Source organism: Stegostoma tigrinum, chromosome 46, assembly GCF_030684315.1.
Source record: "Stegostoma tigrinum isolate sSteTig4 chromosome 46, sSteTig4.hap1, whole genome shotgun sequence".
NCBI lineage: Eukaryota > Metazoa > Chordata > Chondrichthyes > Orectolobiformes > Stegostomatidae > Stegostoma > Stegostoma tigrinum.
Window position 1 is genome coordinate 1421666 of NC_081399.1, and position 71003 is coordinate 1492668.

The following is a 71003-nucleotide window of genomic DNA, read 5'->3' on the forward strand; positions in this document are numbered from 1 at the left end:
GGATCTATGGACGTGTACCCCAAGATCCCTCTGTTCCTCCACATTGCCAGGAATCCTGCCATTAACCCTGTATTCTGCATTCAAATTGGACCTATTCCATCTGCCACTTTGCCCAGCTGTCAATGTCCTGGTGCAACCTACAACAGCCTTCCAGGCTTTCCACAACTCCACCAACCTTTGTCTCATCAGCAAACTTTTAACCATCCTTCCATTTCCTCATTGTTTATAAAGATCACATAGAGGTCACAGAACAGATCCCTGCAGAACACCACAGACTACCGAGCTCCACGTTGAATACTTTACATCTACTACACTGTCTGTCTTCTATTGGAGAGCCATATATCCCCGTTCCTTCAGTGTCAGTGGCTCAGAATCCCTGGAATTCCCTCCCTAAGGGAGGTTGTGGGTCACCCCAAAGCACATGGACTGCAATGGTTCAAGGCAGGAGCTCACCCCCACCTTCTCAAGGGGTGCAACTAGGGACAGGGTAATAAATGCTGGGCCCAGCCAGAGACACCCACATCTCTACAGTGACTTTTTTTAAAAAAAAAGAAAGCAGTGAGAAACATATCTCGATTAGTTTTTAAAATGTAGAATGTGACTGGCTGAGGCAGATAAGAAATAACACTGGTTAGTGTGGATTAAAGAGTCCCCTGGCTGGGATTACAGAATAAGAAATAATAGGACTGTCAATTCAGTGGATCAAATTGTGCGTGTGCTGTGCGCCTGTGCGTAGGATAGCCTGACGGATGAGTACAAAGGAGAGTACAACACAGTAACAGGCCCTTTGGTCCACTGATGAAGGGTCTAGGTGCGAAACGTCAGCTTTTGTGCTCCTGAGATGCTGCTGGGCCTGCTGTGTTCATCCAGCCTCACATTTTATTATCTTTGGTCCACTAAGCCTGCTCTGAAACATGATGCCTTTTGATCCTAACAACCTTTTGTCTCGCCACAGGCAATATCCCTCTTTTCCCTGAGTATTCCTGTATCTGTCCAAGATGCCAACATTGCTATTGTACCTGTGTCTACCAACGTCCAAGCACTTCGTACCCTCTGTATCAACAAAAAACACACCTGCCTCCTCCATCGCCTGTAAACTTCCCCCTTTTTACCATCAACCTCTGTGCCCTAGAAATTGAGTGTTCCATCCTGGAAAATAGACTGACTTCCCATTCCAAATATTAAACTCTGGATGCAACCACAGCATAGCGTATTCCAAACCTGATGATGTGTCATGAGCCAGTGTTCATGTCAGTGGAAGGACTGTTGCAGCAAGACTGATCATAACACAATGGAATTTTACTCCATCTCAAAGTAAATACAGTGAGACCTTTGGGTCTATCAGTCCTTCATAGAGTCGTAGAGCTGTACAGCACAGAAACAGAGCCTTTGGTCCAACTCATCCATGCCAACCAGACATTCTAAATTAGTCCAACACCATTTGCCAGCACTTCACCCAAATCCCTCTAAACCCTTCCTATCCATGTCCCCATCCAGATGCCTTTTAAATGCTGTAACTGTACCAGCCCCCACCACTTCTTCTGGCAGCTCGTTCCACACACGCACCACCCTCTGTGTGAAAAAGTTGCTTGTTCAGTCCCTTTTAAATCTTTCCCCTCTTGCTTTAAACCAATGCCCCTCTCGGTTCAGAATCCCTCACCCTGGGGAAAAAGACCTGACTATTCACTCCGAACATGCCCCTCATGATTTTAGAAACCTCCATGAAAGGTCACGCCTCAGCCTCCGACACTGCAGGGAAAACAGCTTCAGCCTATTCAGTCTCCCCCATAGCAAGCCACCCCAGCCCTCCACAATACTGCAACATCCTTATAAATCTTTGCTGAACCCTTTCAAGTTTCACAATGTCCTTCCTACAGCAGGGAGACCAGAACAAACGCAGTATTCGAAAAGTGGCCCTGACCAACGTCCTATCGCAGCTGCAACATGACCCTCCCAACTCCTCTACTCAATGCACTGACCAATAAACACCACCTTCAACACCCTGTCTACCTGTGACTCCACTTTCAGGGAGCTATGACCCTGCGTTCCAAGGTCTCTTTGTTCAGCAACACTCCCCCAGGACCTTACCGTTAAGTAAATAAATCCTGTCCCAACTGGGGGGGGAAAAATTCAACAGACAGGAGGATGACGATAATGCCCCAATTCAGAGGAAAAGTAGAGAATAAACGTTAAATTCTCCAAAGCCAGGCAAGGTAGCCACATGCACAGAATAGACACCAGCTCATTTTATTATTTTTTAAAGAGCATTTTTATTCCAAAAAAACCCGAGAAAAGATCCAGAACAAAATAATTCCCGCAGGATGTCATTTTGTATCTTTTATAGATTTTTCCCGCATAAATTTTTATCTTTAAAGTTATTCTAAATCTGATCTTTTTTAAAAAAAAAACAAAAATTGCAAATTGAAAGGAAGGAGGGGGGGGTGGGTGGTTTGAAATTTGGAGACCTGCCCTCCCTCCACCTCAATAAAGCAGACGGCCTATGCAAGTTGAGTTTGCTTTAATTATTAATTTATCTCCATTTAAATTCTTTTTTTGTGTATGGGAAGGAGGAATAGAGTCGGAAGTAATATAAAAGAGCACAGGCAGAACCAAACTATTTACAGGAAAACAAACACCCGATTCCCTAACCCTCCCTCATCGACCCAGGTACATCTCCTCAACCCCACAGCTCTGGTGTGAAGTAGAAGGAATGGGCTTTATTTTCAGAAAATTAAACTCTCCCTTTGGGGGTGGGGGGGGGGGGGGTCAGACAGTGAAGGGCTGGGGAGATACCCACACTTGGCACAGGCGGAGATCGAAGCCTTTCCTGGTCCATGTGTGAGTGTGCTTGAGGAAGGTTGGGGGGGCGGGGGGGCTCAGATCTGGTGACACTTAGTGTCGCAGGGATCTGTAACGGGTTTTTTTTGTGGGGGGGGGGGGGGGGGGGGCGGGGAGGAGGAGGCAAGGGATCTGAGTAAAACTCCAGGCCACAGCCGCAGTTCCTAAACCCTATGGAAAAATATATCTATCCCACCACATTCCCATCCTGTCCCATCCCTGATCACCCACCCCCACCCCCATGCCCACCTGATCGGTGACCAGAGTGAGACCTTTCTGTGCAAGACTTTAGCTACAAGCGACTCGAGAGTCCATCGCTCACTCCCCCACTCTTTCCGGAGATGCGCAGGAGGTTGGGAGCTCAAAATGAGCTGTGCCATCGCCAGCACATTGTGCTAATCTCCCAGGGCGCCTCTGTCACAAGTCTCCCTTCGCTTCATCGCTCAACATGTGCGGATCAGATTCATTCCAACTGAAGGAGAGAGAGGCAGACAGACAGACACTAGAAGAAAACTCAAAAAAAATGTTCAAACCCTGGAATTACAATGCAAAAACAAAACCAAAACAAATCACAAAAGAAAACATTTCCATCTGTGAAACCCGAAGGGACCCACTGGTCTCGCTTGCTGCGGAGTCCTGCTATCTTCACCATCAACCTATACTGTGAACAGGAGAGCGCGTGGTCAGATGCAAGGTCTGAGGGAGATAGGAGAACGCTGGATCCTAAGAAAGGCAAAGGGAGAGAGAGAGAGAGCGAAAGAGAGAAAAAGAGCGAAAGAGAGAAAAGAGCGAAAGAGAGAAAAAGAGCGAAAGAGAGAAAAAGAGCGAAAGAGAGAAAAAGAGCGAAAGAGAGAAAAAGAGCGAAAGAGAGAAAAAGAGCGAAAGAGAGAAAAAGAGCGAAAGAGAGAAAAAGAGCGAAAGAGAGAAAAAGAGCGAAAGAGAGAAAAAGAGCGAAAGAGAGAAAAAGAGCGAAAGAGAGAAAAAGAGCGAAAGAGAGAAAAAGAGCGAAAGAGAGAAAAAGAGCGAAAGAGAGAAAAAGAGCAAGAGAAAAAGAGCGAAAGAGAGAAAAAGAGCGAAAGAGAGAAAAAGAGCGAAAGAGAGAAAAAGAGCGAAAGAGAGAAAAAGAGCGAAAGAGAGAAAAAGAGCGAAAGAGAGAAAAAGACAAAGAAAGAGAGAAAAAGACAAAGAAAGAGAGAAAAGAGCGAAAGAGAGAAAAAGACAAAGAAAGAGAGAAAAAGACAAAGAAAGAGAGAGAAAGACAAAGAAAGAGAGAGAAAGACAAAGAAAGAGAGAGAAAGACAAAGAAAGAGAGAGAAAAAGACAAAGAAAGAGAGAGAAAAAGAAGAAAGAGAGAGAAAAAGACAAAGAAAGAGAGAGAAAAGAAGAAAGAGAGAGAAAAAGACAAAGAAAGAGAGAAAAAGAGACAAAGAAAGAGAGAGAAAAAGACAAAGAAAGAGAGAGAGAGACAGAGTGTCAGAGAGAAAAACTTCGCTCTGTGGAGGAATGGAGACAGGAGGAGAGAAAAATACGGGGAATGGAGAGATAAGAACTAGTGCAGAATGGGAGAGAGTAAGAGGGAATGAAAAGGTGAGAGAGAGTGTGAAGGAAGTGACATCTTCCAGAGGAGTGGGTGGACAGAGGGTTGTAGGATTTGGGGAGAGAAAGAGACGCAGGCTCCTCTTCCCGATCCTCAGCTGATTTTGCGAATTTGCCGCTCCTCCGAGAGGCAGAAGAGACCATTTACAGAGAGTTCAGAAAGAAGCATCTCACAGGCTCCTTTCGAGATTTGCTTGCAATTGTGCAGGTTAATGCAGGAGATGTTGCCAATTCTCTTCAGGTAATTGAGGCACTGGTCAGTCAATTTATTGCAGCCTGAGAGAGAGAGAAACAGGCCGCCTTAGATTATGTTCTAACTTGGTTGCCCCTGGATGGGGGCAGCTCCAACAACACTCCAGAAGCTCGACACCATCCAGGACAAAGCAGCCCCCGCTCGATTGGTACCACATCCACAAACATCCCACTCCCTCCCCCCACCGACGCCCAGCCACAGCAGTGTATACCATCTACAAGATGCTCTGCAGAAACTCACCAAAGACCGTGAGGCAGCACCTTCCAAACCCACGACCCACTTCCATCCAGAAGGACAAGGGGCAGCAGGTACATGGGACCCCCACCCCCTGCAGGTTCCCCTCCGAGCCACCCCCCCATCCTGACTCGGAAATATATCCCCGTTCCTTCAGTGTCGCTGGGTCAGAATTCCTGGAATTGCCTCCCTAAGGGATATTGTGGGTCAACCCACAGCACATGGACTGCAGCGGTTCAAGAAGGCAGCTCACCCCACCTTCTCAAGGGGGGCAACTAGGGACAACTGGGGCAATTCTGTGAAAGAACAAATTTACAGAACACAACAATGATGTTACAGCAGTGGTTAGTAGCACCACATGAAAGGTTATATATTAAAAAAAAGTGGGCTCTTTAAGGGAAGGAAACGGCCTACAGCATTATCACTGGATTGTTAATTCACAGACCCAGGTAATGATGTGGGGATCTGGGTTTAAATTGGACACGGTAGATGGTGACATTTGAATTCAGTAAACACAATCTGAAATTTAGAATTTGACAGTGACCATGACCTCATTGTTGACGATTGCCCAAACTGTATCTGGACGTAGCTCCAGGCCTACAGCCATGTGGCCCACTCTGAACTGTACCCCCACCCCCCACCCCCAACCCCCAGGCTATTAGGGGATGAGTGACAAACATTCGCCTGCTCTTATCCTGGGAACAAACAATCCTGACCATCTCAAAAGATTGCCTCTTATTCTTGATTAGGTTGAGTTATATTCCACTGGGAAACCATCCACAGGGAGATTGCAGCATCTTGCCAATGTGTCATTGCCAGCCTCCCAATTCTGTATCAGCGTCCCCCAACCGCCCTCCGCGCCCACACACATCCAGCCCAACCCGTGACCAGCTTTTCGGCCCGTTGCCCGCCTCCCCCTCTCCTCGCCGCCTCCCTGGCCCGTCACCGCCTCCCCGGCCCCCCGCGTGCCCCCCTGCCGTCAGGCCAGCCCATGTGCCTCTCCCCCGCGCCCCACCCCGTCGTCGGCACCTCCCCCACCACCCCCTTGGAGGTGTACGGTGGAGAGTGTGGGACAGGCAGCTTGCTGCTGCTTACCTTCCAGCTGTAACTCACTGAGGGAGTTGCGGGTGGATGAACCGACAGCTGTGAGTAGGTTGAGGGAGTGGTCACTCAGGTGGCTGCAGTGACTGAGATCCAGGCGAGAAAGCAGCGGCATGTGGCGGATGATCAGCCGCAGGGTAACGTCACTAATATCCAGGCCCGCTAACCGGAAATCCGTCACGTTCCGTAACTTACTGCGGTTGTCTAGCTGGCCTGTGGAAAACCGGGAAATTTAGTGGGTTCACTCAGCCCGACATCACACCGGGCACAGCTTATGGGGGGTGGGGGGGGGGGGGGGGGGTGCGGTGGTAAAATGGGAGGGAAGCAAAATGGGATAAGTGTAGAGGATAAGTTCCAGCCCCCATCTCCCCCCCCCCACCCCCACACCTCCCTGACTGACCTGGTTTATCAGGGGTACACAGCAGATCCCGCATCTGGCTGTCACGAAGCCCCTCAGCCCATCGGAGATCGAGCGTACGCAGTAGTGGGCAGCTGGAGGTGCTGAGAGCAGAGATGGCTGACCAAGAGCAGCCAGACAGGAAGAGGTCCTTCAGTCCTGTTACACAGAGAGAGAGAGAGAGAGAGAGAGAGAGAGACACGGCTCCTGTCAACGTCACTGCTCGTGTTCGGGAACTCGCACACTCCATCACCGCCCCCCCCCCCCCCCCCACCGGCCTCCCCCTCCCCACCCGTGTCCCCCGACCCCCAGCCCATGCTGACCAGGCAACCTGTCGATGAGCCAGGTTAGCTGCTTGCGGGAGATGTTGCTCCAGCTGAGATCCAGGCTGACGGGGAGCCTCTTGCTGATCCCACCCAGGGCCAACGGAGTGATCGACTTACATCGACTCAGGTTGATCTTTGTCCATAGTCTCTTATCACAGCACCTACAGACAGGGGGAACACCATTAATACAGGATCGAGAGAGGGAGTTCGACAGGGCAGGGGGTGCAAACAGAGTTAATACAGGATCGAGGGAGGGAGTTCGACAGGGCAGGGAGAGACGGTGGGAGGGGGTGCAAACAGAGATAATACAGGATTGAGGGAGGGAGTTGGACAGGGGAGGAGCATGGTAGAATAGAGAGTTAATTCAGGATTGTGGGAGAGACAGACAGGGCGTGGACAGAGAGACGGACAAGTCCCTGTGCACTTACCATTTGCTCCAGGCCTTGCAGACCCTCATACAGACACACAGCTCCTTCTGGGTCAGGTAGCGGAAGACAGACATCCAGAGGTGTCGCTGCATCATGTGATCGTCGGGGGGGTTGTCAGACGACGAGGAAGAGGGAGATGGGTTATCCTGCTGGCACTGACAGCCTGACTGCCAGCTGACCACACGTGGAGCCTGTCGAAGGCTGGTACTGGGGCTGCGGTGATGACTGGCTGAGCCATTGAAGTCTCCCGGCGAGCGGTGGAGACGGACAGTCAGCAGTGAGCCCCTGATCTTGGCCTTCTCGATCTCCGAAAGGTGGCGATGTCGGGACACTGCGGAGCTGGGGTTACTGCGAGCAGGGTCTAAGCTGCGGCGCAGCTGACGCCGATAAAACCGCTCAGCGCGGTCTGGTCGCAGACTGTCCCTGCTAGAGCCCAGCCTGGGGTATGGGCCCAGGGACAAATCCTCACCATTCCTCAGCGGGCGCAGGATCTTAGCCCCTACCCGATGGTCAAGGCTGTCGTCTGCTTTCCGTTTCTGTGGTGGGGAGGTAGTCACATGGACACGGCCTTGTCAGTGATCAGCACAGAGAACCTACAGCAATCTGCAGACCAATAGCCCAAGATCCCAACGTTCCTCCAAGCCTCCGAGTGTCTTGCCATTCACGGAGTACCCCCTTTTCTTGTAACCTCTTTCCACAGTGCATCATCTCCCATTTCTCACGGTTAAACACGATCTGCCACTGATCTGCCCATCTGACCAACCCGTTTCTACCCTCCTGTAATCTCACGCTGTCCTCCTCACTGTCACCCTCCCACACAATCAGCGTCTCATTCCCAAACTTATCACTCCCCCTCTCATAGAATGATACAGCGAGAGTAAGACTTCCCTCCTGTTACATTCCAACCCTCTTGAAATAAGGGCCAACATTCTACAAGCCTTCCTGATTTTTTTTTCAAATAAAAGACTCAAACAGGTATTCACAGGGTGAGGGCATCTCTGGCTAGGCCAGCATTTATTGCCCATCCCTAATTGTCCAGAGGGCAGTGAAGAGTCAACCACATTGTAGCAGTGTGTGAGCTTGCTGTATTTCATGCACAAGTTTCCCCCAGCTCCTTTTGTACTGCAACTTCTTGCAGACTCTTGGTAAACCTCAGCTGGAGTGTTGTGTGCAGTTGTGGGCCTCACTCTATAGGAAGGATATGAATACATTGGAGTGTGTGCGTGCGTGCGCGTGTGAGCGATGTGCAGGAATGGTTGCAAGGCTCAGACACTTCAGCCATGAGGATAGATTGAAGTAGTTGGGGACTGGTCTCCTTAGCTGACGGGGAGATCCGACAGATTTGCAAAATCATGAGCAAGGCCTGGATAAAACAAATGGTGGGAAGCTGTTCCCGGTGATGAATCGATTGAGAATTAGAGCGCAGGGCTTTAACGTGTATTGCAAAAGGAGGATGTGTGGGATGAGGGGAAGAAACAATTATTTTTCACCCAGTGAGTGGTTCGGGTGTGGAATGTGCTAGACTGAAACCGAAAGGACTACAGGTGCTGGAGAAAACTCAGATCAGACAGCTGATGCTGAGCTTGTCCAGCAGTATCTGTTTGTTTCTGTTTCTGGAGAGCACTGCCTGGAAATGTGGAGGAGGCAAGGATCAATTCAAGAGGGGCACTGGATGGTTATTTAGATAGAAATGGGATACAGGGATATGGTTGGGGGGGGGGGGGAGAAAAGGCAAGACACTGGCTGGGAGTAGAGGTGCTCAGACAGCTGGTGTGGATGTGATTGGCTGGATGGCCTCCTGCTGCACTGAGACAGTTCTGTTTATCCAAGATTGCTGGACTTGACGTTTGGAATTTGTGCTCATGAGGACATGTCTCTTTTCCGCTACATTTAAGCTGGTGATGACGGTGGCGCAATGGTACTATCGCTGGACTGGCAATCCAGAGACCCGAGTAACGCTCTGGGGAGCTGGGTTTGAATCCCATTATGACAGCTGGTGGATTTTCATTTCAATAACCATCTGGAATTAAGAGTCCAATAACGATCATATGGATTGTCAGAAAGACCCATCTCGTTCACTAACGCACGTCAGGGAAGGAAACTGCTGTCCTCACCTGGTCCGACTGACACATGGCTCCAGAACCACAACAATGCAGTCCACTCACTGCCCCCTGGGCAATTAGGGATGGGCAGCAGAGGCTGGCCTAGCCAGGGGCACCCTCACCCAGCAAAGAGGATGAGAAAAATTCACATCCTGTGCTACAAGCAAATGTTTTTGTTGATGCTATCCAAATGCAGATCAATTCAATGCAGGGAGAAAACACTTACTGTTCGCAGGAGTATCTGTTCCCTCTCAAACTTTATCTGTAAGGAAAACACAACAGAAAGGACACTTAGGAGGGTGAGGGAAGCACCCAATTCCCTTTCCCCAAGAACAAAGAAAAAATAAACCCACAACTTCATTCACTGCTCAGGCTGTCCCGAACCACCTGGGCAGCCAAACGAAATTCCTTTCAGCTGCACAAGTCTCACAGTTTATCAGGACCTGCGGGTAAGTAACTGTGCTCACCAGTGGGCAACGTAGATAGAGGGTAAACACGGGGGCTAAATACAAGGCCCCCAGACCCGAGAGGAACTATTACAAGACCACAACACATAGGTACCGACTACCTGGGCCAGCGCCAAAACGACGTGGGGAACGTACAGCAGGCTGGGCCGATCACCGTGAGGACAGAAGTGGCGCTGACCTGCAAGACCAACAAAATGTGCACCACATTTCTCTTTCTCGGCCCAGGATGCCTGACAAGCTGGCTATTACAGACAGAATGTTCCCTATGTTCACCGTGCAATCATCCATGCATTAGGAAACTCTGTTTAACGTTCGTAGGACAGCACGGTGCACCCTCGGCACAGAGCTCCCTCCCCACACCTCCCAATCCCAGGCAGCGCAGCACCCCCTTGGCACTGAGCACCACCTCCCCCGGCACCCAACACCCGACTGTGGACAGGGTGTGTGCGCGCACGTACGTGAGTGTGGTGTGCTGGTGAGCTGTTGGCCTGACCTTTTTTCTTGCGTTGTGCTCAGCTGCTGCCAGCCTTTTCTTCCGCAGCAGCAGGTAGTCAAACTTCTTGCGTTTGGGCAGAACGTCGAGTCGCCTGCGGGCAGCCTCAATGGCCTGGGCCCTCCGGTTCTGCTCCTCCCGCTTCCTCACCGCCTCAGCAATTAGCTGCTGCCTTTCCGAGTCAGTACCATCCTTCGGGCTGTAGCCCTTCTTCGCCTGGGGAAGAGACATGGGGGTGGTGAGGCAGTGAGGCAGACATTAGCAGTGCTGGCCAGGAACTTCCACAATTCTCTGCTCCAGACACAGACTTGGTGCTCAGACTCCTGGCCCCTATCCTGTTGCCCCCCCCCACCACCTCACCAATACCCAGCCAACCCCAACCCACTCACCAAGGCCAGCTTTCGTCGCTCCTGCCTCACACATTTTGGACACTCCCAGCAGTTTGGAAGCTCCTTGCTGATGATTCCCAGGGAAATATTCATCTGTTAACAGTGAAAAGTCAAAAGGTTAAGCAGTGTCCAGCTGCCTGCATCTGGCTCCCTCCCTCAGGTTGCCAGTGGGAGGAGGTTTGGCTGGGGGGGCGCCGCGCAGCTGCTCACCTTCAGACAGCCCGGGTGCACAATCTCACTACAGGCTGAGCACTCCATCAGAGTCCCGCGCACACTGTTGTTCTCCCCATCGGCGTTCTGACCCACCTCCTCACAGATCATACACAGTGCTGTGTGGGGGAGGATCGGCTGTAACGGGAAAACAGACAGGGTTAGTGAGGGAGTTTGGGGGGGGGGGGGGGGGGGGGGGGGAGTGGAGTGGGGAGAGGGACACGGGAGGCAGCAAAGGGAGGGACGTGGGCGATAAATCAAGGGAGCAAGGGAGAGAGACGCCTCGGGTGGGCAGACTGATCCTCCGATGGACGGAGGCACAATCCTGCCTGACCCCTGCTACCTGATACAAATCCAGGCCGTCACGCACCAGCACCGCCACCTCGCCAGCCTCCCTCCTGGCCCCCAACGTCACAGGCCCTCCTCTCTCTCAGCCCTCGTCAATCCTCTCACTCCCCTCCCAATCATTTGATGCCCCCTCTGCGGAACCCTTCCCTGCCATCTGTCTCCACAGAAGCTCCACCACCTCTTCCTGCCCCACCCGCAGGGTCTGAATCCCTGGACCACTATCCCAGAGCCTGTCCCCCACCCACCACCTTGCGCACGGTCTCCTGGCCCTCTTACAGCACGCGCACTGACCCCAGGCACCGACCCTCCACCTGTACTCACTGCCTCGCACTGCCGAAGGACACAGGATTGTTTCATCCGGCCGGGGCCCCCGAACTTCTTCATGTCCCGACAGTAGTGACAGACCCCGCACTCGCTGCGGCGACATGCCTCACACCTCTTGCAGCGGGTCCGCCTCCGCCGGGAGCCCGGGAGGGGCTTCAGCAACGCGGGCTTACTCAGGGCCAGCACGGGGGGCCGGGGTTTCAGCCGAATCGGGGCCTTGGGCTGACGGACACAGACGTGGGCACACAGCGATTAGACAGACACAAGCAAGCTCACCCCACCCCGTCCCCACACGCACCACCGCGCGCTCCCCCCGTCCCCCCCCACCCACATTCTACCCCACACGCTCCACCGCGCGCTCCCCCCACCCACACTCCCCGACATGCACCACCGCACGCTCCCGAGTGCTCCCCCCACCCCATCTCCGTTCTCTCCCACACGCTCCACCGCACGCTCACACCACCGCACACTCCCCCCGCCCGCATTCTCCCCACATGCACCACCGCACACTCCCGAGTGCTCCCCCCACCCCATCTCCATTCTCCCCCACATGCACCACCGCACGCTCCCGAGTGCTCCCCCCACCCCATCTCCGTTCTCTCCCACACGCTCCACCGCACGCTCACACCACCGCACACTCCCCCCGCCCGCATTCTCCCCACATGCACCACCGCACACTCCCGAGTGCTCCCCCCACCCCATCTCCATTCTCCCCCACATGCACCACCGCACGCTCCCGAGTGCTCCCCCCACCCCATCTCCGTTCTCTCCCACACGCTCCACCGCACGCTCACACCACCGCACACTCCCCCCACCCCATCTCCGTTCTCTCCCACACGCTCCACCGCACACTCACACCACCGCACACTCCCCCCACCCCATCTCCGTTCTCTCCCACATGCACCACCGCACACTCCCCCCACCCCATCTCCGTTCTCTCCCACATGCACCACCGCACACTCCCCCCACCCGCATTCTCCCCACATGCACCACCGCACACTCCCCCCACCAAGTGCTCCCCCCCACCCCATCTCCATTCTCTCCCACACGCTCCCCACCCCCACACCGATCACCCACTCACGCCGCCCCCCCCCCCCCCCCCCCCCACCTAATCGCTGCGCTCACCTTGTCACGTCGCTTGGGCCACCTGATGATTGGGAGGCCTGAACACGCCAGCTGGGGGTCATCGTTCATGTGGTCTTCCAGAACTTTCTGAAAGGGAAGGACACGCCAGGGGGGTGTGGGGAGGTAAAGATGGAAGAGACAAGGCAAAAGGTAAAGAGAAAGAAGAGACAGAGACATCAAGCTCAGGTTTATCCTCTGGGCACTTAGGGATGGGCAATAAATGCTGCCTGGCCAGCGATGCCCTCATCCTGTCAATGATTTAAAAAAAACAAGACACAGACACACCCAGAGGTTCTGGGTTCAATCCCACATGCAAAATCAAGTCTGTAATGAAATTAACCGGAGTATCAGTGACCGATGGACAGCCTCGCGACCGGAGCGCCACCTCACCTGCATCTCCTGGAGCAGTGAGTCTGGGTCGAGGAGGCCGGCAGGGACACATTTCTTGTGCTCAGGCAGAGACTGCAGCTTGTCAACTAGAGCCTGCAGCCCGGTGCGCTCAAACTGAGTCAGGTGGATCCAGTGTGTGGGCGCAGTGTCCTGGGATCCCAGTGAGCCTCCTCCGCTGTCCACTGACTCTGACGACGGGCTCCTCTTCAGCGGCCGGCTGCCATGATCCTGTGGGAGTCCATTGCGGTCTGGAACTGGGCTCTCCGAGGGGCCTTTACGGAGGGAATGGGCCCTCCTCTCCCTCTCAGTTGTCTCCTCACTCTCATCCACCTCTTCCTTAACATCATCGCCATTCTCTGTGTCATCAGACTCAGTGTCTTCATCTGCAGAAGGATTGCAAATGAGGGGGAAAAAAGGGGATTGTGTGTTTATGGGATTAGTGTACAGACATGTGCCCGAGACAGCACCAGGGATGGTGGGAGGAACAGAGTACAAGCAGGAGGGGGAGGCTTAGGGTGCAGAGGGGAGAGCAAGACAGCACACGTGATAGCACGAGAAGTTACATGCACGAAGGTGGGGACAAGCGCATGAGACAGCAAGGTGGGGGAAAGAAAGAGGGTGCAAGAGAGAAATGGGGTGGGGTGTCACTTGGTCACTGCTCAGGATTAGAGCGGGAGCGGCAGGCAGGCAGCTGGTGCAAGAACTCACCGATTAGCTGAGACTCCCTCTGGAACTGTTTGGTGAGGTGTGAACATTTTGTCAGGAAAAAGACGTACCGCTCCACAACATACCAGCACATCTCGTAATAGAACGGGTAGCGGAACTTGGAGGGCACCTGCCGAGAGGCGAGAACGTGTTAGACAGAGTCCCTCACTTTCCTCTGCCCCAGGTCAAACTCTCATCCCCCGGCTCGCTCCCCCACCAAGAAACCGTGCCCAGCCCAGACCCACGGCTCCACAAGCTCACCCTAGTCCTGTCCTCAATGTTGTGGATGCGGAGTTGTGTTGGGATGTTGAAACTGTGCAAAAAGTTCCCTCCAAACACCAAGGTATCTTCTGGAGTGTAAACAGCATGGATCCAGCCTGTAGAGAGATGACGGGAGCTCAGCCAGTGAGGTGATGGTTGGTGGGAAGATGATGTTGGTTGGTTGGTTAGTTAGTTGGTGGTGGGATGGAAGAAGGGAGGCGGCCAGGGAGAGTCAGGGCATTGGGAGGAAAGTCGTACACTTCAAATAATACCTTGCTTTCAGGCAACAGCTGACTAGGTTGGGAACTGGAAAAACTGGGAAGAAATGCAGAACTCCTAACCTGCAGCGCTGCAGCACCCACCTGAGGGAATCAGGAACGTATAGCCCTGTTTCAATTCGATGCGTTGACACTTCTCCACTTTGTCACCCAGGAAGATGTCGCCCTGCTTCCCCGACAGCACCCAGCTCTCGTAAATCTCCAGGTTCAGGGGGGTGGGAGGGATCAGCCAGAAGATCTGTGGGGATTCGGAGGAAGCCAATAAGCAATGGTGAGGACGAGAAGCAAACTGGTGCACAGGCTCAGGAAATAGATCCTGCTCAGTGACAGGCTCTTTACTGTGGGGGTGGGGGGGCAGGGGGTGGTGCTAACTCACCTTGCCTCCTCGGTGGATGTGGTACCACACGGACGTGCCACCAAAATCGATGTGGAAATCTGTGTAGCAGCCTCTGACACTCATCAAACAGTACCTGCCAGGGTGGTTGGGGGGAAGGAGAGGGAGAGAAAACACTGAGACAACCCACAAAACCACAGCAACAACTGACTTGGGAAGAGGGAAGCGAGCGAGAGAGGCAAGCAGGCGAATTAGAGAGTGGGTTTCTGAGGGGGCGGGTGAGCGAAGGAGCAATGCGGAGGGAGGGGGCTGACTGGCAGAGGAACGCAGGCGAGGCAGGAGGGGTTAAAGTGAGGCAGAGCGATATGTAACAGGGTCGAGATTATTTCCGCTGTTGCTGGAAAGTGAACATACTTCCTGACTTTAGGGTACTTCATTTCGACAATGGCATTTGTCGACTCTGTCTGCCTTTCCTTCAGATGTCGGGGCCAAATGTTATCGACCCAGTCCACCAGATCCACCTGCAGGTGAGGAGCAAAGACAACATCAGGGGGTAATTAGCGAGCAAGGCAAAGCTTACCATGTCCCAGGGACAAAGGCCCCTGCCCACTCACCTTCCCAAAGGCAAACGGAAAGGCGTGCAGCAAAATTTGCCTGCGGAACCTGTGTTTCGCAGCCTCCGGGGCCTTGCGGTTAGCACTGCTGCCTCACAGCATCACCGACCCAGATTCAATTCCACTCTCAGGCGAATGCCTGTGTGGAGTTTGCACATTTTCCACAGCTGCATGAGTTTCCCCCAGGTGGTCCTATTTCCTCCCAGGCTAGGTGGGTTAGCCGTGGGAAAAACCCCATGCAGAGTTATGGGAGTGGGGTGGTGAAGTGGGGTAGATTACTCTACAGCCAGTCAGTGCAGATTCGATAGGCTGAATGGACTCTTCCTACACTGGAAGGATTCTTTGATCTAGTTTACCTAGGGCTCCAGCCTCAGTGGACAAAAATGAAATGGGTGAAAGCAGGGAGCTCAAGCGGTGGCACAGTGCCTCAGTGCTGTTTCACAGCGCCAGGGACCCGGGTTCAATTGCACCCTTTGGCAGCTGTCTGTGTGGAGTTTCCAGATTCTCCCTGTGTCTGCATGGATTTCCTCTGCGTGCTCCTGTTTCCTCCCACAGTCCAGGTTAGGTGAATTGGCCATGGGAAATTGCCTGTAGTGTCCAGGGACATGTATATTCGGTGGGTTGCTCTGAGGTTCAGCATGGACTGGTTGGGCCAAAGGGCCTGTTTCCACACTGTAGGGATTCTATGAGCTTTAAGTTCTCAACTGAACATATACACTGAAGGAGCAGAACACAGAATGACCAAAAGGGACAACTCTAAAAGGAAAGATGTGAGGGAATGCCAGAGGCTACAGGCAAAGATTCAGGCAAGTGGCTCCACGGATGAAGAACTGGAGAAGCTGGGACTATTCTACTCTGAGAAGAGGTTTTAAAACTCAGGAGGGGGTCTGGACAGAGGGGAGAGAGAGAGAAATGGCTCCCACTGAGGAACAGAGATTGGTGAAACAATCATGAAAAAAATGACAGGAGGAGAAACGTTGTCAGACAGTGAGGGGCTTGGGCCTGAAACGTGCTGTCCGAGAGCGTGGGGGAGGGAAGGTCGATGGAAACTGCTCAGAAGAAATTGGATGGTGATGCGCAGGAAGGCTTAGCTGGATGGGCTTGGAAGGCAAGATGTGTTGCTGTAGCAGAGAGACAGTATGAACACTGTGCAGGTTTAGTGGCCTTCCCCTGTGCTCTAACACTTCTGACTCCAGACAACGCGCAGCAATGTGAGCTCGCTTCTGACACCGATCACTCTGTGGAGCTGTCAGGAAATGGCCATGCTGCTTGGGCCCTGTGCTGACCACAGTGAGGGTCACTCCGTGGAGGGGTCAGGGAGTGGCCTTGCTGACCAATGCAAACAAACTCAGCAGGCAGTGTACCGTTGCAGGGCGCTGGACAATATTCTCCAGTTTGGTGTGGCTGAACTCCAGGCTAATGACGTTGTAGAGCTTCTCTCTCTCAGCGGCTGGTGTCTCGTAGTATTTCACCCACTGTGCCATCGTCATCTCAATGCCCTTCTGCGTATTGACATCCATCACATCCACCATTCTCCGACTCCCTGCAGCAAGACCAAACAGGCTCATGGTCCAAAGGAGGCAGACAGGCAGCGCATGAATCGGGACAACAACCCTGACCCCCTTCACTGTTAAATTACCCAAACACTTTCTAGCGATGGCAGAGACACTGAAGATATGGGGCAAGGGGCTGGGTGAGAAACTAAACTGCGCCCCTCCCCATGTCTGCCCCTGCCCCCAGCGCCCACACCCCTCCCCATGTCTCCCCCCCACCCCACCCCCAGCAGCTGCACCCCTCCCCATGTCTCCCCCCCCCCCCCCCCCACCCCCAAGCGGGTGCACCCCTCCCCCACGCTACACCCCTGTTTATGTCTGCCTCTTCCCCCCAACCCCTTCACCCCTCCCTATCTCTGTCAGCCCTTTGGATGCTCCCACTCACAGATGGATATCTCTTTTAAAACAAAAACTGAGATAAGTGAAGAGGAACTCACTGCAGTGGTGACAACATACTCACCGACAAACATCTTCACGTCATTGACACTGAAATCCGGCTCTGGCATCCTGCACAAGGGGAAACAGTACAACAGGGCAGCTTGTGAATTACAAAACTTAGCCATTCCCTCCATTGAGCCTGTGCTAGTTCTCAGCGTGACACTTTCTTTGCCTTGTGCTGCCTCTCCTGCTGGCTGCTCCACCCAGTAGGTCCCTCTAAATCCTTCCCCCTGCCAATATTTCTCAAATGCCCCTCCGAGGGCAGCCTATTGAACCGGCTCCCCCTCAGGCAGCATGTTCCACATCACTATAACACTGTGTCCCAAAATAAACAACTCCCCTCATCTCCCACCAGTCCCACTTCCACATCATTTCCCAAATCACTTCAATCTGGGACACTTCAGTCTCTCACGGGAAGCTGCTCCTCTGAATTAACTCGAGGGAAACCCTTTCGTGATCGTGATCAGCTCAATTCAACCTCCTCCTGAGGCTTCTCTGTTTGATCTTTCCAGAGTCTCAAGGCCGGGGGTGGGGGTGGCCGGTGAGAGCGCGAAGAGAAGAAAGCACGGAAGCAATCGCACAGTCAGTTGACTTGGTCAGCAACTCCCGCCAGTACGCGCATCCCGAAACCTTGTAACCACAGTAATCCTTGCCCATCCACAACCCCCACTCACTCACTTGATTCCTAGGCCATCTTTCTTTTTGAAGATAAGCGGGCATCGCAGGCCATCTCTCTGGACATACTGGAAGGTGAAATCTACACAACAGAAGACGACATGGTTAACGGAGCACACTTGGCCGGGTCAGGCTGCGATCTTTCACCCCCCCAGTGGCCATGAGACAGGGATTCAGGTGCTAACGTAAGGGTGGAAAGACATTGCCAATTCACTCTCAACAACTGGAGGAGGAGAACAGACAGCTGGTGAGACTACAATGATAAATTCATTCATCGGATGTGGGCCTCACTCTCCGGGCCCAGCATTTATTGCCACATCCCTAGTTGCCCCCCTTGAGAAGATGGGGGTGAGCTGCCTTCTTGAAATGCTGCAGTCCACGTGCTGTGGTTAACCCACAGTGTCCCTTAGGAAGGGAATGCCAGGGATTCTGACCCAGCAACGCTGAAGGAACAGGGATATATTTCCGAGTCAGGATTGGGGGGTGGCTCGGAGAGGAACTTGCAGGGGGTGGGGTTCCCATGTATCTGCTGCCCCTTGTCCTTCTGGATGGAAGTGGGTCGTGGGTTTGGAAGGTGCTGCCTGAGGATCTTTGGTGAGTTTCTGCAGAGCATCTTGTACATGGTACACACTGAGCGTTGGGGGCACGTGGGCCGCTACATCCCGTATGGCACTGAGCTTCTTGAGTGCCGTTGGAACTGGCTCTGTCTAGCCTCAACCAAGTTAGATGGTACACACTGCTACCACTGAGCAAGAGTGGGGTGTCAATGTTTGGGGACTGCATTCAGTGCGCTGTGTGATCTGCAGATGAAAAGGAGAGGCAGGCAGGCAGAGAGGAAGCTGGTAGCTTCCTGCACATGATCAGGGCCAGCTGTTTCCTGCCACAGAACCACACTCAGCTTCCGCTGGGCAAGTCTGAGGGCGCTGCGGGAACCAAGGCTGGGGAGACAGAGTACAAGGGGAGGGAGGTGGGGGGGGACAGTGTGACCGCAGCAGAAACAAAGATGGACGGCAAATGGGCAGGGGAGACAGTGGCCGGGCAGTTGAGAGGACAGGAAACTAGCAAGAGGGTGGAGCAGTCAGAAAGCTTTGCAATGGAATGCAGGTGGTTGTTTCAAAGAGTGAGCCTGCAGGCTGGGACTGGACAGCTCAGCTTACCTTTCCCATCCATAAACCGGACAAAGCTCGCACTATACATGCTGCTTTCTAGTTTCTCCTCAAGATCAAAAGTCCTCTTCCCCTCAATCTCATCATCAGAAATGCCATCATCCTCATAGCGACGTCTGGTGACAGCACGCTGAAAGAGACAGAGAGAAAGCAAACAATAGGACCTCAGGAGCTGGGGCACCTTGGGGCAAAGAGCGGCAGACAGACAGATAGCAAGAGAGCGCCAGGGAGGTGGGGAAGAAGATGCAGACAAGGAAAGGATCATGGAGCGGTGTGGGAGATTGAGCGAGTCAAAGATGGCCAGAGAGACAGTGAGGCGTACTCAATACGGAGCACTGACCGAGTGCCACATACTGCCAGAGGGCCAGCACCAAGGGAGTGCTCCCTGGTTCTGTCTGCCCTCCAAGGGGAAACACCATTTCTGCATTTACCACTAAAAGACCAAGGGAGATTTCTTCACATCTCCATTCATTGCAGAACACAGGCCTAGTGTCTGAAATCCTGCCTCAGACAACAATCCTGCCATCCCAAGAATTGATGTGGTTCATACCACTCAATATGACCCCAATTAATCTTTGGCTTCAACGCCGCTCATTATAGCAGCTTATCACTTCAGAGTCGGGGCCATTCAGTCCCTCTAACCCGTGCTCCCATTCAGTAAAATCATGACCGATCTGCTAATTCCACATTCCAGTATACTACTAATAAACTTTCAATCCTATCAGTGTGGGGTCAGGACGGTGCGAGATCAGGATTGTGGGGACACAAGGAGCAGGGAAAGGCTATTCAGCCCATCATGCCTGCCCCACTATTCAGCTGAATTGAGTGTGATTGATTGTAACCTCAAACCCACATTCCCAACTAACTGCCGATAACCTTTCACCAGACCTTGCTCATCAACAACAGTAGGTGGTTGAGTCGGGTTAAATCTCACAGGATCCAGGGAGAGCTAGCTAACTGGATACAAAACTGGCTTGATGGTAGGAAACACAGGCTGGTGGTTGAGGGTTGTTTCTCAGGCTAGAGGCCTGTGACCAGAGGTTTGCCACAGGATTTGGTGCTGGGTCCACTGATATTCGTTACTTCATATAAACGATTTGAATGAGAATTTAGGAGGTATGGTTAATAAGGTTGCGGTGGTGGAGTGGGCAGTAAAGAAGGTTATCTGGGAATGCAGCGAGATCTCAGTCAACTGGGCCAGTGGGCTGAGGAGTGGAAGATGGAGTTTAATTTACATAAATGCAAGGTGTTGCATTTTCATAAAGCAAACTTACAGTCAAAGGTAGGGGGGTCCCTGGGGTCTGTCTATCTAGAGATAGAGGTTTATAGCTCCTTACAAGTGGAGTTACAGGGAGACAAAACAGTGAAAGGCTTTAGGCATGCTAGCTTTCATCGGTCAGAACACTGAGTATAGGAGTTGGGACGTCTTGTTGCAGCTGTACAAGATACTGACGAGGCCGCATTTGGAGTACTGTGCGCAGTTCTGGTCACCCTACTATAGAAAGGGGATTATAAACAAGAAAGAGTGCAGAGGAGATTTATGAGGACACTACTTGGACAGAAAGATTTGAGTTATAAAGAGAGGTTAGACAGGCTGGGGTAGTAGGAACTGCAGATGCTGGAGAATCTGAGATAACACGGTGTAGAGCTGGATGCAGGCCAAGCAGCACAGGAGCAAGAAAGGTTTTCTGAAGAAGGGTCTAGGCCTGAAACGTCAGCTTTCCTGCTGCTCGGCCAGCTGTGTTCATCCAGCTCCAAACCTTGTCGTGGATGTGAGTTTGCTCGCTGAGCTGGAAGGTTAGTTTTCAGACGTTTTGTCACCATTCTAGGTAACATCATCAGTGAGCCTCCAATGAAGCGCTGGTGTTATGTCCCGCTTTCTATTTATCTGTTTAGGTTTCCTTGGGTACCTAAGGAAACCCAAGGAAACCTAAACAGATAAATAGAAAGCGGGACATAACACCAGCGCTTCATTGGAGGCTCACTGATGATGTTACCTAGAATAGTGACAAAACTAACCTTCCAGCTCAGCGAGCAAACTCACATCCAGAAACTCAACCTGAGCTACAAATCTCAAAACTCACCAAACCTTGTTATGTTAGACAGGCCGGGACACTTTTCCCTGCAGCGTAGGAGACTGGAAGGTGACCTTTTTGAGGTCCATAAAATCATGACAGGCATAGATAAGGTATATATCCAACAGCTTTTCCCCATGGTAGGGGAATCCAAAATTAGAGGGCGTAGGTTTAAGGTGAAAAATACAAAGGGTCTAGAAGGGCAATTCTTTTCCATACAAAAAGTGTGGTGAGAGTTTGAAATGGGCTACCACAGGTACTGGTGGGAAGCAAGTACAACCTCATCATTTAAGAAAAATTAGACAGGCATGAACATAGAACAACACAGCACAGAACAGGCCCTTCGGCTCTCGATGTTGCGCCAGCCTGTGAACTAATCTAAGCCCATCCACCTACACTATCCCATCATCATCCATATGCTTATCCAAGGACTGTTTAAATGCCCCTAATGTGGCTGAGGTAACTACATTGGCAGGCAGGGTGTTCCACGTCCATACCACTCTTCAAGTAAAGAACCTGCCTCTGACATCTGTCTTAAATCTATCACCCCTCAATTTGTAGCTATGCCCCCTCGTACAAGCTGACGTCATCATCCTCAGAAAAAGACCCTCGCTTTCCACCCTACCTAATCCTCTGATCATCTTGAACGTCTCTACTGAATCCCCCCCCAGTGTTCTTCTCTCCAATGAGAACAGACGCAAGTCCTTCAGCCTTTCTTCATAGGGCCTGTGCTCCAGACCAGGCAACATCCTGATAAATCTCCTCTTTTCCAATGCTTCCAGATCCTTCCTGTAACAGGGCGACGAGAACTGCACGCAATATTCCAAGTGAAGCCACACTAGCGTTTTGTTCCTCGAGGCACATCACTAGTAACTGGACTCCAGGCTGAGGCATGTTTCTATCCCTTTCCATCGCTGAACTAAACGTAACCGAACTATGGTCACTCTCTCCAAAGTGCTCACCTACCACTAAGTCAAACACCTGGCCTGGTTAGTTACCAAGTACCAGATCCAGTATGGCTTCCCCTCTTGTCGGCCCTTCGACATACTGTGTCAGGAAACCCTCCTGCACACATTAGACAAAAACTGATCCATCCGACGTACCAGAGTTATAGCATTTCCAGTCAGTTAGACAAGTTAAAGTCTCCCATAATGACCACCCTGTTGCTTTCACTCCTGCCCAGAATTGTTTTGCCAATCCTCTCCTCCACATCCCTGGAACTTTGCAGAGGCCTATAAAAAACTCCCAGCAGTGTGACCTCTCCTCTCCCGTTTCTGACCTCAGCAGACGAGTCCTCGGTATGGAGGGATATAGACCAAATGCAGGGCTCATTTAGTTGTGAAAACAGGGCAGCATGGGCAAGCTGGGCTGAAGGTTCTGTTTCCATGCTGCAGACCTCTGTGGCTTTAATCTATTCCTCTGTGCCACGTAGATATTCAAGGGTTCTGCTTTCATAGCCTTTTCAGGAAGTGAGCTGTGAAGTCTGATCTTGGGTTAAATGGGTGAGCTGATTTTGAAATAGTGATCCCTCATTCCAGATTTTCCCATGAAACTTCTTGTCCACATCGACACTGTCAAGACTCCCCAGTACGTTTAAGTCATCATTGGACAAGCATATGGATGTACAGGGAATAGTGTAGGTTAGATGGGCTTCAGATCGGTATGACAGGTCGGCACAACATCGAGGGCCGAAGGGCCTGTACTGTGCTGTAACGTTCTATGTTCTATGATCTGTGTTGCATCTTCCTCTTCTGAACTTCAGTAGATACAAAGCTCATACTCTCCAACCTTTACCCCACAAGAGGGTCCACTTATTCCAAACTGAAAACAAATGCTGGAGATCACAGTGGGTCAGTCAACGGAGCTCTGCCGAAGATTCACCTACACTCTCCAAGAATGCCGCCTGACCCACTGTGATCTCCAGCAGGTGTTGTTTGCGGTTCAGATTTCAGTTTTTGCAGAAATTTGCTCCTACTTATTCCAAACCTTGCCTCGAACATATCTGCACAATGCTTTAAAGATGACCAGAACAGTAACAAGATGCTGTCTCAGCAGCTCTCGGAATAAGCATAACCTCCTTATTTTTGTGTTCAACTGTTCTGGATAAATGAGAATACTCGGTTACTTGCTGTACCCATAGAATAACCTTGAGATTCTGGGGCAAGGATACCCAAATCCCTCTACAACCTCTCATTTAATTTTTTTTTAAAACTTAATTCTTCTGATCAAAACTGTACATTGCCTACTCACTTAACCCATCTACCTTTTTTTGTAGTCACATGACCTCTTTTTCCACCAGCTCGCCATTCTTTGATCCCCTGGGACAGTCAAATTTTGTTTATGTGTTATTTAAATCAACATATTCAACACTCCTTGATGGCAGGTGGAATTAGAATCATAGAATCCCTATAAGCGTGGGAAGAGGCCATTCGGCCCATCAAGTCTGCAACAAGCCTTTGAACAGCTTCCCACCCAGGCCCAGCCCCTGACCCTATCCTCTTAATGCGGCACTTCCCATGGCTAATCCACCTTGGCCTGCACATCCCTGGACACTACAGAGCAATTTAGAACAGCCATTCCACGTAACCTTGAATCTAGACCTTTCTGCCAGAGATAGAGAGACAACCACTGAGGCCCAAGGCCCTTCTCAACCTGAAGCATATTCAAAATTGAAGCATCAAAAGATCTCTGGGGTGGTGAATAATTTCAGAGAGGTACAATCACAACTGAGAATTCTCCTCAGCTCAATCCAAAACGGCCATGCCCTGTTTCATCCCAGAGGCAGAGGCAGAGGGCATGGCTGCATGTTGGGATGGGGGAAGACAACGTCTTGGCAGCTACCAGGGCAAGCCCCTTGCATGTTACCCAGAGGTACTGTAGGACTAAGTGAGCCACGTTTTGGCAGGTGGATTATAATGCTGGAGAATTTAAGGTTCTCCATTTTGACAGGGACGACATAAAAACCAGTATACTAGCTAGCTAAATGGAATTGGAACACAGAACTGATGGGCTACCTGATTTTTGTTTGGGGGTGGGGGGAACGACATAGGTTCAAGGTAAAAGGTGGGAATGTTTAAATGTGAGATCGATGTTTTTGTTTCAAAAAGGATGCTAAGTGTCTAGAATGACGGTGGAGGCAAATACAATTGCAATGTCGAAGACAAATACACTAACAAGCAGGGAATAGAAGGATATGGATTATGTAGAGGTATAAGGTTTTTCAGGATAAATAGGCATCTTGCTTTGGTGCGGACCCGGTGGGCCGAGGGGGTCTGTTCTTGTGCTATACCGTTTTCTGATCTTAGATCACAGGTGGGCTGTGTGGGGGGGGGGGGGGGGGGGGGGGGCATGGTTTAACCCCTCAAGGTGAGCTCTGAAGAGACAGGCACAGCTTACAAATAAAAGGGAGGTGGAGAAGAGGTGGAATTTCTTCTGTGGTTGAGGAGTGTTGGGAATTCTGAACCTGAGGCCTTTGTTGGGGGGTAGGATCAATGCAGAGTTCTTCCTCCAAGTCTCTGATTGCACAATGTCAAGAGAACTTTAGTTGGTGTTTAAAAGTGGAGGATGCTGTACATTCAGTATAAAAGACCAAAGGGAGTTTTTGTGTATCTATCTGCATGCTACCCCTATATTTAGGACTAGCTTCACTTATAGTTTAAAAACAGTCCCAGGGAGCTTTTTTTCAGTTTACTTTTAGTTGGAAAGAGTTGATAGAGTTTTGATCAGGAAGGGAGTGGAGAACCACTGCAAAGTGGGGTTCAGGTTACCACATCAGCCATGGTCTCGAATGACAAAAACAAGTTTAAGGGACTGAACAGTATACAACTAGTCCTCATTCTTGGTGCTGATGTATTGTCAGTGGAGGGATAGGATTAGAAGGAGAAAGGTGACCTGCGTGGGACTCAAAACTGTTCCACGTGATATGAAACCAGATCTCATCTAAATCAATCAGTCACCATAAAATGGATCCAAGCACCTTTGAGCGATTCCGAAAGACAGGATCTATAAGCGTTTAGAAAGGCATTGAGGTTTTCGAAGGGATGATCAAGAAAGTAGATGAGGGCAGTGCAGTAGATTTTGGTTTCACGGACTTTTGGAAGGCCTTTGACAAGGTAATGCATGGTAGGTTGTTGAGTAAGGTTAAGTCTCATGGGATCCAGAGAGAAGCCAACTGTATACAAAAGTGGTTTCAGGGTAGAAGACACAGGGTGGTAGTAGACTGCTGTTTTTCAGGCTGAAGGCCTGTGACTAGTGGTATGCCACAGGGATCAGTGCTGGGTCCATTGTTATTCATTGTTTATATGAATGATTTGGATGAGAATTTGGAAGGTATGGTTAGTAAGTTTACGGATGACACCAAGATTGGTGGTGGAATGGACAGTGAAGGTTATCTGGGAATGCAGCAAAATCTAGATCAACTGGGCCAGTGGGCTGTGGAGTGGGAGATGGGTATTAAATTTAGATAAATGCAAGGTGTTGCATTTGGTAAAGCAAACCAGTGTAAGGCTTACACAGTCAATGGTAGGGACCTGGGAGTGTTATAGAACAGAGAGATCTTGAGGTACAGATTTGTAGCCTCTTGAAAATGGAGTCACACAGACAGGGTAACGAAGGCAGTTTTTGGCATGCTAGCTTTCATCAGTCAGAGCACCGAGTACAGGAGTTGGGATGCCTGTTTGCAGCCGTACAAGATGTTGGGGATGCCACATTTGGAGCACTGCGTGCAGTTCTGGTCACCCTACTGTAGAAAGGATATTATTAAACTGGAAAGACAACAGAAAAGATTTACTAGGATGTTACCTGGGCTGGGAGGTTTGAGATGTAAGGAAAGTTTAGTTAGGCAGGAACTCTTTTCCCTGGAGCATAGGAGACCGAGGGCTGACCTTATAGATATATATGAAATCATGACAGGCACAGATAAGGTAGATAGTGGGCAGCTTTTCCCCATGGTAGGAGGGTGTAAAACTAGAGGGCAAAGGTTTAAGGTGAGAGAGGGGAGAGATGCAAAAGGGTTCAGAAGGGCAATTTTCACACAAAGTGCAGAGAATGTCTGCAACAGGCTGCTAGAGGTAATGGTGCCACCAAGTACAATTTCATCACTTAAGGAATGTTTGGACACAGACGGGATAGGTATGGAGGGGAATAGACCAGATGCAGGGAAATGGGTTTGGGTTAAATTGTGAAAACTGGGCAGCATAGACATGTTGGGCTGAAGAACTTGCTTTCATGCTGTGGAGTCACAGCAGTCTAAGGTAGCAACTTTGAAATTCAGTCTGACAGTGAGAGGCGCAGGAGAGAAACCTATGGAGAAACCAGGTAAAATAGAAAGGCAAAGGTTGGAGGTCAGGGAGAAAAAATGTCTTGGTGAAATTCCAACGTTGAGCAATAGAGTTACCCAGCATTAGGAGGGGAGGTTTTTGAAGTTTCAAAAAAGTTAAAAACCACTGCATAAAAGATGCCCCACAGAGTTCACCCACCCCAAAATCCTGAGGGGCTGAGTGGTCTACTCCTATTATTTATAGTCTGATGCTCACGACTTGATGAAACCTCGGAAATCCCTAACACAGCTGAGTAGCTGAAACCACAAAACCTCGGCAATATTCTGGTAAATCTCTTCTCTATAGGATTCCTTCCTACAGGAAAAGTACAGAGAAAAAAAGCAGGAAGAACAGAGAAGAGATAAAAAAGTGAAGGGGGGGTGAATCAAGAAATTTACAAACCATTTCCTCCCTTCAAACCCGCAGTGTCTGAGAAACTCCTACTTGTGAAATAAAACCAGTCTGATTCCAAACCAAAACAAACAGATTCTAAACAAGACCTCACACCTCACATACATTGCCTGACTTAAAATGTCACCTTGTCTTTAGTCTAAAGCCCTCAGTCCTCTCAGGACAGTGACTTAGGAATTGGGAAATTTATGTACACACAAGTCAATCGAAACCGTTAACCAATTGAAGATTTAACAGCATCTTAGGTTTGTTTAGTACATCCTCATCAACGGTGTGATTCTTTGATCTTTTACTTACAAATTGTATGCCTGATAGTGCCTCTCTCACTAACACCTGAAAAGTACTTTTTTTTGGGGGGTGGGGGGGGGGGGGGGGGGGGGGAAGGCACGTTCAAAAGCTTGTGTTTTCAAACAAACCTGTAGACTATAACCTGGTGTCGTGCAATTTCTGACCTTATCCACCCCAGTCCAACATGGGCACCTCAACATCATCCACAGTGTTTAACAGAAGAATTGTGTTTTGCTTTTTTTCTCCCCCCCACAAAAAAAAAGACTTAATGAAAAGATGTGGGTATGGATGGCTGAGCCAACATTTATTCTTGTGATGAATTGTCCCTTGAGAACATGAACTGCTTCACAAGCCACCGCAGTGTGTGGGGCACCCACAGTGCTGCTAGGAAGGGAATTGCAGCATTTTAACCTAGTGACACTGAAGGAATGGTAATATATTTCCAAGTCAGGATGGCGAGGCATTTGGAGGGTATCTGGCAGGGAAGTGTTCCCATGTATCTACTGTCCTTGTCTCCTAGATTGATGTGATCATGGGTTTGAAAGGTGCAATCTGAGGATCTTTGGTGCATTTCTACAGTGCATCTAGTAGATAGTACACACTGCTGCTACCGAGTGGTGGTGGGGTGGAGTGGGATGTTTGTGGATGTGGTGCTAATCAAGTGGCGGCTACTTTGTCCTGGATGGTGTCAAACTTCTAGACAGTTATTGGAGCTACATCTACCCAGGCAAGAGGGGAGTACTCCATTACACTCCTGACTGGAGCCTTGTAGATAGTGGGCAGTATTTGCAGAGACAGGAGGTGAGTTACTCGCTGTGGTATTCCTAACCTCTGACCTGCTCTTGCACCCTCTGTGTTTACATGGTGAATCCAATTCAGTTTCTATTCAACATCAAGCCCCAGGATGTTGACAGTGGGAGACGGAGCAGTGTCAACACCATCAACTATCAAAGGTCAGTGGTTAGATTATCTCTTTCTGGAGATGGTCATTGCCTGGGATGCAGCACCGAACTTCCGACAGTAAATTGCTCCCTCAGCACCAACCTCTCCCCACAAACCTGATAGGGATCAGTGGTGGGGGAGGCCATGGGGACAGGCAGCAGTGGCGGCAGGGAGAGGGGTTGGCAGTGGTGAAGGTTACGGATTGGTGATAGAAAATGGGAAAGGATAGCACTGTCCACAGAGACCCAGTTGCTTCCATTTAGATTCTGCAGCCCCCTCCTGCTAACCCTTTGCTTACCAGCCTGCGGCTCCGACATTCTGGTTCAGCCTCTGGCTCCATTCCTGCTGGTTGTCTCTCCGGTTCGTGGGGTGGGAGGGATATAAATCCTCCTCGTCCCCTTACACCTGCCAAATCCTATCTTCTTCCTGCAGCTCTGCTTCAAACCCTGTTGCGTCGGTGCCACCTGTGACACAGCTCTCCTTATCTCCAAGGCTCACAAAACAAATTTTTGTCGTTACTCCCACAAAAACGTTTTCGTTGTCAGACAGTTACAATATCACATACATAATCCCTCACTCCTTTGTATCAACTTCTCAGTCTCTTCAGCAGCAGCAGCAGCAAACAGTCCACCTGGTTTCTGCTTAACTTCACCCAGCAGAGAGGTGGCGAGCCTTCTTGAATATAAACTGTACAGCTTGATTCTCCAATTGCCACTTCTTGATTCAAAAGTTTCCTGCTTTTTGGATGGTAAAACCTGCTTTTACAAGTTCTTTTTTGGCACTTTCAGGTGTCACCAAAATAATCCTCTCTCGTTGATCACGACTATGTCTCCCCCCACTCCTGCCTACCTTCGACTTTTCAGTTTCCAGGTCTGTTGGCAGCTTTGCAGGTCTCTGTTGTCACTCCCTGGTATCAATGTCTCACAAAACGATCTGGACTGTTCTAGGCCCAGACCACAATCAGAGCAATCCAGACTGAAGCAAGCCCAGCTTCTGTTCCAAGTGAATCCAGACCCAAATTAAAACAGCCAGGCTCTTATCCTGGTTGTAGGTTAATCTGGTGGCTTACCTCTTGCAGGTAAACTGTCCCAGGTGCGGTTGCTATCTAAGGTTAATCAGAGTGTGAAAGGCCCCAAGGCTCCTAAGCCAGGTTAATTGCAACGTCCCAGGCCAGGCTGCTATCCCGGATTAATCAAACTGTCCCAGGCCCCGGTTAATCAAACCGTCCCAGGCCCGGGCTCCTATCCCGGGTTAATCACACTATTTCAGGCCGGGGCTCCTTTTCCGGATTAATGAGGCTGTCCCCGGCCCGGAGCTGGTGCTGCACAAGTCACAGGCCCAAAGTTGAATGTCTCTCTCTGTCTCTCTCCCCTTCAATCCGCCAGAACCAGGGGCCGGAGCCGCTCGACCGCCATTTTGAGCCGCTGCCCTCCTCCTTTCTCCACACAAACACTGCCCCGAGCTGCGCGCGCATCGTCAACGCCCAGCCACCCAAAAGCCATTGGCCGGGAGATGTCGATGGATAGGCGGGTTAACCAATAGAAATGGGGAGAGGGGAAGGCTCTTCACTTCTATTAGTCAATATGCACTTGAGGGACGGTGCTTATGACTAATAGCGTGTGGAGAACTGGGGGCCAATACCAACGACGTTTCCCACTCGTCGTTGATGGATGGGATTGTCAACCAATAGAGAGGTGAAAATGGGGCCAAGTAATTATGATTGGTCAATCCACTTTTGATGGATGTATTTGGGAACCAATAGCTTGGAGAAAGTGTGACTAATTACCACACACTTGACGGACTGGGCAAGGTGAAGATCCGCAGGTGGCGAGGGCGCGCGACCCAATTGGACTGAACGGACTGGTGAACGGTCCTGTAAAAGGACAGTGGGGAGCGAGGGGCGGGACACTCTCTTCGATTGGTTCATTCGTTCTTAATAGACGGAGCGTGGGAGGCGGGAGGTGACGGGTACCCGGTTCGCCATTGGTTCTCTGTCCCATCCATCTATACCACCAGACCAATAGGATTGGGGCGTTTTCGTGAAGCGGGAGGGCGAGGTGAAGGCGTGAGCGAATTGTTGCTGCATAACTGGCTGGCGCTTGGAGGGCGTGGAGGACCGATTTGATTGGTCTGATGAACGTTAATGACGGCCAGATGGAACAATGAGCGAAGAAGCTCCGCCCATCTGCCACCGATTGACAGGTTGGCCTTCCAAGTGGAAACGAACTCCGGGCTGATGGACAAACTCTCTATCCAATAGTTGAGGAGGGCCGGGAGGTTGCCGCATTGCTATTGGTGGAGGTGAGCTAAAGGGGTGGGAGGGAGGTGGGGTTCTGGATGCGATTGTCCCTCCCAGTTTGGCCTACGTGCTATCAATCAAGAGCGGGATCCTGCCCCCTTTTACATTTGAAAATTAACCGTCAGTCCAAGGGGAGCCGCCAAAATGGGCAACGCAGCGGGAGTGAGGAAGGTGAAGGTGACCGTGACCCCTCCCTCACCACCCCCACCCACAACGTCTCCATTAACCCCTTCTCCCCCTTCACCCCAACCGACATCCTTGACCCCACCTTTGACCCGATCGGCCATCCTATCCCGACCATCAACCCACCCAAGACCCCAAACATCAACCCAGCCTTCAACGCCGCCACGACCCCAACGGCCAACACAACCTTCAACCCCACCACGGCCCCAAAAACCAACCCAACCGTCGACCCCACGGCCCCAACCATCGACCCCACGGACCCAACCGCCAACCCAACCATTGACCCCACGACCCCAAATGCCAACACAACCTTCAACCCCACCACGGCTCCAACGGCCAACACAACCATCGACCCCACGGCCCCAAATGCCAACACAACCTTCAACCCCACCACGGCCCCAACCGCCAACCCAACCATCAACCCCACGACCCCAAATGCCAACACAACCTTCAACCCCACCACGGCTCCAACGGTCAACACAACGTTCAACCCAGCCAGGACCTCGACCACCAACCCAACCTTCGACCCCACGACCCCAAATGCCAATGCAACCTTTGACCCCACGACCCCAATCGCAAACCCAACCTTTGATCCCACCACAAACCCTATCACCAACGTCAACTGAACCTTCAGCACCCCCACGATCCAAACCTCCAACCCAACATTCGACCCCACCACGATCCAAACCACCAACACCAACTGAACCTACAACCCCACCACAACCCGAACCACAAACTAAACCTTTGATGCCACCACAACCCCAACTGCTAACCCAATCTTTGGCCTCACCACAGCCCAAACCATCAATGCCAACCAAACCTTCAACCCCACCCAGACCCAATACGCCCACACCAATTGAACCTTCAACCCCATCGCAACCCCAACCACCAACACCAATGCAGCATGTGACCCCACCACGACCCAAACCATCAATGCAATCTTCAACCCCGCCACAAGCCAAACTGCCAACATCAGCCCAATCTTCGATCTCAGCGCAACCCCAGACAACATCGCCGCCTCAGACTCCATCACCATCCCATTCCTCAACTTGGACGCCGACGCCAATTCAACCTTCAAGCCCAACACGTCCCCAGACGCCAATGCCAACCCAACCCTTGAACGCAACGCAACCTCAGACACCAAGGCCATCTCAGCTCTCAAACACACCACAAGCTGAGGCACCAGCACCATCCCAGCCATTAATTCTGCCACGGCCCCGCCCACCAACCCCACCCAAATACATCTCCCGGACGTCCACTGCCTCGCAAACTGTCCCACAGCCCCAACCTCTGACCTCAGACCCATCAACAGACCAGACACCAAGGGCCTTCGAGTCTTTGACTCTGGCGCAACACCGCCTGCTGATGCCAGCTAAGCACACTAACTGCACCCCCACGGCCTTGCAAACCCAGCCACCCACGGTGCCACAAGCCATGACTACATCCCAAACCCCAGATCCACCTCAACCTTTGACCCCCATGAAGCCCCACCCACCAAGCCCACCCCAATCTTTACCCCTTTCCTCCAACCCGTCTCAGACCACAGCAGGGGTGGTGCCCCAACACGGGGCCCTAGAGAGAGCCAAACTGCTCGAGACCGACCATCTTTTAAACCCCTCCCCAGCTCCGGCTGCTACCCCTCCCCCACCTTTGAAGGAAAACTCTGTGGCTTCTGAGATGTTGACAGTACACCCACAATCTCACTTACCCCCATCTCCCACCCCCCGCCCTTCTTCTATCCATGTGGACCTACCTCTGAACTCACCCATCCCCCAGAGTACATCTCCTCTGTCCCGCCCTTCTACACCCCCGCTCCCCTACCTGGTGAACCTCAATCTCTCCCGCCTCCTGATGCGCCACAGCCCGCGCCATTTAAGCTTGCATTTGCCACACCGCCACATTCACCGCCCATTTATTCCGCCCTTCCCCCACCGGCCGCCTCCCCACCCTTTGTCACCACTTGCCCTCCCCTACCCAGAATCCAGTAGGACCCCATCCCACCAGGCCACTCCCATCCACACCAACATATATCCCAATCCCAATGCCCCGATCAGCTACACCAGTTCAACCTACAGTACCTCCCACGCACGCCCCCCTTTGCCTACCGGCCATGTGGACACACCCCATCCCCAGGCAGGGCCCCACCCTGCCTCCATGGTGCCCGTCCATTCTCACGCCCACTCTCATCACTCACCTACACATGGAGCCCGCTCTCACCCTCACCATTTACCCCCTGCACAGACTGAGCGCTCACCAGTCCCGAGCCCTCACGGAGCTCCCACCCACCCTGGTCTGCATGCACACCACCAGCACTCCAACCCAGTGCCTGCCCACACCCCCATCAGCCTCCCTCACCACCCAGCACACAACCATCACCCGGCTGGCCATGGCCACACAGAGCCCACTGCCAAGCACCAGAGCCCTGCTGCCCCATTGCAGGTAAGCAGCTCCTTTCACCCACACGTTCACCCTCACCCTCATAGGTTTGGGCGCGAGCAGGATAACCCTGTGTCCCCAGCTGAAGTGCTGGAACCGGACTCTCCTTACCAGCTCTCACACTCTCACCTCCATTCCGCGCCCGGGCCAACACACCACCACCCTCACACTCACCCACACCATCCCTTACCGCCGTCTTCTGGCATCACTCACACACACCCACAACCACAGAACGAGCATGGCTCACACATCCACGCTCATGCACACGTCCATGGCCATGTTCACGCTAACACGCCAGGTCCCAGAGAAACAGTGACACCTCATCACCCCCACACACACCCACACAGTGTAGTCCATTCCCACCTCCACACACATAACACACCGCTAATCCCACACCCAACCCCACCCACTGACACACACATAGCAAGCCTCCACTCCCACACACTGACACACGCGTAACATGCCTACACTCACTACCACATACTGACACACACAACACACTTCCAGCCCCACCTGCACACACTGACACACACAACTCTCTCACACACATTCCCACACTCTGACACACACATAACACCCACACCCCACTCCCACACACTGACACACACATAATATCCCTACACACTGAAACACACAACAGCCCCCACCCCCACACACTGACACACACACAACCCCTGCCACCCCTACACATTGACACGCACATAACACTCCCCCCATTCCGACCCTCACACACTGTCACACACACACATAACAAGCCCCTACCGCAGCCCCACACACTGACAGACACATAACAGTGCCAGCCACACACTGACACAGACTTACAATGCCCACCCCCACACACTGACACACACGCATAATGCCCCCACCCCCATATACCAACACACACATAACAGCCCCAGCCCCACCCCATGCACTGACACACACATAACACCCCTGACACCCAAACAGTGAAACATTCATAACACCCACCCATCTCCACTGACACACACATAACACCCCCAACCTCATACACAGACACTTTTATAACACTCACCCACCCCCACACACTATATATCACTCACCACCACCACTAACCCCCCCCCCCCCCCACACACTGACACACACATAACACCACTCACACCCACAACCTAACATAACACTCCCCCTGCACTGACGCATACACATATCACCCACACACCCCTACACTGACACACTGACATCACCTCCAATACACAACACAATCTCGGTATCAGATAGAGATGAAACCCCTTTAAACAGGGGTCTGTCAGAGTGTCACTGCCCCTTTAACAGGGGTCTGTCAGAGTGTCACTGCCCCTTTAAACAGGAGTCTGTCAGAGTGTCACTGCCCCTTTAACAGGGGTCTGTCAGAGTGACCCTGCCCCTTTAACAGGAGCCTATGATGGTGACCCTGCCCCTTTAACAGGGGTCTGTCAGAGTGTCACTGCCCCTTTAAACAGGAGCCTGTGATGGTGACCCTGCCCCTTTAAACAGGAGTCTGTCAGTGTGTCACTGCCCCTTTAACAGGGGTCTGTCAGAGTGACCCTGCCCCTTTAACAGGGGTCTCTGATGGTGACCCTGCCCCTTTAACAGGAGTCTGTCAGAGTGACCCTGCCCCTTTAACAGGAGTCTGTCAGAGTGACCCTGCCCCTTTAACAGGGGTCTGTCAGAGTGACCCTGCCCCTTTAACAGGGGTCTCTGATGGTGACCCTGCCCCTTTAACAGGAGTCTGTCAGAGTGACCCTGCCCCTTTAACAGGAGTCTGTCAGAGTGACCCTGCCCCTTTAACAGGAGTCTGTCAGAGTGTCACTGCCCCTTTAACAGGGGTCTGTCAGAGTGACCCTGCCCCTTTAACAGGAGTCTGTCAGAGTGACCCTGCCCCTTTAACAGGAGTCTGTCAGTGTGTCACTGCCCCTTTAAACAGGGGTCTGTCAGAGTGACCCTGCCCCTTTAACAGGGGTCTCTGATGGTGACCCTGCCCCTTTAACAGGAGTCTGTCAGAGTGACCCTGCCCCTTTAACAGGAGTCTGTCAGAGTGTCACTGCCCCTTTAACAGGGGTCTGTCAGAGTGACCCTGCCCCTTTAACAGGAGCCTATGATGGTGACCCTGCCCCTTTAACAGGGGTCTGTCAGAGTGTCACTGCCCCTTTAAACAGGAGCCTGTGATGGTGACCCTGCCCCTTTAAACAGGAGTCTGTCAGTGTGTCACTGCCCCTTTAACAGGGGTCTGTCAGAGTGACCCTGCCCCTTTAACAGGGGTCTCTGATGGTGACCCTGCCCCTTTAACAGGAGTCTGTCAGAGTGACCCTGCCCCTTTAAACAGGGGTCTCTGATGGTGACCCTGCCCCTTTAAACAGGGGTCTCTGATGGTGACCCTGCCCCTTTAAACAGGGGTCTGTCAGAGTGTCATTGCCCCTTTAAACAGGGGTCTCTGATGGTGACCCTGCCCCTTTAACAGGAAGCTGCGCTATCGATACTGCCCCTTTAACAGGAAACTGTTAGAGTGACACAAACTCATTAAAGTGTCTGTGTGTTTGAACCAGTGGCTTTAACTAGAGGCTGCAATAGTCATTCTGCCCCTTTAACAGGGGTCGCTGGGACTGCCTCTGCTCCATTAACAGGATGACACTATACTTTAATAGGAGGCTTTGGGAGAGACTCTGTGAGAGTGAGCCTGCCCCTTTAACAGGAAATCTGTGAGAGTGAGCCTGCCCCTTTAATGGGGAGGCTGTGAGAGTGAGCCTGCCCCTTTAACGGGAGGCTGAGAGAGTGAGCCTGCCCCTTTAACGGGAGGCTGAGAGAGTGAGCCTGCCCCTTTTTGCCCGAGTCTGTGAGTTTGTACCTGGCCTTGAAACAGAGGCTCAGAGTAATCCTGACCCTTTAACAGGAGCCCCTGAAGTGACAAGGCCCATCTGTCAGGAATTTCTGACAGTGACACTGCCTGTTTAACAGGAGGCTGTTAGAGTGACATGGACCCTTTAAAAGGAGTCTGTGAGTTTGAACGTGCTCCTTTAACAGGAGGCTCTACTAGTGACTGTCTCTTTAAGATGTGTCCACAATAGTGACACTTGTTCTTTAAGAGGGGTGTGTGGTGGGAACCTTCCTTTTAACAGGAATCTGTGATTGTGATGCTGTCCTTTTAACAGAAGGCTTTGATAGTACACTGGCCCCTTTAGCAAGAGTCTGTGAGAGTGAAACTGTCCCTTTAACAAGAGACTGTAATAGTAAACTGGCCCCTTTAACAAGTGTCTGTGAGACTGACACTTTCTTTAACAGGAAATTGTCAGACTGACACAACCCTATTAACAGGAGGCTGTGAGAGCGACACTGCCCCTTTAAAAGGAGGCAGTGATAGAGACAATGACCCTTTAAAAGGAGGCTGTGATGGGCTTTGCCTTCAATTCATCAATCTGGGATTGAAAACTAGCCCCAGTATGAGATCACGATGACTGTGAAACTGTCATTGATTGCCATAAGGGGAAGGAAATATGCTCTCTTTCCCTGAGTTTGGCCTGCATATCTCTCCAGCTCCTCGGCTATGGGGTTGACCCTCACCTCTGGAATGACTTTCGTAGTTCACTCAGTTCATCAGCGATTCGGGATGGGCCATAAATGTCGGACTTGCCAACGATGCCCCATTCTAGGAAAGAATAAATAATGAGGAAAAGAAAACTGCCAGTCAGTCCCTGCAGGAAATGGTTACCATGGAGTGTTAGACTTTAGGAGTGTCGTGATCACAGTCCCCTACGCAAAGGCAGTCAACAGTTTGTAAGGAATTTTCCCATAGTTTATTAATTTTGTTGAGAAACAGTTTAGATTTGCCACATCAGCTAATTAGGCAGTGAGGAACACAACTGAGAACAGAGAGAAGAGGTGGCGATGGCACCCTCATATTTAACTGAAGGGCTCCTTTAGGTCTTTGTCCTTCTCTCCTAACCTGCACTCCACCCGAAGGAGACAGCTTTCTCACTGAGACACTGCTCCCCTGACTCTCTCTCCACTGATTGATATTCCTGATTTCCGGGGGCGGGGGGGGCAGGCCATTTACTCTTTGTTGATGACCTGCTCAAATCCTTCAAGCCAATGCATTGAGGGCACATATATAAAGAACAGGATAGTCACCTCTCACATTGCTCATCTCCCAGTTTGAGGTCAGTTTGCATGTTGCCAGGAAAATCTCCGCCTGTTTTCAAAAAATAATGTGACAACAGGCTCCATTCTACTACCTTAGCATGTCACCACAGAATCCTGACCCAATGCTTCCATGACTTGTATCGTTGTTTGTGTGACTGACATTTGTTTCAGAAGTGTTTTACTGTACAGAGAACTCCTGTTAATGGAGGGATCTGACTTTAGAAAGTGTTCCCTTCGGCCTTCAAGCAGCTCCTGTTTCTCTTTCCTGGCAATTCTGCTACAGGGAGGCAACTTCACCATCCTTTGTAATGTGCAAAAAGTGACCCCCACCCTATCCAGCCTCTTAACTTAAATCAATGTATTCTTCCACATAATCCCCACCTGTCCCTGACTGTAAAGTTTGACTTTATTAGTCCTGTCCCAAGTGCTCATGATCAGGCCAAACAAAGTCCACGTGGTGTTCTGCTCTGACCACTGCCTCTGACTAGCCCACTGTCACTTACAGCAAGACCAGACGGTTGGCGAGGGGCCATGGATGCTGACAAGCAGTGGATGAGCAGTTTTGATCCCCTTATTTAAGAAAAAAATTTGTTTTATTGTGGCAGTTCAGAGAAGATTCACTTGGATAATCCCCAATGGAGGGATTGTCTTAGGAGCAAAGGCTAAACAAATTGGAAAGAGCTCTTTGATACAGTGGTACAGCCAGGAAGTCTGGGTTCAAGTCCCAACTGTTGCAGAGGTGTGTAATATTGTCTCTGAAGGTTGACTAGGAAAGTATTACATAGGTTGGGACTCTACTCAGTGGAGTTGAGAAGAATGAGAAGTACTGTCGTTGAAAAATAGGATTCTTAAAGGAACTTCACAGGGTCAGTGCTGAGAGGATGTTTCCCCTCATGGGAGAATCTAGAACCAGAGGACACAGTCTCAGAATAAAGAGGCATCAATTTCAGACTGAGAGGAGGAGGAATTTCTTCCCTCACAGGGTTGTGAGTCTTTGGAACTCCTTACGACAGAGAGCTGTGGGATCAGAGTCCTTGTATTTAAGCCTGAGATTGATAGATTCTTGATCATTCGGGGAACAAAGGGTTAAAAGGAAATGGCAGGAAAGTGGACGCGAGGAACGTCAAAACAGCCTTGATCCAATTGAAAAGGCAAGCAGATGAGGAGAAAGGTTTTACTCAGTGGGCTGTGATCCTTTGGAATTCTCTAGCACTGAGGGCTGTGGAAGCTCAGTCACTGAGTATGTTTATGCACCCCATCCAGATAACCCTGTACACTACTAGTGTAGCAATCTACCTTAAACATACTCTGTGAGTTTAGCTATGATTGTATTAAATGGCAGGGTGAGCTGAACAGGATGATTGGCCCATTCCTGCTCTTGAAAGGCATGTGGAGTATTGAGACTGTCTGTCATGTGGAAAGTTTAATGATGAGATTGCACCTTTAACAGGGATTTGTACTGATGGCACTGCCCAGTTACTAGGAATGGGTAATATAGAAACTGTCCTTTTAAAAGGATTGTATTGTTATGGCACTGCCTTAATATGAATGTGTAAAAATAGCACCATCTTTTTAAGTGGTGTGTGTAATGTTGAAAGAATCCTTTTAACAGGGTAACCTATAATAACATCACTGCTCCTTTCAAATGAATATATACTAAGAGGACTGTCCCTTTGAAAGTATTATGTAATTAAAGTATGATTCCTTTAATTGGGACCTGTAATAGTGAGACCATCCCTTTTAAAAGTAATGTGTAATGAAGGCGCTATCTCTTTAATTGGGATCTATAATGAGATTGCCTCTTTAAAAGGATCATGTAATAATCAGATGTCCCCCTGTAAGGAATGTATAATAATGTCACTGAGCCTTTAAAATGAGTGAGATTGTAAGATTGCCCTGTTAAAAGGAACGTAGAATATTGAAATGTCTCATGAAAAGGAATGTGTAATAATGTGATTTGTGCCGCCACCTCTGCTGGGCCTGTCCTGCCATGGGACAGGACATATCTAGGGATGGTGATGGTGGCGTCTGCAACATTGTCTGTAATGTAAGAGTCCGTGGATATGACTGTCAGGCTGTTATTTGGCTAGCCTATGAGACAGCTCTCCCAATTTTGGCACAGATGTTAGTAAGGAGGACCTCTCAGGGTCCATAAGACATAGGAGTGGAAGTATGGCCATTCAGCCCATCAAGTCCACTCTGCCATTTAAATCATGGCTGATGGGCATTTCAACACCACTTCCCTGCACTCTGCCCGTAACCCTTGATTCCTTTTGAGATCAAGAATTTGTCGATCTCTGCCTTGAAGGCATCCAGCGTCCTGGCCTCCCCTGCACTCTGCGGCAGGACTGTTCCTGCCATTGTCTTTTCCAGTGTCTGGGTTGATGCCAGCTCATCATCCAGTTTCATTTCTTTGAGATTTTGTAGCGATTGGTACAACTGAATATCTTGCTGGGCCATTTCAGAGAGCAATTGAGACACGAACACATTGCTGTGGGTTTGGAATCACATGTAGGGCAGACTAGGTGAGGATAGCAGATTTCCTTCCCTAAAGGCCATTAGTAAGCTAGATGGGGTTTTCTGACAATCAGCAAAGATTTTGTGATCATCAGCAGATTGTTAATTCCAGATCCTTTTAAAATTTCGTTATCTGCTGGGATTTGAACCCAGGACCCCCAGAACATTAGCTGATTTTCTGAATAGCCTAGCAATAATACCACTAGGCCATCACCTCCCCCATACTATTGGAACTGCCTCTTTGAAAGGATAGTGCAACTATGAAACCCCCATCAAAAGGAGTGTATAACACTGAGACTACAATATTAAAATAATCAAATGAGAACGTAGATTTATTGGAAGCAAGTCAGAGAAGCTTCACCAAGCTGTTATCTGGGATAAGTAGTCCCTGTGGAGAAAGGATGGACAGTATAGGCTTGTATCTACTGGAGTTTAAAAGATTAAGAGGGGGCTTGATTGAAACGTGGACAATCCCTGAGGGAGCTTGGACAGGGCAGATGTGGCAAGGAAGCTTCTTCTTGAGGGACAATCTAGATTGCGGGGTCACTGTTTCAAAACATGATCTTATCCACTTACAACAGTGAGGAGGAAATTAATCTGAGAGTCTTGGGAATGTTTGCAACTGTCTTCATGAAAAGTTGATGGGAGCAGTGTCCTTTAATACTTTGAAAGTAGAAGGGATTGATTTTTGAGCAAGGTAGTGGACGATAATCGGGGATACGTGAGAATGTGGATTTGTGACTATAATCAGATCAGTTATTGTTTTATTGAATAAAGAATCAGGCTTGAAGGGCTGAATGGCTGACTCCTACTGCATGTTTATATGTTGGTGAAAGTATTTAATATTGAAACTGCCCCTTTAAACAGAATGCGTGATGACAACTTGACCTTTAAATGGAAGGTACAGTAACATCTCTGCTTGGTGAAAGAATGTGTAAATGATGACACTGCTATTTGAACAGGTAACCTGTAATTATTGCAGTGATCCTTTAATAACAAAGTATGAAAATGAGACTGCCACTTTGACTAGAATCTGTAAGGTTGACATGGCCATGAGACACCCATTTCTGAGAATGAACAAACAAAGTAGGAAGAGAAGACGACAAATTTCTAAGGAGAAAATACAGGAAGTTAGGCAGGAATTTAAAAAGTCGGTCCTCGAGGGTAATAATATCTGGGTCACTCCTGGTGCCACGAGCAAGTGAGGGCAAGAATAGGAAGATAGAGCAGATGATTGCGTCGCTGAAGACCTTGTTCAGGGGAGAAGGATTCACATTTTTGGATCATTGGAGTCTATTCTGGGATCGAAGTGGCCAGTATAAGAAGGATGGATTGCAATAGAATTGGAGAGGGACTGATACACTGGTGGGGAGATTCGCTAGAGCTGTTCAGAAGGATTTACACTAGGGGGAGGTGTGGGACCCAGCAAGATAGTGAGAAAAGAGATCAGTCTGAGACTCGTGCATTTGTGAAAAGGAATTAGTCAAACAGTTCAGGGCAGGCAGGAACAAAGCAGAGAATGAGGTAGGATGATAAATTAAGCTGCATTTATTTCAATGTGAGAGGCCTAACAGGTAAGGCAGATGAACTCAGGGCAAGGTTAGGAACGTGAGACTGGGATATCATAACAATTACAGAGACATGGCTCAGGGATGGACAGGACTGGCATTTTAATGTTCCTGGGTACAATGCTATAGGAGGGATAGAAAGGGGGTCAAGAGAGGAGGGGGAGTGGCATTTTTGATTAGGGATGACATTACGGCTATATTTAGGGAGGATATTCCTCGGAATATGTCCAGGGAAGATATTTGGTTGGAACTGAGAAAGAGGAAATGGATGATCATCTTATTGGGATTTTACTGTTGACCCCCCCCCACCCCGCCTACAATCAGCAGGAAATTGAGAAACATGTTTGTAAGGAGATCTCAGTTTTCCATTAGAAACTAGGGTGGTAATGGTGGGGGATTTTAACTTTCCAACATTGTCTGGGACTGCCATAGCGTTAAGGGCTTGGATGGAGAGGAATTTCAGTGTGTACAAGAAAATATTTTGATTCAGTATGTGGACGTACCTACTACAGAAGGGGCAAAATGTGACCTACTCCTGGGAAATAAGGCAGAACAAGTGACTGAGGTGTCAGTGGGGGAGCATTTTGGGGCCAGTATTGTAAAATAGTGATGGAAAATGATAGACCGGAGCTAAAGGTTAAAGTTCTCAATTGGAGGAAGGCCAGGATTTAAGTGCATTTGGAAAGTCAAGGACTGATTAGGGACAGTCAACATGGCTTTGCGCATGGGAAATTGTGTCTCTAACTTGATCAAGTGCTTTTGAAGTAGTAATGAGGAGGATTGATGAAGGCAGAGTGGTGCTTGTGATCTATGTAGACTTCTGTAAGGTGTTTGACAATGTTCCACGCAGTAGACTGGTTGGCAATGATTAGATCACGTGGAATCCAGGGAGAACTAGTGATTTGCATACAGAACCAGCTCAAAGGTAGGAGATAGAGTGTGGTGGTGGAGGGTTGCTTTTCAGACAGGAACCATGCGACCAGCTGTGTGCTGCAGGGATTGATGCTAGATCCAGTGCTTTTTGTCATTTTATGTAAATGATTTGGAAGTTAATATAGGAGAAATTGTTAGTAAGTTAACAGATGGCACCAAAGTTAAAGGTGTAATGTACGGCGAGAAAGGATTACGTCAGAGTATAATGTCACCTTGATAAGATGGGCCAATGGGCAGAGGATTGGCAGATGACATTTAATTTAGATAAATGTGAAGTGCTGCATTTTTTGCAGGGCAAATTGGAGCAGACTTATATACTTAATAGATCTTAGATTATTTTTAAATTTTATTGTCACATTCTCAAGTACAGGAGCAGAGTGAAAAGTGTATAATGTTGCAACACAAGGCACCATCTAATGTACAAAGGTTCCTAGGTACAAAAAATGTAGGTAAAAAGCAGTAAGAAAAACGAGTTAAAAATTTAAGCATTACTTCCAAGAATGCTTGAAAAATAAGTTAATAGGTAATAGTTTACATTAAAGTCTTTCATAGTTTAAACTAGGAAACTAAAGGAATAAGTTAAAAGTTCAACAGCCTTTCATGAGTCCTCTGTTGTCTGTTCTCGACGCCACAGCTGTAGATATCATCGCTGAAACTGTGCTTCTTCAATCCCCCTCAGTGCCTCGGGAACATGCCCAGGCAGGATCTACTTGCATGCTGAGCTGAGCTGAGACAATGTCATGAGCTGCCGAGAGACCAGCCAACATACTGGCAAGAGACCGACCTGAGACTGGCCAAGAAGCCAGGTTGGGACCCACCAACAGCGGCGAGAGCTGCTATGTTGCTGAGAGACTAGGCCAGGAATCTGCCACATGCCATTGAGAGACCAGGCTGGGACTTGCCAAGAGACCAATGGGGGAGAGAAAGAGTGGGGGGGCGGGGAAAGAATGAGAAGGAAACAGAGGAGCTCTGATTGGACCATCTTACTCTGTCACCATCTTGGCTGGTAATGGTGAGGCCCTGGTGAGTGTTGCTGAACAAAGCGACCTTGGGGTGCAGGGTCATAGTTCCTTGAAAGTGGAGTCACAGCTAGACAGGGCGGTGAAGAAGGCATTTGGGGCACTTGCCTTTATTGGTCAGTGCATTGAGTAGAGGAGTTGGGAAGGTCATGTTGCAACTGTACAGGACGTTGGTTAGGCCACTGTTGGAATACTGCATTCAGCTCTGGTCTCCCTGCTGTAGGAAGGATGTTGTGAAACTTGAAAGGGTTCAGAAAAGATTTCCAAGGCTATTTTTGGGGTTGGAGGGTTTGAACTACAGGGAGAGGCTGAACAGGCTGGGGCTATTTTTCCTGGAGCATTGGAGGCCGAGGGATAACCTGAGAGAAGTTTATAAAATCGTGAGAGACATGGATAGGGTGAATAGTGAATGTCTTTTCCACATGGTAGGAAGGTCCTCAACTAGAAGGCATAGGTCTGGAGGGGAAAGATTTAAAAGGGATCTAAGGGGCAACTTTTTCACACAGAGGGTGGTGTGTGTAGCTGCCAGAGAAATGATGGAGGCTGGTACAATTACAATAATTAAAAGGCATCTGCGTAGGAAGGGTTAGAGGGATATGGGCCAAATGCTGGCAATGGGGCTAGATTAATTTAGGATATCTGGTTGGCATGGACAAGTTGGACTGAAAAGTCTGTTTCCATGCTGTACAGCTCTATGACTCTGCCCTTAACAGTGATCTGTACAACAGTACTGCTTCTTAATTGTCAAGTGACTAACCCACTGTCAGAGGACACAGAAGGAGCCAACTCTATTGATGGCCCAACTCCTGGTTCATCACCAGAGGATGGTGTATGACTACTGCCCTCAATGTCTTTGCCTTGCCCAGATTCAGAGGCACTGTTTGTCTTGTTGGCATGGTTTCCTCTGCCCTCAGGTTTGTACTGTACCATAGCCACTTGGCAAGGATCACAGGTGGTGGCCCTGGGGAATTATACTCATTCAGTGAAGTAATTGATGATCTCCACCCTGACATTTCAGACATTTTGCAGAACAGATTGACACCCTTTCTGACCATTGTTCTACATACTCTTGGATTTGATTTTGCGTACACAGTTCTCAGAAGCGTTTGCATTCTCACTTGCATTTTCAATTAGTTGACATGCAGGATCCTCCTTCCCCACAAACAGCCTGTCAGGCCCAGTTTTCAGATCTTGGCTTCCAGTTTCACGTTGTTGCAAACTTCATCTGCTTTCTCATGCATATTGCTTCTATTTCAATAGCCTTTCCAATTCTCTGTAGCTCTGTCTCCCATTCCAGAGCATCCTCTGGTCTCCTAAACTATCACTGTAGACCCCTAAACTTTGCATTGGAGACCACACAAATAGACCTTAACACTCCAATCAAAGATTACTGCCCTAGACTGCTAACACTCCATTAAAGATCATCCCACTAGACTCCTAACTCAGCATCAATGATCATTTCTCTAAGCCCTTAATTCTGTCATCAAATCCCATCCTTCTAGAAGCCAACTCTCCCATGTTTTATCTCAAGAGGGTTGGAATATAAAAGCAGCGATGTGCTTCTGAGGCTTTATAAGGCTCCAGTTAGGCCCCATTTAGAATACTGTGTCCAATTTTGGGCCCCACACCTCAGGAAGAACATACTAGCCCTGGAGCGTGTCCAGCGGAGATTCACACGGATGATCCCCGGAATAAGAGGTAACAAAGTGTGGAGCTGGATGAACACAGCAGGCCAAGCAGCATCTCAGGAGCACAAAAGCTGACGTTTCGGGCCTAGACCCTTCATCAGAGAGGGGGATGGGGAGAGGGAACTGGAATAAATAGGGAGAGAGGGGTAGGCGGACCAAAGATGGAGAGAAAAGAAGATAGGTAGAAAGGAGAGTATAGGTGAGGAGGTAGGGAGGGGATAAGTCAGCCCAGGGAAGACGGTCAGGTCAAGGAGGCGGGATGAGGTTAGTAGGTAGGAAATGGAGGTGCGGCTTGAGGTGGGAGGAAGGGATGGGTGAGAGGAAGAACAGGCCAGGGAAGCGGAGACAGGCTGGACTGGTTTTGGGATGCAGTGGGGAGAGGGGAAGAAGAAGAACTGGGCTGGTTTTGGGATGCAGTGGGGGGAGGGGAGATTTTGAAGCTTGTGAAGTCCACATTGATACAATTGGGCTGCAGGGTTTCCAAGCGGAATATGAGTTGCTGCTCTTGCAACCTACGGGTCATATTTAAAACTGAAATGAGACGACATTTCTCACCCAGAGAGTGGTGGGCTTGTGGAATTCATTGTCGCAGAGTGCAGTGGAGGCCGGGACATTGGATGCCTTCAAGGCAGAGATCAACAAATTCTTGATCTCAGAAGGAATCAAGGGCTACGGGGAAGTGCAGGGAAGTGGTGTTGAAATGCCCATGAGCCATGATTTAAATGGCGGAGTGGACTTGATGGGCCAAATGACCTTACTTCCACTCTTATGTCTTATGGTCTTTTGGTAATTTCTCTCAATGTATTGTGTAGTTTGGAAACCTCTCCCTCTTTTTCTTAGTTCAAGAATAGACAAGAGTGGAATTCCAAGGATAGATTTGTTATAATGGCCCTTAACATCAAGGCCAGATTTGACCACATTTGGCATCAAGGACCCTGCCAAAACTGGAAGATACAAAATTAGCTTGAAAGTACGAGGAAGAGGGTAGTGATGGAAGGTTGTTTTTTGGACTGGAAACCTGTGACCACTGTGTGCCACAAGAATTCCTCCTGTATCTACTGATTTTTGTCATTTATATAAATGATTTGGATGTGAATGTAGGAGAAATGGTTAGTAAATTTGCAGATGACACCAAAATTGGAAGTGTAGTAGACAGTGAAGAAGGTTACCTCAGAGTACAATGGGACCTTGATCAGATGGGCCAAGGACTAGCAGATGGAGTTTAATCTTGATAAATGTGAGGTGCTGCATTTTGGTAAGACAAATCAGGGCAGGATGTTTACACTAATAAATCTGATCTCGCTAATGTTGATCTTGCCTCGTGTGCACCCTGTAAATGTAACTTCTATGACTCTGTCTAGTTTTCTTTTCACCCTTTGACCTATAATACCTTGCTTACGATGATCTGCCAGTACTGCTTACAACCTGAGCTTTTCGCTGTACTTAGATACATGTGACAGTAAATCAATCAAATTCAAGTTAATGGTAAAGTCCTAGTGAATGTTGAACAAAGAGACCCTGGGATGCAAGCTCATAGTTCCTTGAAGGTGAAGATGCAGGTTACAGGGTATTGAAGAAGGTGTTTGGTACACTTACCTTTATTGGTCAGAGTATAGGAGTTGTGATGCCATGTTGTGGCGGTACGGGACGTTTGGTTAGGGCCACTTTTAGAAATCAGCGTGCAATTCTGGTCTCCCTGCTATAGGAAAGATTTTGCTCTGCACCTTGAAAGGGTGCAGAAAAGAATTACACGGATATTGCTGAGGTTGGAGGGTTTGAGCTACGGTGAAAGGCGGAATAGGCTGGGGCCAATTTCCCTGGAGTGTCGGAGGCTGAGGGTGACCTTATTTAGGTTTATAAAATCATGAGGGTCATGGATAAGGTAAATGGACAAGGTCTTTTTCCCAGGGTAGGGAAGTCCAAAAGTAGAGGGTGTAGGTTTAAGGTGAGAGGGAAAAGATTTAAAGGGGACCTAAGGGACACCTATTTCATCCAGAGGGTGGTGTGTGTATGAAGTGAACTGCCAGAGGAGGTGGTGGAGGCTGGTACAATTACAATATTTAAAAGGCATCTGGATGGACATGTAAATAAAGAGTTTGGAAGGTCATGGGCAAATTGCTGGCAAATGGGACCACATTAATTTAGGATATCTGGTCAGTGTGGACGAGTTGGACCAAGCGCTCTGCCTCCATGCTGTACAACCAGATGACTCTAAGTGGAAATCTCAGGAAAGGCTTGCTACATTTGACCGTTACCATCAAGCCAGGGGATCAACCCTGGTTCAATGGAGACTGCAGGAGGGCGCACCAGGAGCAGCACCAGGTACACATGAAAATGAGGTATCAACCTGGAGAAGCCCCCAGACAGGATACTTGCACACCAAGCAGTGAAAACAGCAAGTGATAGACAGCGCTAAGCGATCTCACAACCAACGGATCAGATCTAAGCTCTGCAGTCCTGCTACATCTGGTGGTGAATGGTGGTGGTGGGCAATTAAACAGCTCACTGGAGAGGAAGCTCCACAAATATCCCCATCCTCAATGATGGAAGGGCCCAGCGCATCAGTGTAAGAGATAAGGCTGAAGCTTTCACAGCAATCTTCAGCCAGACGTGCTGAGTGAATGATCCATCTCAGCCTCCTCCAGTGGTCCCCAGCTTCACAGATACCAGTTTTTAGCCAATTTGATTCATATCATGTGATATCAAGTAAGGGTTGGAGACACTGGACACTGCAAAGTTTATATTCTAGCAATAGCATTGAAGACTAGTGCTCCAGAACTTGCCACACCACTAGCCAAGCTGTTCCAGTACAGTTACAACACTTGCGCCAACCAACAATGTGGAAAATTGTTTAGGCATATTCTGTGTATAAAAAGCTGGACAAATCCAACCCGGCCAATTACTGCCCGATCAGTCTCCTCTCGATCATCGGTAAAGTGACAGAAGGTGTCAGTAACAGTGCTATCAAGCACCTGCTCAGCAATAACCTGCTCAGTGATGCCCAGTTTGGGTCCCACCAAACTCAGTTCCTGACATCATTACAGCCTTGATTCAAACACGGACAAAAGAGCTGAATTCCAGAGGTGATGTGAGAGTGACAGCCCTCAACATCAAGGCTGCATTCAACTGAGTGTGACATCAATGAGCCATTGTAAAACTGGAATTTATGGGTTTCAGGAGAAAACTATTCAGTGGTTGGAGTCATACCTGAAACATAGGAAGACTGTTGTCATTGTTGGAGGTCAATTATCTCAGCTCCAGGACATCTCTACAGGAGTTCCTCAGGATAGTGTCCTTGGTCCAACCATCTACAGCTGCTTCATCAATGACCGTCCCTCCATCATAAGATCAGAGGTGGGGCTGTTCGCACAATGTTCAGCACTATTTGTGACTCCTCAGGTACTGAAGCAGTCCATGTTCAAATACCATAAGACCATAAGAAATAGAAACAGGATAGGCTGCTCTGCCCCTTGAGCCTGCTATGCCTTTCAATAGGGTCATGCCTGATCCAACATTCCTTGCCTTGATTTTCCTGCCCTTTCTTCCCCATAACTCTTGCTTCCCCGACTGATCAAGAATCTCTATCTTTCAGCCTTAAATATAAAACAAGGACTTTCCCCCCTCAGCTTTCTGTGGCAAGGAGTTCCAAAGACTCTCAACTCAGAGAAGAAATTCCTTCTCCTCTCAATCTGCAACTGGTGCCCTTTATTCTGAGACTATTCCCTCTGATCCTAGACTTTCCCATGAAGTGAAACATCTCAACATTTACCCTGTCAAGTCCCTTAAGACTCTGTATGTATCAATGAGATTACCTCTTATCGTCACTTAAATAAAGGGAAGAAAACTACCTTGAAGAAGGGTCTCGACCCATAACATCAGCCTTCCTGCCCCTCTGATGCTACTTGGCCTGCTGTGTTCATCCAGCTCCACACCGTGTTAACTACTGTTCCCAATTGGAGTTTTCCAGTTTTTAAAAAATTTAATTCAGTCATGGAATGTGAGAATGGGCTGGTTAGGCCAGTTAAGAAACAACCAGTCAGGAATTGTGTTGGCCACACCAGGTAAGGATGGCAATTTTGTTTCCTAAAGGATGTTGGTGAATCAGATGGCTGTTTAGAATTGACAGTGGTTGCTTTTTTTATACCAGATTTTTCACTGAATTCGAATTTTGTAATCTGTCATGGCGGGATTTGAACGCATGTCCCGAGTATATTCACCTGGGCTCTTGGATTATTGATCCAGTGCTGTTAATACTAGCTGACCACCTCCCTGTTTGTTTGTAGATTTAAATGTATTTTATATATGTAGATTAAAGTCACCCGTAATTATTGCCATCCTTTTGTCACAAGCACCATTGTTGGATTCTGCATGATTCACCTAAGGTTGTGAGTACTGTTGGGGGAGCTGGAGATTACTTACACAATGACTTCCGCAGATTCTACGTTGGAACTGAAAATCAAAAGAACTGTGGATGCTGGAAATCTGAAACAAAAACAGAAATTCCTGGAAAATCTCAGCGGGTCTGGCAGCATCTGTGGAGAGAAATCAGAGTTAGTGTTTCAGATTCAGTGACCCTTTCTCAGGACTGATGGCAGCTAGGGAAAGGATAGTTTTGATACAGGAGATGGGGTGGGGCGAGAGTGGAGAGTAAATGACAGGTGGAGAAAGAGCCCAAAGAGAGAGAAAGAAGGTTGGACAGACAAACGAGCAGTTAAAGGTCAGCCTGGGGGAACAAATAGCTGTTACCGGGGATAATTAGTGGCTGGTAATGAATAGTGTGTGGTAGTGATCACTTCAATACACCACTGTGTTCATTGGCCAAGATTGTACAGCAAGCTCTCCTGAGCTAGCTGTGGTGTTACTACTGGTGTGCATTTGGTTTGTTCTCTCTGCCCCTTCCTGACACTCAATGACCTTAATTTCCCATATTCTTATGTCAGTCTGCTGCCTCGAGTCTGCACATAGATTTGCCTCATCAAACCTGTGGATAGGAAGCAGACTGGGATGGGCCATCCAGTCCCATTCAGCCATTCCATAAGATTGTAAGCCTGCAATCAACATTACTGCCTGTCACCCCCAATTGAAACAACAATTAATCCCCCACTCCTTTAGCCTTCAAGCTATTAGGAGACTCTGCTTCCACCTAATTTTCAGGAAGAGAGTTACAAAGAGTGATGACCTTCTTAGAGGGAAAGAAACCATCTCATCTCTATCTTAAATAAAATCATACAGCACGGAAACAGACCCTTCGGTCCAACCAGTTCAAGCTGATTGTGATTCCAAACTAAACTAATCCCACCTACCTGCTCCTGGCCCACATCCCTGCAAACATTTCTTATCCATCTACTAGTCAAACATCTTATAGACATAACTGTACCCACATGCACCACTTCCTCTGGAGGTTTGTTCTATGCATGAACCGCTCTGTAAGAAGAGTTGTCCCTCATGTCTTTTCAACATCTTTCTCCTCTCACTTTAAGTATATCTCCTCTAGTCTTTAAATCGCCCGGGAAAAGGTATCTGCCATTCACCGTATCTTATTTTAGGAGCCTCTATATGGTCACCTCTTAAACTCCTACACTCCAGGGGAAACATGTCTAACCCTATCCAGCCTCACCTTATAACTCAAACCCTCCATTCCTGGCAAGATCCTGGTAAATCTCTTCTGGACCTCTCCAGTTTAATGATATCCTTCCTATAACAGGGTGACCAGGACTGGACACAGTACTCCAGAAGGAGCCTCACCAAAGTCTTGTATAACCTTAACGAGATGTCCCAACCCCTATATTCAAAGATCTGAGCAATGAAGGCAAACATACTAGATGCTTTCTTAACCACTCTGTGTATATGTGTTGCAAACTTCAAAGAATTATGTATCCAAACCCCTAGGTCTTCCTTGACTTTTAAACAGTGAGCCCTCTTTCTCTCATAGGAAGAAACAGCTTCACAATATCCCTCCAAGCTGAGTCAAGACTCCAAGCTGAATCCCTTACACCAGCTATTTCATTCATAGCTCATTTGAATTCCCTAGTTACATGTTTGTTGGAATGTGGTCCAGGTCCATTCCAATGGGACAGATCCTACGACTGAAGCCAATGCCTGAAAAACCAGAACATCATCTTCCCTACATTCACTTTGCCAATCTTCTGATTGATGGATTTGATTTATTCTCACGTGAACCTAAGTACAGTGAAAAGCTTTGTTTGCAAGCAGCATAGGCAGATCATAGCAGCAGGAACATACAGGCCCTGGGGTGAAAAAAATTTGAACAGAGTAAGCCAGACAGATTACACTGCACAGGATATGTGCAAGGCCAGGACAACATTAACAAGATCAACATTATTGGAGGTTACAGAGTCCTTCCATCAGTCTAATAACAGCCGGGAAGAAGCTGTTCCTGAACCTGCTGGTGTGTGTGTTCAGGCTTCTGTACCTTCTGCCTGATGGTTGAGGTGGTCAGAGACCCTTCCTGGGTGTGATGGGTCTATGATGATACTGACAGCCTTTCTGTGGCAGTGAGCCATGTAAATGGATCCCATGGATGGGAGATTGGCTTCTGCGATGGTCTGGGCTGTGCACACCACCTTCTGTAGTTTCTTACAGTCCTGGGCAGAGCAGTACTGCACCAGGCCGTTATGCACCCAGGCAGGATGCTTTCAATGATGCATGCGTAGGAGTTGGTGAGGGTCCTTATGGACATGTCAAATTTCCTGAGGGAGAAGAGGCTTTGTTGTCCCTTTCTGACCATTATATTCATGTGTGAAGTCCAGAACAGGTTGTCTGTTAACATCACTCCGAGGAACCCTCTCAACCTCTGCTCGGTTGATGTGGATGGTGGGGTTGGGTAGGTGGGGGGAATGTTCACCTTTCTTTCTGAAGTCAATGATCAGTTCTTTAGTTTTGCTGACATTGAGAGAGAGGCTGTTCTCATTGCACCATGTCACCCAGCCCTCTATATCCTCTCTGTATTCTGACTCATTGTTGTTTGATATCCATCCTACCACAGTGATGCCGACAGCAAACTTGTCGATGTTGCCAGATTACGAATGAACACCACAGTCGTGGGTGTACAGGGAATACAGTAGGGGGCTAATCGATATGTCACACAGATAATAATTCCCTTGAAGTTCTGCTCTTCAACATAGTGCCTAGTTCTTATTTTAGAGAGAATAGAGTATGTACAAGGCAGTAGTCAGAGCACAGCTGGACTGGTGAAGTATTTTGGCCCCTTATCAAAGGAAATATGTGCTTGACATTGGAGGCAGTCAACTGATCTGGGTATGGAGATACTGTCCAACGAGGAGAGGTTGAGTTGGTTGGGCCTGTACTCATTGGGAGTTTAGAAGGATGAAACGTACAGGATACTTAGGGGTTTGACAGGGGAGATATGGACAGATTGTTTCCCCTTGTGGGACAGTCTAGGTCCAGAGGGACATCATCGCAGAGGAAGGGCCCAATTAAACCAGAGATGCGGAGAAATTTCTTCTCCCAAAGGGTTATAAGGCAGTTCTTTACTGCAGACGCTTAAGAATATTCAAGATTGAGATGAGCAGATTTTTAATCAGGACAGGGATCAAGTGTTGTTGGAAAGGGCAAGAGAGTGCAGTTGACAATTATCAGATCAGCCTTGATTCCAAGAATTGACTTGATGGGCTGAATGACCTCCTACATCTTATGGGAGCCTCATAAAGTCTAGCACCTTGCTTGGATTGGATAAGGCAAATGTGAGGTTAATTAAGTCAAATTCTTTGACTTAGCTCCTGTCCCCTTCTCTTGCCATGCGGCCTCGCAGCTCAAGTTATTAAGTAGAAAGGCAAAAGAAAATGCTTTAATAGTTCGTGTTGTGACTTAGGCAATTTTTAACACTCATCTTTATCTGTTTTTAAAAAATGTTAACAGTTTATTGCATTGGCTTTTTTTCTGGCGCAGGGTATATTGTTTTCTTCAGATCTCAACTTGTTTCAAAATGCACGCTTAAATTCCGTATCAAAGTTTGTTTCTCAAATGTAAGTAGTTACCCCCTTGAGTGAATAAAAATATTGCTCTGTGTCGCCTCTCATGAGAAGATTGGACAATCCTGTTGCACGTCAATCCCTGGAGGATACCAGACAGACACAGCAAGTAATGGGAGAGGTAAATGGAAGGTCACCTTCTGTCATAAAGGAATTCATGTACACAAATGAAGTCTTACTGCAGGGCGTTGTAGATATGAAGAGTGCAAACATATGTGTCCTGGACGGAGTGATGACGAAGCTTCTCCTGAGTGGCATCTTACATGATGTCATTGACCTTTCAGAAAACATTCAGGAGAATCATATATTGCGTAGAGCACAGAGTGAGGCCATTAGGTCCATTGTGTCTGTTTTGGCACTCGAGAAAAACATCTCAGGCATTGGTGAGGGCAGCCTGCCCCGTCAAAAGGTCAGCGCTGAGGGAGCGCCACACTGTCGGAGGGTCAGTGCTGAGGGAGAGCTGCACTGTCGGAGGGTCAGCGCTGAGGGAGCGGGCACTGTTGGAGGGTCAGTGCTGAGGGAGCGAGCACTGTAGGAGGGACAGTGCTGAGAGAGCGGGCACTGTCGGAGGGTCAGTGCTGAGGGAGCGGGCACTGTCGGAGGGTCAGTGCTGAGGGAGCGGGCACTGTCAGAGGGTCAGTGCTGAGGGAGCGGGCACTGTCAGAGGGTCAGCGCTGAGGGAGCGGGCACTGTCAGACGGTCAGCGCTGAGGGACCGGGCGCTGTCAGAAGGTCAGCGCTGAGGGAGCGGGCACTGTCAGACGGTCAGCGCTGAGGGACCGGGCACTGTCGGAGGGTCAGCGCTGAGGGAGCGGGCACTGTCGGAGGGTCAGTGCTGAGGGAGAGCTGCACTGTCGGAGGGTCAGCGCTGAGGGAGCGGGCACTGTCGGAGGGTCAGTGCTGAGGGAGCGAGCACTGTAGGAGGGACAGTGCTGAGAGAGCGGGCACTGTCGGAGGGTCAGTGCTGAGGGAGCGGGCACTGTCGGAGGGTCAGTGCTGAGGGAGCGGGCACTGTCAGAGGGTCAGCGCTGAGGGAGCTGGCACTGTCAGACAGTCAGCGCTGAGGGACCGGGCACTGTCAGAGGGTCAGCGCTGAGGGACCGGGCACTGTCAGAGGGTCAGCGCTGAGGGAGCGGGCACTGTCAGACGGTCAGCGCTGAGGGACCGGGCACTGTCGGAGGGTCAGCGCTGAGGGAGCGGGCTCTGTCGGAGGGTCAGTGCTGAGGGAGCGGGCTCTGTCGGAGGGTCAGTGCTGAGGGAGCGGGCACTGTCGGAGGGTCAGTGCTGAGGGAGCGGGCACTGTCGGAGGGTCAGTGCTGAGGGAGCGAGCACTGTCGGAGGGTCAGTGTTGAGGGAGCGGGCACTGTCGGAGGGTCAGTGCTGAGGCAGCGGGCACTGTGAGAGGGTCAGTGCTGAGGGAGCGGGCTCTGTCGGAGGGTCAGTGCTGAGGGAGCGGGCACTGTCGGAGGGTCAGTGCTGAGGGAGTGGGCACTGTCAGAGGGTCAGTGCTGAGGGAGCGGGCACTGTCAGAGGGTCAGTGCTGAGGGAGCGGGCACTGTCAGAGGGTCAGTGCTGAGGGAGCGGGCATTGTCAGAGGGTCAGTGCTGAGGGAGCGGGCATTGTTGGAGGCTCAGTGCTGAGGGAGCGGGCACTGTTGGAGGGTCAGTGTTGAGGGAGCGGGCACTGTCGGAGGGTCAGTGCTGAGAGAGCGGGCTCTGTTGGAGGGTCAGTGTTGAGGGAGCGGGCACTGTCGGAGGGTCAGTGCTGAGGCAGCGGGCACTGTGAGAGGGTCAGTGCTGAGGGAGCGGGCTCTGTCGGAGGGTCAGTGCTGAGGGAGCGGGCACTGTCGGAGGGTCAGTGCTGAGGGAGCGGGCACTGTCAGAGGGTCAGTGCTGAGGGAGCGGGCACTGTCAGAGGGTCAGTGCTGAGGGAGCGGGCACTGTCAGAGGGTCAGTGCTGAGGGAGCGGGCATTGTTGGAGGCTCAGTGCTGAGGGAGCGGGCACTGTCGGAGGGTCAGTGCTGAGGGAGCGGGCACTGTCAGAGGGTCAGTGCTGAGGGAGCGGGCTCTGTTAGAGGGTCAGTGTTGAGGGAGCGGGCACTGTCGGAGGGTCAGTGCTGAGGCAGCAGGCACTGTGAGAGGGTCAGTGCTGAGGGAGCGGGCTCTGTCGGAGGGTCAGTGCTGAGGGAGCGGGCCCTGTCGGAGGGTCAGTGCTGAGGGAGCGGGCACTGTCGGAGGGTCAGTGCTGAGGGAGCGGGCCCTGTCGGAGGGTCAGTGTTGACGGAGCGGGCACTGTCGGAGGGTCAGTGCTGAGGGAGCGGGCACTGTCGGAGGGTCAGTGCTGAGGGAGCGGGCCCTGTCGGAGGGTCAGTGCTGAGGGAGCGGGCACTGTCGGAGGGTCAGTGCTGAGGGAGCGGACACTGTCGGAGGGTCAGTGCTGAGGGAGCGGGCACTGTCGGAGGGTCAGCGCTGAGGGAGCGGGCACTGTAAAAGGGTCAGCGCTGAGGGAGCGCCGCTCTGTCGGAGGGTCAGTGCTGAGGGAGCGGGCACTGTCGGAGCGTCAGTGCTGAGGGAGTGGGCACTGTCGGAGGGTCAGTGCTGAGGGAGCGGGCACTGTCGGAGGGTCAGTGCTGAGGGAGCGGGCTCTGTTAGAGGGTCAGTGTTGAGGGAGCGGGCACTGTCGGAGGGTCAGTGCTGAGGCAGCAGGCACTGTGAGAGGGTCAGTGCTGAGGGAGCGGGCTCTGTCGGAGGGTCAGTGCTGAGGGAGCGGGCACTGTCGGAGGGTCAGTGCTGAGGGAGCGGGCCCTGTCGGAGGGTCAGTGCTGAGGGAGCGGGCACTGTCGGAGGGTCAGTGCTGAGGGAGCGGGCCCTGTCGGAGGGTCAGTGTTGACGGAGTGGGCACTGTCGGAGGGTCAGTGCTGAGGGAGCGGGCACTGTCGGAGGGTCAGTGCTGAGGGAGCGGGCCCTGTCGGAGGGTCAGTGCTGAGGGAGCGGGCTCTGTCGGAGGGTCAGTGCTGAGGGAGCGGGCACTGTCGGAGGGTCAGTGCTGAGGGAGCGGACACTGTCGGAGGGTCAGTGCTGAGGGAGCGGGCACTGTCGGAGGGTCAGCGCTGAGGGAGCGGGCACTGTAAAAGGGTCAGCGCTGAGGGAGCGCCGCTCTGTCGGAGGGTCAGTGCTGAGGGAGCGGGCACTGTCGGAGGGTCAGTGCTGAGGGAGGGGGCACTGTCGGAGGGTCAGTGCTGAGGGAGCGGGCACTGTCGGAGGGTCAGTGCTGAGGGAGCGGGCACTGTCGGAGGGTCAGTGCTGAGGGAGCGGGCACTGTCGGAGGGTCAGTGCTGAGGGAGTGGGCACTGTCGGAGGGTCAGTGCTGAGGGAGCGGGCACTGTCGGAGGGTCAGTGCTGAGGGAGCGGGCACTGTCGGAGGGTCAGTGCTGAGGGAGTGGGCACTGTCGGAGGGTCAGTGCTGAGGGAGTGGGCACTGTCGGAGGGTCAGTGCTGAGGGAGCGCTGTATTCCTGATAAAGTTATTGTTGCTAGACCATTGGCAGCACTGCCATCAGCTGACTAGGCTATTCTCTCCATCTCTAACTGCAATGTGAGCTTATCACTGATCTGGCACAGTTCACAGGGTTGCTGTTTACTCCTTCATGTGTGCAGCAGCTGTATGAGTGAACATCATGATACATTTGATGACTACCAGTTTGGGTCTTGCCAGGGCCACTCACCTCCTGACCTCATTACATCCTTGGTCCAAACGTGGACAAATGAGCTGAATTCCAGAGGTGAGGGAAGAGTGACAACCCTTGATACCAATCCTGCATTCGACCAAGTGTGGCATCAGGGAGCCCTGGCAAAACTGGAACCAATGGGTATCGGGGGCTAACACTCTGGTGGTTGGAGTCATACCTGACAGAAAGGGAGATGCTGGTGGTTGTGGGAGGACAGTCATCTCAGCTCCAGGACATCTCTGTAGGAGTTCCTCAGGGTAGTGTCCGAGGCCCAACCACCTTCATTAATGACCTTCCCTCCATCATAAGGTCAGAGGTGGGGATGTTCGCCGATGATCGCACAAGGTTCAGCACCATTCGCAACTCCTCAGGTACTGAAGCAGTCCGTGTTCACATGCAAGATGACCAAAATTGGTGATGACATGGACAGCAAAGAAAGTTACCTCAGAGTACAATGGGACCTCGATCAGGTGGGCTGATAGACCGAGGAAGGGCAGGTGCAGTTTAATTTAGATAATCAGGGCAGGACTTATAGTAAAGTCCTGGGAATGTTGTTGTAGTTCCTTGAAAATGGAGCCACAGATAGACAGGGCAGTGAAGAAGGCATTCGGTACACTTGCCTTTATTGGTCAATGCATTGAGTATAGGGAGTTGGGAGGGTCATGTTGCAGCTGTACAGGACATTGGTTAGGGCCACTTTTGGAACACTGCATGCAATTCTGGTCTCCCTGCTGTAGGAAGGATGTTGTGAAATTTGAAAGTGCTCAGAAACGATTTACGGGGATGTTGCCAGGGTTGGAGGGTTTGAGCTACAGGGAGAGGCTGGATAGCTGGGGCTGTTTTCCCTGGAGCATTGGATGTTGAACATAGAACATAGAGAACATAGAAGATAGAAAAGCACAGTACAGGCCCGTTGGCCCACGATGTTGTGCCGTGGAATAATCCTAATCCAAAAATAAAATAACCTAACCTACATTCCCCTCAATTCAGTGCCATCCATGTGCATGTCCAGCAGTCGCTTAAATGTCTCTAATGACTCCGCTTCCACGACTACCACTGGCAAACTATTCCATGCGCTCACAACTCTCTGGGTGAAGAACCTCCCTCTGACATCTCCTCTATACCTTCCTCCTAACACCTTAAAACTATGACCCCTCGTGGCAGTCAATCCTGCCCTGGGGAAACGTCTCTGGCTATCGACTCTGTTGAGGGGTGATGTTGCAGAAGTTTCTAAAATCATGAGGGGCACGGATAGGGTTTTTTTAAATTCCCCAGGATGAGGGTGTCCTAAACTAGAGAGGCATAGGTTTAAAGTGAGAGGGGAAAGATTTGAAAGAGTTCTAGGGAGCAACATTTTCACACAGAGGGAGGTGTGTGTATGGAATGAACTGCCAGAGGAAGTGGTGGGGGCTGGTACAGTTACAGCATTTAAAAGGCATCTGTATGGGGACATGGATAGGAAGGGTTAGAGGGACATGGGCCAAATGCTGGCAAATGGGAGTAGATTAATTTAGGATATTGGTCAGCATGGAGAAGTTGGACTGAACAGTCTGTTTCCATGCTGTACAACTCTATGGCACTATCTGGACAGTATCAGGCTTGTGCTGAGAAGTGGCAAATAACATTCGCGCCACACAAATGCCAGGCTATGACCATCACCGGTAAGAGGCAATCTCACCATGGCCGCTTGATAGTCAATGTTATCAGCATCACGGAAACCCTAAGAGCAACATCCTGGGGGTTATCATTGAAACTCAATGAGGGTAGTGGTGGAAGGATGTTTTTCAGGCTGCAGGTTCGTGACCAGTGGCATTCTGCAGGGATCCGCACTGGGACCTCTGCTGTTTGTGATATATGTAAATGACTTGGATGAAAATGTAGATGGATGGGTGAGCTAGTTTGCAGACGGTACAAATATTGGTGGAGTTGTGGACAGTGTAGAAGGTTATGGGATACTGATCAGTTACAGAAATGGGCAGAGAAATGGCAGATGGAATTTAATCCGTGAAAGTGTGAGGTGCAGCACTTTGGGAGATCAAATGTTAAGAGTGCGTATAGAGTTAATGGCAGGACCCTGAACAGCATTGATGTACAGAGGGATCCTGGGGTTCAAGTCCACAGCTCCCCGAAAGTGACCACGCAAGTAGATAGAGCGGTAAAGAGGGTGTATGGCGCACTTGTCTTTATTGTTTGGGGAACTGAGTACAAGAGTCAGGATGTCGTGTCGCAGCTTTATAAGACTTTGGTTAGACTACACTTAGAGTATTGTATTCAATTCTGGTCACCACATTACAGGAAGGATGTGGGGGCTTTGGAGAGGGTGCAGGAGAGGTTTAGCCAGATGCTGCCTGGATTAGAGGGAATGAGATATAGGCAGAGGCTAGATCTATAAAATGTGAGGCTGGATGAACACAGCAGGCCAAGCAGCATCTCAGGAGCACAAAAGCTGACGTTTCGGGCCTAGACCGTTCATCTGATGAAGGGTCTAGGCCCGAAACGTCAGCTTTTGTGCTCCTGAGATGCTGCTTGGCCTGCTGTGTTCATCCAGCCTCACATTTTATTATCTTGGAATCTCCAGCATCTGCAGTTCCCATTATCTCAGAGGCTAGATATACTTGGGTTGTTTCCTCTGGAGCGGCGCAGGCTGAGCGGAGACTTGATAAAAGTCCTTAAAATTATGAGATGCATAGATAGGGTTGATGGTCAAAATCTTTCTCCCCAGAGTTGAAATGTCTAAAACTAGGGGGCAGGCATTTAAGGTTAAAGAGGGAAAGTTCAAAGGAGTCGTGACGAGCAATTTTTTTTACACTGAGTGTGGTACGACTCTGAAATGCACTGCCATGGTTGGTGGTGGAGGCAGATACATTTGGGGCATTTAAGTGACTTTTAGATAAGCTCATGACGGCGAGCACAAGGGTGCATAGCTTTAAATTGAGGTGTGAAAGATATAGGACAGATGTCAGAGGTAGTTTCTTTACTCAGAGAGTAGTAAAGGAATGGAACGCTTTGCCTGCAATGGTAGTAGATTCGCCAACTTTAGGTACATTTAAGTCGTCATTGGACAAGCATATGGACATACATGGAATAGTGTAGGTTAGATGGGCTTGAGATCGGTATGACAGGTCGGCACAACATCGAGGGCCGAAGGGCCTGTACTGTGCTGTAGTGTTCTATGTTCTATGTTCTAAAATGTAAGGAATGGAGGGATATGGACCAAGAGAAGGGATTAGTTTCATTTGGCAAAATGTTTGGCACAACATCGTGAGGCCAACCCTGTGCTGCACAGTTCTACGTTCAACTGGACCCACCACATAAACACAGCGGCTACAAGAGCAGGTCAGAGGCTGGGAATCCTGCAGCGAGTAACTCCCATCCTGTCTCCCCATCTACAAGGCAGGAGGGTGATGGGGTACTCCCCACTTGCCCCTGGATGGGGGCAGCTCCAACAACTCAAGAAGCTCGACACCATCCAGGACAAAGCAGCCCCCGCTCAATTGGCACCACATCCACAAACATCCCACTCCCTCCCCCCACCGACGCTCAGTCGCAGCAGTGTGTACCATCTACCCATCTACAAGATGCTCTGCAGAAACTCACCAAAGATCCTCAGACAGCACCTCCCAAACCCATGACCCACTTCCATCCAGAAGGACAAGGGGCAGCAGGTACATGGGACCCCCACCCCCTGTAAGTTCCCCTCCGAGCCACCCCCCCATCCTGACTCGGAAATATACCCCCGTTCCCTCAGTGTCACTGGGTCAGAATCCCTGGAATTCCCTCCCTAAGAGACAATGTGTGTCATCCCACAGCACATGGACTGGTTCAAGGCAGATCGCCCTAACTTCCTAAGAGGCAAGCAGGGATGGGCAATAAATGCTGGGTGCAGCCAGAAACATCCGCACCCCTCCAATGAATAAATTTAACAAAAAAATTTCCAGTCTCCTGGCTTTTCACTGTATCCTTGCACATTGTTTGCATTTACACCAACATCCAATGTTCCCTGGGTGCCTTGAATAAACCTGCCACCCCCAAAACTTCCAGGCAGTGCATTGCAGTTCTGAACCACTCACCATCAAAATATTAATTAAGAGACAAATTAACTTCGGCTGTTTGAGCGTTTGGCTATCTGCCAAATTATCCTGTTCTGAACATCAAAGACTCATTTTGAGTCTAATAGAGCTTGACTTGCTACAAAGAAAGTGAGTTGTTACGTGAGAGGTTGTGGAGTTGCTGCAAGTGGAGAGAGAGTTTCATTTATTGTTTTCAGACCCAGTCCCTGACAAAGCCCAAATCTCTGTCACCCTAACCCTCCCATCAAAGACCATTCCTCTAAAACATCCCATTGAAAAAACATCATTTTAGAGCCGAAATCTATTAAAGGTATCCCTCTAGACCCCCTAACCCTTCCAGAAGAGTATCTCTCTAAAACTATAAGTGTTTCATCCAGGACAATCCTCCCAGATCCCTAACTCTCCCATCAAACAGCATTCCTCTCAACCCCTAGCACCACCCCCCCGCCCCCCCCCCCCCCCCACCATCCCTGTAGACCCCTAGGCTTCCCATCGAAGAGCAGCTCTCCAGTCCCATTCAGTCTTTCTCTCCTGCCCTGATGTAGGATCATAGAATTCCTACAGTGTAGAAGGCAGCCCCTCCAAAGAGCATCCCAGCCAGACCTACCCTCCTTACCTCTTTTTCCTGTAACCCTGCATTTCCATGGGGCAGCTTAAACAAGGGACAGCAGCTTGCAGTCCATGAGCACGACTGTGGCCGTATATTCTGGTGCTATTTCCATGGACCAACTCGTTCTCATGCTCACACAAGCTTGCGGAACAACATATCATTAACCAGATTTGGGAATTTGTTACTTTATGAATTCAATATCAAGGTCAACAGGTTCAGGCCATAAACTCTTCCCATCTGTTTGAGATTTTTCTTTTCAGCATTTGTATCTTGTTTTCACAGTTTTGCTTTTAGTCAGAGCTGACCTTTATTCTTCTAGTAAATCTAATGGGGACCAATGCTTTGTTTCCTGACTAAAATCATTTCCACTCACAATGCCCTCTGTTCCACAACATCTGTGACTGCTAATTTTCCTTACTTTTCTTGACCTCCTATTCTATTCAAATCTCCATTTCCCCCCACCCAACACCCCGTTCTCACAATTTTTCCCAACAACATCACATTTCCAACTCTCTTCTGAAGAATCAACGGACTTAAAAATGTTAACTGCACAGATGCCCCTGAGAGAGGCCTGCTGAGTTTCTCAAACACTTTTTAAATTTGAGAAGGGACTTACTCTACAATAAAATTCACATATTCTTGCTAAGTAGTAAGGCAACTCTGTAATTCTGCACTTCAAATCACAGTCAAATGATGTTAGAATCTGTGTAGATTTCAAATAACCTTAGCAAAGTAGGCAGTGAAAATATGAAGACCACTGATTATTTGGTGTAATACATCCTCATGAGATCGAGAAGCTGTATGTTGCTTCTTGTCAAATTGGGGGTGTTGTAGACAATAAAGAAAGTTCCCTCAGAATACAACAGGACCATGATCAGATGGGTCAATGAGTAGCAGAGAGAGTTTAATTCAGATCAATGTGAGGTGCTCCATTTTGGAGAGGAAAGTCAGGGCAGGACTTACACACTTCATGGTAAGGTCCTGGGGACTGTTGCTGAACAGAGAGACCTTGGAACGCAGGGTCATAGTTCCCTGTAAGTGGAGACACAGATAGATAGGATAATGAGGGAGGTTTTTGGGACACTTGCCCTTATTGGTCAGATAATGTGTTACCTCATTTACTTTGGCAAATAGAATAAAGGATGAATTTTTTTTCTGAATTCTGCGACACTGGGTTATGTGCACCTTCAGAAGGATCTAGGGGAACAAGGTGGACTCTGGATTCTGTTTCTCATGTTCTTACAATAGGATGAGGCCCACTTGGTTGGAAGTACATTTTATAATGGGGTATTTATATTATTACAGGGTACTTTTATAAACACCTTGCCATATGACCTAGATTAATGGACAAGAAAGCTCTGAAACGTCAGTATAACAGTCTTTATTAGATCCAGTCAGTGACCAAATGGATCACAAAATCCTGAAGCAGAACTCAGTATATTTTGTGTTTGTATCCGTTCAATGTATCAGCTCAAGTTCAGACAGACATTAAGTCTTTCATAGAGCAACAAACTGCATCACAATAGAGTCACTCGAAGACGTAAACATGGAAACTAAATTTCATTCAGGATTTCATTGTCCTGGGCTTTCAGAGTGACTCCAATTTCTTCCAATGCTTCTATGTTTCCTGCTCGGAGTGTCCACGAGTCAGTGTTACAGTGAGGAGTCAGGTGACACCAACAGTAGACAGAGGACGGAGCCTGGGCCTTTCCTGCTCCGAGTGCCCGGGTAGCAACATCACATGCTTCAGCCTAAGTCAGCTGCAGGCCGCATTAGAGGCTGGCTTCTTTTTGTGTGGACCACTAACATTCCAGGAGGATGGGATGAGAACACAGCCATGGTCCGGCCTCGCATTTACAACAGTCTTGGTGCCTTTGCTGGAGACAGCTGAAGGATGAACCCCACAAACCTGGGCCCTTCTTGGGGTAGGTTCCTGTGGAGGAGGAAGGTGGTTTTTCAGCGGGTGTCACCAGGACCCGGCAGCCTTCCTCACTATGACACCAGGCAGCCCCTCACAGTCTTTCTCGTCATCCTGCAGCCTCTGAGGGCAGCCAGAGTGGCCTCATGGAATGTCTCCAACACTTTCTCCCCTAGCTTTGCTGAACATTCTAGAAAGCCAGAGGCCTGTATCCGACACGCCATACTCTGTCCCTGTAAAGCAGTCAGATGAAAGTTGATGATCATCCCATCCAGCAAACACTGTACTCCAACCCTACTCCACCCCGACAAAGCAGGAACCATTGCTGGTTACCCCACTCTGTCCCAGGGATCACTGGGCGGTGATCTGCAGCTAGAACCCCGGCTCACTTGCCCCACGCTCTGTCCAGGTCGGTATCCTATCCAAAGGCCGGGACAGAGAGCTGCCCCGTGCTAATAGGGTGCTGGTGTGGACAGTAGGCTCTGTGTGGGGCAGCTGGGCAGTGTACGAACTGCACTAGTTTGTACCTGGGTAAAAGTAATGGCCTCTTGTCCACTTCTCACCAGTTTGCGCTGACAAGCTTTGTTCATTCTCAGGTCAGTCTTACAGGCCACCAACATGACTGGGGTCCAGGGACAGCTGCTCTGTACCTCAGGGAGCCACTGTGGAGAAACAACACAGAGAGGTGAGCAACATGGGACAGCAGGAGGCCACTCAACCCCCTTCCCCGGCCTGTTACACAGGGAAACAGCAGGAGGCCATTCAGCCCCCTTCCCCAGCCTGTTACACAGGGAAACAGCAGGAGGACAATCAGCCCCCTTCCCCGGCCTGTTACACAGGGGAACAGCAGGAGGCCATTCAGCCCCCTTCCCCAGCCTGTTACACAGGGAAACAGCAGGAGCACAATCAGCCCCCTTCCCCAGCCTGTTACACAGGGAAACAGCAGGAGGCCATTCAGCCCCCTTCCCCGGCCTGTTACACAGGGGAACAGCAGGACACCATTCATCCCCCTTCCCTGGCCTGTTACACAGGGGGATAGCAGGAGGCCATTCATCCCCCTTCCCTGGCCCGTTACACAGGGGGACAGCAGGAGGCCATTCAGCCCCCTTCCCTGGCCTGTTACACAGGGGGACAGCAGGAGGCCATTCAGTTCCTTGATTGTGTTATTTGAAAGACAGAGTTTGACTCACCCGGTTCACCACATTCTGAAAGCTGATTGGATTGGTGACATCATAGCAAATCAGCACCACATTGGCTCCTTTGTAGCAGAGTGGGCGAAGTCTGTCATAGTCTACCTCTCCTGTTGTGACAAGCAGCCAATCAATCTCTCACATCCCTCCATTGCCTTCCACCCACTTTCACCCAGGTAACAATACACTGCCCAGCTGCCCCATACAGAGCCCACTGTCCACACCAGCACCCCATTAGCATGGGGCCGGCATATATCACTCTGCAAGGAATTTAAACCAGGGAGAGGCCATTCAGTTCATCAAACCTGTTAGACAGGGAACAGCAGGAGACAATTCAGCGCCTTCCCCAGCCTGTTACACAGGGAAACAGCAGGAGGCCATTCAGCCCCTTCCCCAGCCTGTTACACAGGTGGACAGCAGGAGGCCATTCAGCCCCTTCCCCAGCCTGTTATACAGGGGGACAGCAGGAGGCTTTTCAGCCCCATGATTCTCTCAGGATATCTCACTGCAATCTCCATCCATACTGACCTGCTGTATCCCATAGGCTGAGGTCCAACAGGAAGCTCCCACAGCTGAAGTGTGCTGAGAATTTATCCGAGACTGTTGGGATATAGGTCTGGAGGACAGAAGGTAGAGACCGTTGAGAAAACTGACACAGCAAGTAGCTAGGACAGCGACACTCTGTCTCCTTCATCCTCTCTCAGCCACTCACACCCACTCTCTTTGTCTGTCTCACACTCGCTTTCTCCTCCACCCCCTCTCAATCACTCTGTTTCTTCTGTATCTCCCTCTCTCTCATTTATTTGCCCATTCAGTGTTTCTCTCTCTCTCTTGCTCTCTCTCTCTCTCTCTGCCCCTTTCTCTCGCTCAATCTGGTCAACATTATTTTGTAAGGATTGATTTTCAGGTTGTCAGTTCACACGGAGAGGTGGGAGACTGTGGGAGGATTCTCAGTCTAGCAGAGAAGACTCAGGTGGAGATTGAATCGAGCTGCTCACAATCAGGAGGGATTTTCCTTCAAGTTTATTCAGGGACACAGCTTCCAGTGAGTGACCGAAGGATCCCAGATTGAAGCGAATCGGGGAAATATTCCAAGATGGGGGTGGTGGGGTGATGAGGAGAATTGGTTTAGGTTGGGATACAGTGAGTTATTGTGGTGTGGAACGCACTGCCTGAGAGGGAACAGGTTCAATAGGAACCCCCCAGGAGGGGCATTGGAGAAATACTGGCAGGGGTAAGATTTACAGGGAGACAGGGGGAAGGTGCTGAGGGAAAGATTTACAGGGAGACGGATGAAGGGGTCTTGAGTGGAAAGAGCCGGGGTTGGGTGTGTGGGGGAGTGGGGGGTGGTGGAAGGGGTGCAGTTCTAACCAGAATGCATCGCAGGCCCAAGCAGAAATGGGAGTGAACTGCAGCTTACCTCCGGGAAATGTCCCTCAGCAAAGACAGCCTGCAGGCAGGTCTTCCCACAGCCTCCATCGCCGACAAAAACCATCTTCAGAGCTTGGTTATAGTGGCAGCGATCCATTGCAGAGAGTCTGTCAGTGTGTGTCTGAGGACTGAATGCAGACAGCAGGTGTGTATATCCGGCTGTGAGCTCTCGCTCTCGTTCTCACTCTCTCAGCTGAGGGGCAGAAAGACTTGCTCCTTCCAATCCAAGATCAGCTGCAGCTCCAGCAAACTGCCGGTTTTTGTACCAGAGCCTGAGTGGGATGTCCCAGAGACACACCCTACCCTATCCCACACACCCACAGCCTCCACTACGAGCCTGCAGTTCCCTTTTATGAACCATGAGTGGAGAGTGAAGGGGGAACAGGGCTGATATGTCCCAGGGAATTACAGGCAGCTTCCAGAGGCCTGGAGCCCGGTCACTGCTGGAAGGGTACCTAGTGAGGACAGAAACACATTCACAAGTTGTGATCTGCAAAATTCCTGCTGCTCAGCAGTGTGTATAGCTTGGGAGCACTTTGGGTTTGTCTGGAATCTGAGCTTCATTATAAACATTGAACTTGGGAGAATGGGGAGTCTCACTTCCTGCCCTGCACAGCAGGGGGCTAGTCAACCTGTTTCAAAAAACTGGGGAGACCACTTTATAGAACAATATCACAGCACCACACTGTCGGAGGGTCAGTGCTGAGGGAGTGGGCACTGTCAGAGGGTCAGTGCTGAGGGAGCAACACACTGTTGGAAGGTCAGTGCTGAGACAGCGGGCACTGTCGGAGGGTCAGTGCTGAGGGAGCAACACACTGTCGGAAGGTCAGTGCTGAGACAGTGGGCACTGTCGGAGGGTCAGGGCTGAGGGAGTGGGCACTGTCGGAGGGTCAGTGCTGACGGAGCAGGCACTGTCGGAGGGTCAGTGCTGACGGAGCAGGCACTGTCGGAGGGTCAGTGCTGAGGGAGCGGGCACTGTCGGAGGGTCAGTGCTGAAGGAGCGGGCACTGTCGGAGGGTCAGTGCTGAGGGAGTGGGCACTGTCGGAGGGTCAGTGCTGAGGGAGCGGGCACTGTCGGAGGGTCAGCACTGAGGGAGCGGGCACTGTCGGAGGGTCAATGCTGAGGGAGTGGGCGCTGTCGGAGGGTCAGTGCTGAGGGAGCGGGCACTGTCGGAGGGTCAGTGCTGAGGGAGCACCGCACTGTCGGAGGGTCAGTGCTGATGGAGCGGGCACTGTCGGAGGGTCAGTGCTGAGGGAGCGGGCGCTGTCGGAGGGTGAGTGCTGAGGGAGCGGGCACTATCGGAGGGTCAGTGCTGAGGGAGCGGGCACTGTCGGAGGGTCAGTGCTGAGGGAGCACCGCACTGTCGGAGGGTCAGTGCTGATGGAGCGGGCACTGTCGGAGGGTCAGTGCTGAGGGAGCGGGCGCTGTCGGAGGGTGAGTGCTGAGGGAGCGGGCACTGTCGGAGGGTCAGTGCTGAGGGAGCGGGCACTGTCGGAGGGTCAGTGCTGAGGGAGCACCGCACTGTCGGAGGGTCAGTGCTGATGGAGCGGGCACTGTCGGAGGGTCAATAGGAACCCCCAGAAAGGGAATTGGAGAAATACTGGCAGGGGGAAGATTTACAGGGAGATGGAAGGCTGTGCGGAGGTTTGTAGAGGAGCAGAGGTGGGAATTAATCTGAGGGATTGCTCAAAGAGCTAGCATAGGCCTGAGGGGTGAAGAGCCTCTTGCTGTGCTGGAGGTAGCTGTAACAAAGGGAGCAAAGGTCAAACAATGGTCTGACAGAATGGGAGAGCACGGGAGGTCGACAATAGCCTGCCAAATTCCACAGAATTCAACACGTCACAGAAAGATAACAAAGTGTGGAGCTGGATGAACACAACAGGCCAAGCAGCATCTCAGGAGCACAAAAGCTGACGTTTCGGGCCCAGACCCTCTATCACAGACGGGGATGGGGTGGGGGAACTGGAATAAATAGGGAGAGAGGGGGAGGCGGACCGAAGATGGATAGAGGAGAAGATAGATGGAGAGGAGAGGTAGGGAGGGGATAGGTCAGTCCAGGGAAGACGGACAGGTCAAGGAGGCGGGATGAGGTTAGTAGGTAGGAAATGGAGGGGCGGCTTGTGGTGGGCGGAGGGGATAGGTGAGAGGAAGAACAGGTTAGGGAGGTGGGGACAGGCTGGGCTGGTTTTGGGATGCAGTGGGGGAGGGGAGATTTTGAAGCTTGTGAAGTCCACATTGATACCATTGGGCTGCAGGGTTCCCATTGCATCACAAAACCAGCCCAGCTTGTCCCCGCCTATACTCTCCTCTCCATCTATCTTCTCCTCTATCCATCTTCTGTCCGCTTCACCCCCTCTCTCTCTATTTATTTCAGAGCCCTCTCCGATGAAGGGTCAAGGCCCGAAATGTCAGCTTTTGTGCTTCTGAGATGCTGCTGGGCCTGCTGTGTTCATCCAGCTCCACACTTTGTTATCTTGCATTCTCCAGCATCTGCAATTCACATTATCTCACATCACAGAAAGAGTCAGGTTTAAAAGAAATGTGGAGGTGCCAGTAGTAAACTGGGGTGGACCAAGTCAGAAATCACATGACACCAGGTTACACTCCAACAGGTTTATTTGAAATCACAGGCTTTCGGAGCATAGCCCCTTCATCAGGTGAAATGAGAGTGACTCTGTGTCAGATGGTGTGAATAAGTTGTCAACAGATGAATAACAACCGAAGGGGTGACCTATAATCCATTTAATTGGGACAGACAGATAAATACAAAAAATTAAAAATAAGGTGGTGCTGGAGACAAACCAAATGACTAGAATGACGTGATGGGTGTAATAGTCACATGTTGAGAGTCTAACCAAAATAATGTAATCCAAAACTGTAATTATGGTAGAGAAACCAGTACAATTTATCCAAGTGATGGCGATAAAACAGGAGAGAAAGGAAGATTTTACAGATTTGGAACAGTGTGGTGGGGTCACACGTAGCGAGACATGAACTCAAGTTCATGGTTGAGGCCATCTCCAAAGGTATGGAACTTGGCTACAGTTTCTGCTCAGTGATGACATGGAGGATGCTGGTGTATAGTGCTGAAATGTCCACTATGACAAGGAATGGTCTGTGGGTGCTGAGTCTCTGTAAGAAGTGTGTTGTGTCGTGACAGAAGCTGGGGTTTCCCTGTACAATGGGTTTCAAGATGCCCGCAACACAGCCAGAAAGGTTCTCACACAGGGTCTCATTGCCTGATACAATGGGACGGCCAGGTGTGTTGGCTTTGTGTATCTTTGGAAGAGAGTAGAAGTCTTGTACATGAGAAGTATGGTTATTCACACTGTCTGACACTTTTGATCACCTGCAGAGACTTATCTTTTAACACTCCACTCACCATTTGTGTGACCTTTCGATCTCTCTGGCCTTGATCGTTGTGCCTATAAATTCTGTATCTGTGTGCACAACTCTCACTTCACCTGATTAAGGGGCAATGCTCCGAAAGCTTGAGAATCCAACATGCCACAGAAAGGCTCATGTTTAAGACAACTACAACACAAACAGCTCCTCAGAATGCTGTCAAACTTGTCGCAGACCAAGCCCAGAAAGACCTTGTACATAGCAAGAACTGCAGGTGCTGGAGTCAGAGACAACACAGTGTGGAACTAGAGGAGCACAGTAGGTTCTGAAGAAGCGTTCCAACCCGAAATGTCGACTTTCTTCCTTCTCTGATGCTGGCTGACCTGCTGTAATCCTCCAGCTACACACTATGTTATCCAGGAAGACCTCGTGACTCTGGGGAGGAAGCTCAGACTGGGAAAGAGGCGCTTTGTAAAGAGTCCTCTTTAATCTTACACTATGTTTTCCAATAAGTCATCATAAGCATGCTTTTCATCAAACACTCCCAGAAATAGGACACCATGAGGTCAGATACAGAGTAAAGATTTCCTCTACACTGTCCCATCAAAAACTCCCTCTTGCTGGTGTGATCTCGCTGTTGAGGTGTCCAGCTATATTCCCTCTTCCAGGTCAGAATCAAAAATAAATCAACAGTCTGGTTCACAATCTGACATTGGAAAATACCTGAAGGCTCTTTACCATAAAAACGTGAAACAAAAATACGAGAGATTTTCCACCAGAGAATGGCAGACAACTAATGGATAGAAAAGAAAAACTGGAAGAATTGTGGATGCTTGAAAACAGAATGAAAAACAGAAATTGCTGGAAAAGCTCAGCTCATCTGGCAGCATCTGTGGAAACAAATCAGAGTTAATGTTTCAGGTCCACTGACACTTCCTCAGAATGGAGAGAAAGGAACAGGTTGAGTGAGGGAATTCAAGGGCTCAGTGCCCTCAGTCTGTGTATAAGGTGGACAATGGCTGAGAGATCAAATTGGGAGATTCTCAATGGATCATACCCCAATGCTGACATCCCTCCCAATCTCTGTAACTTCCTCTAGCCCCGACACCCCTCCTGATCGCAAACTCCTCCACACCCTATCCCCAGCTCTAAATCTGTCACCTCCTCCAGCCCTTACATCCCCTCCCCATCACTGGAACCCCGTCTAGCCCCTATAGCGCCTCAATAACTCTGTAACCTCCTGCAGCACCTACACCCCCTCCATATCTCTGTAACCACTCCAGCCCCTACACCCCCTCCGTATCTCTGCAACCCCCTCCCAGCCCTTACACCCCCTCCCCATCTCTGTAACCCCCTCCAGCCCCTACACCCCAACCCTATCTCTGTAACCCCCTCCAGCCCCTACACCACCTCCTTATCTCTGTAACCAAGTTCCAGCCCTTACACCCCCTCCCTATCTCTGTAACCCCTCCAGCCCCTACACACCCTCCCTATCTCTGTAACCCCCTCCAGCCCCTACACCCCCTCCCTATCTCTGTAACCCCCTCCAGCCCCTACACCACCTCCTTATCTCTGTAACCAAGTTCCATCCCCTACACCCCCTCCCTAACTCTATAACCCCCTCCACCCCCTCCCTAACTCTGTAGCCTCCTCCATCCCCTACACCTCCTCCCTATCTCTGTAACCCCCTCTGGCCCCTACACCCCCTCCCTATCTCTGTAACCCCCTCCGGCCCCTACACCCCCTCCCTATCTCTGTAACCCCCTCCAGCCCCTACACCCCCTCCCTATCTCTGTAACCCCCTCCATCCCCCTACACCCCCTCGCTATCTCTGTAACCCCCTCCAGC

At 50.2% G+C, this 71003-nt stretch overlaps 2 protein-coding genes across 4 annotated transcripts in view; both read right to left on the minus strand.

The window, feature by feature from the left end:
- Nucleotides 1-3944: 3944 nt before the first annotated feature.
- Nucleotides 3945-29516, minus strand: LOC125449558 (lysine-specific demethylase 2A-like). Its single transcript, XM_059642790.1, has 22 exons — nucleotides 28378-29516; nucleotides 19037-19175; nucleotides 17883-17961; nucleotides 17227-17273; nucleotides 16578-16756; nucleotides 15014-15120; nucleotides 14642-14735; nucleotides 14350-14503; nucleotides 13988-14103; nucleotides 13730-13856; nucleotides 13022-13404; nucleotides 12632-12718; nucleotides 11504-11728; nucleotides 10835-10972; nucleotides 10625-10717; nucleotides 10236-10451; nucleotides 9502-9537; nucleotides 7174-7709; nucleotides 6743-6906; nucleotides 6423-6578; nucleotides 6017-6235; nucleotides 3945-4710 (listed from the first exon to the last, which is right to left on the minus strand). The coding sequence occupies exons 1-22, from the start codon at nucleotides 28417-28419 to the stop codon at nucleotides 4529-4531; spliced, it is 3519 nt and encodes a 1172-aa protein (XP_059498773.1). The 5' UTR covers nucleotides 28420-29516; the 3' UTR covers nucleotides 3945-4528.
- A 33120-nt stretch (nucleotides 29517-62636) lies between these two features.
- The window catches only part of LOC125449499 (rho-related GTP-binding protein RhoA-D-like), a 52721-nt gene continuing 44354 nt past the window's right edge, over nucleotides 62637-71003 (minus strand). The window contains exons 4-8 of one of the 3 annotated variants that reach the window (XM_048525304.1): nucleotides 65799-65937; nucleotides 64907-64994; nucleotides 64379-64488; nucleotides 63752-63850; nucleotides 62637-63421 (exon numbers count right to left, since the gene is read on the minus strand). In XM_048525304.1, coding sequence (XP_048381261.1) covers nucleotides 63263-63421; nucleotides 63752-63850; nucleotides 64379-64488; nucleotides 64907-64994; nucleotides 65799-65937 — 595 coding nt within the window. In that variant the 3' untranslated portion in view covers nucleotides 62637-63262. Of the gene's footprint in view, nucleotides 63422-63715; nucleotides 63851-64378; nucleotides 64489-64906; nucleotides 64995-65798; nucleotides 65938-71003 lie in introns of all 3 variants that reach the window. The other 2 variants (XM_048525303.1, XM_048525305.1) reach the window with 2 other exon arrangements.

What these genes read in the sequence shown, in the direction of transcription:
- LOC125449558 (XM_059642790.1), bottom strand. Translation starts at nt 28,419, where the DNA reads ATGGAGCCAGAGGCTGAACCAGAATGTCGGAGCCGCAGGCTG. An exon ending in TGCACCCGGGCTGTCTGAAG is followed by an intron (nt 10,718 to 10,834) that starts GTGAGCAGCTGC and finishes CACTGTTAACAG; the next exon opens with ATGAATATTTCCCTGGGAAT. An exon ending in GTGTACCCCTGATAAACCAG is followed by an intron (nt 6,236 to 6,422) that starts GTCAGTCAGGGA and finishes GGTTTTCCACAG; the next exon opens with GCCAGCTAGACAACCGCAGT.